The following is a 71,161-nucleotide window of genomic DNA, read 5'->3' on the forward strand; positions in this document are numbered from 1 at the left end:
CTGAAATCAACTTTTCAACAAAAAGTTACAGCCTAAGCATTTATTTATGCTACAAGCTTTATCATCATCATCACTGCTCTCTTGACTGCTGTAAGTTATCACTGTCCTCAATTTCAACCATGGTAGAGGATGTTGTAGGCTATCACTTTAAATAGCTCATTATTTTGATTGTGCAACAAAGTCTTTTTTTTCTTTTTCTAATATAATTCCCAACCATATTCCCTGGGTCAGGGGTCTAGGTGCGATAATGAAGCTGTAAAACAAACGTCTGAACGTTTGAAAGCTTCAGAGAAAAGAAACGTGAAGTTCCTTGGTGTTGTTTTTCCTTTTAGCGACGAGTCGTTCGGGACTGAATTGTCACGTGTCGGCGTGATAACCGTGCGATATGCGATACGCGGAATGAAAGTACAAGTTACGATACTTTCCGAATGTTTTCGTGAGGGGAGTCGCCGTGGTCGTTGTGATGGCGTTACGGGGCTTGCAGTGATGCAGCAGTCAGCAGTCAGCAGGTGGATTTTGAGGAAGTAAATTCCTCTCCCAGCGCTCCCAGCTGTTGGTGCGCAAGAGCGCGTTCATGCCGCTGATCTTCTGCGCAGCATGCATTTTGGCGACGCATGCGCACTGGCGCACCAGTTATGTGCACCCCTGTCTATAGACTCGTTTTCAAAGACGGGAAGCTCACCGAGTGGTCACTAGTGTCCGCACCCCGCTATGACAGGGCGTAAATACAAAGCTCATTCATCTGCGTTCAATTTCAAGTATATTTGGTATTTGTAGAACGAGACGTAGGCTACGCAATTTTAAACAAGCGCAGCCCGTTTTGTAAATAATGCTTACGTTCAAGTACTTTTTTATAAATGAGGCCCCTGATGTTTTGCTCTCCGAGTGTCAGTGTCAACAATTTTAATTGTCATCACATCACAGCTGAAGTCAAACAACAACTTAGCTGATGTAAGTTTATTGTGTGAAATCAACCATAGTCCATTTTACAAAAACATACTGGACACTGAAATATTTCTTTCATCAAAGGTTTATTACAAAAAATGCAAGACAAAACATGTCAACTGTTTTCTAATGGCAAACACAATACAAAAAACATACACCTTTATAAGATGTAGGTCCGCTGCATCAAAAAAGGAAACAATGACAGCGAAAAAGAAACTGATATGACTTTCAGAAAAGTAATGAGATTGCTGAAACTCAAAAAAGAGGAGACAGCTGTTTGCCACTTCAGAAAGGCCAGAACCACAACAGAAGATGAAAACCAAATCATGTGAACTCGATTCAAGTTTGAGGAGAGCTAGGGATCTAGACCTTCAATCAAACAAACAAGAACTAACATAAATAAAAGGGAAAGTACCAAGCTTTTTTTCCCTCCTTTTTCTCTCGAATATTGTGGGTGCAATACACTGGGTCTGTGCTTGATACATGCAACTACACACACTTCTCCTAGGTGTCATTTTTATGCACTTAGAGATATAAATAGGTTAGAAGTCACAATTCAATTCCAATTCAAACAGTAAATGGTATTCACAAGGTCAAGTGTTGATCATTGTTCAGAAAGTACCGTTGTTGTGCTTAAGCAAATACAGACATCAAACTGCTACCTCTCAACAAATAACTGAACCGTTTATCTGTAAAATAAACAGAATGTGTTACAGAATGTATGAATACAGGCAATATTTGAAAGCTATGGTGACATTGCAATTGAGGGCATTTGATCATTTCTGTGAATTGTGGTGGGTTATGTGAAGGGTACATCTGAAAAGGTGGAACTTTGGGGGCAAATGGGGAAGGCTTTGCCACCTCAAGTGTTTTCAACCATGGCCATTCTTGTGAATCATATCCACTACCATTTAAACCTTACCTCATAAGTGCAGTTTCCCCCTACAACCTCAATAGACAAAAACTTGTTAAAATATGAAATCCTTAATCCCAAGAATATTTCACAATATTTGTCAAAATTCCCTGCATATTAGTACATCTAAATTATTCTCACCTTTATAAATGCATTTTATTTATACACACTTTTATGCACACACACTTTTCATGCATTCAGTTATGTGAAACAATTAGGCGAAATTGTGTGAAATATTTAGTTCTTTTTAAAGAAAAATGGACATGAATATTTGGTCTTCTTTCTTACAATGTCTATAGATAAAGGTGATATAATTTAACCAAAAACTAAATGTAACTTTGTTAGCATTTATTTAACAAAAATAAACGCCAATTCCTACTGAGGAAAAAGCCAGAATAGTGATGTGGTGCACTTTCCTCATTTTAAATATGTTGAAAAAGACAAAGATTTTCATGGGGCGTCTACCTTCTTCACATGACTGTACATACACATGGAGTCACAATGTATACTTTTTAATGCAGTAAATATCAACAAATATAAAAAGTTATGCCATTCTAAATTGTTGGGATTTGTTTGTATTTCATATTTTGACAATAATATTCTTATGCCAACAATTCAAACTTTCACAATTAAATATCAACAGATAAAACAAAAACAAAACTCAAAACGGTCAAACCTTTCTTTCTAAACCAAAACGGTTGAATATCAAATGCTCATCAAACTAGAAATGTTGAGTTGGAAAGTGGAGGAGAACATTTGCTCTAGTTTTCTGGTTCTTAGCACATGTACTGATGAGACCTGTCGTAAATCAACCTTTCTTACCGCGCTTCATTTTTATTTTATTTTTTTAATTTTCAGCTCCATTGTGAACTTGCATGAACTGAACTGAACATAGAAGATGCTGAGGACAAAACCTTTGGAAGATTGATTGAACCACGGAATGTACACGCTGAAACTCCTGAAGGTCAAATCTTGATTGAATTGGATGACACATGGCAGGCAAGGTGTATATTTTGACCCTTTGTCACATCAAAAAAAAGAAAGAAAGAAAAATAAGATCCTTCTGAAAGATTATATACAGAACAAGGAAATGGGAAGCACTACATAGGCCTACCAGTTTAGTTTTCTGATGACTTAAGGTAGTGACACAGTTGCTCTACTACATGGATGGTGCTGTATACTTCACACCTGGCAAAACTCTCACAATACTTTTACCCTAACATCAATTGAACCCTGTAGCTAGCCATGAACAAAAGGGAATGTCAACACAAATAAATCAAACATGTCTTTGCATGGACAGCAGAGAACAAGAGTGCAATCTAAGAGAAGTATAGGGGGGGACATACAGGCGGGTGGGGGGGTCACCTTGCACTCAACATTTATCCTAACCCCCTCCCAGATACAATTTGCTAAAAGTATACAACCAAAGGATATCACACATTTTATATATTCTGAATAATGCCAATTCCAGTCCCAAATTTAGAAGAAACTAAAAAATTCCAACTGCTACGCCCCAGTGTTCGGGGCAGTCTAGAGCTGACCATGGTGGCCCTCATTCTGAGTCCGACTCGAGTGGCGCGCTCTCGTTAATAGCGCCGCGCTTCCGCTGCCGCTGTTTGGCCGCCTGCTCCTCCTCTGTGTGCGACCGCTTGTGCCTTGAATAGCTTGACGAGTGCACGAATGTCTTGTTGCAGATGGTGCATTCGTAGATCTTCCCCGCGGTGTGCGACTTCTCGTGGTGGTGAAGGTTGGATAACCGGGTGAAGGTCTTTTTACAGTAGGCGCAGTTGAACTTGTTCGCACCCTTGTGCATTTGCTGGTGCCTGGCGAGGCTCGACGTGTGGCTGAAATGCTTGTCGCACTGCTGGCAGGCGTAATGTCCCTCCTCCTCTTCGGCGTTCGACATGGTGCGCTTGGCAGCTTTGGACCTCTTGTTCTTCTTGCAGAGAGTGTAGAAGTTTGGTTTGTCTCTCGAGCACAACTTGAGGCGTATTTTCAGGTCGGAGGACTTGCTGAGGCTGTCCTCCCCCTGGGTGTAAGTGGTTAGGAGCTCCTTCACGTGAGAAACCTGATGTCTGGAGAGACTCCCAGCGTTCTTGAAGGTCTTGTCACATTGTGGACATGCGTAGAACTTCTCTCCGCCAGGGCGCCCCTTCTTGACCTTCCTGGACGCGGATTTTGGCAGGCGCGAGCGGCGGCCGTGACTCATCACCAGCTCAGGTGGAACACCTGGGGGGATACCCTTTCCTTTTTTGTGGATAAGCCTATGTCGGGACAAGCTGGAGCTGTGGTTAAAATCCTTCCCGCATATGTTGCATGGATACAGCCTCCTGCCTCCGTGCACTTTCTTATGAGTTCCAAGTGTTCTGCTGCCTTTAAATCTCAAACCACACTGATTGCACTGATACTTTTTCCCCTCACCTGATAGGTTATCGGTTTGCTTCGATGAGGATGGAGGGACCGGTGGCTTTCCCGCGTGCAATTGCTGGTGTCTCGAGAGGCTGGAAGAATGACTGTAGCACTTCCCACAGTAGCTACAACGGTAGTTTCCCTCTTTCAAGTGATATTCTCCTGTCTCTGAGCCTGAATCAGAGCCATCCTCCTCATCACCGCCCAGCTGGCTACTCCCCGGCTCCATGTGGTCGTCCTCATCAGAGTCTGTCCTCACTACGACACTCTGCTCTGCCACCTCACAGTCCGGGTACACTTCCTCATACTGGGCGTAAAAGGTCTCGTCTGGCTCTGCCTTGATGGGCTCGGATATTAAGCCAGACCCCTCATCTGCCTCTTTTTTCACACAGGATATTGTGAACTTTGACCCTACCTCAGCCCACTTGACAACATATTCTATTGGCTGTGTGTCCAGTTCCACAGTGATGAAATCAGCTCCAAGTGCGTCCGGTTCAGATGAAGTAAAGTCCTCCATTTGGACAGAACCTTATGGAAGACCAGGGAGTATCAAACCTTGTGTCTGTATAACTTGAGGTCCTCTGGGTACAGGTTAAATTCTGTAATAGATTCCACCCCTTCTGAAAGAGAGAAGAAAAAAGTCAAGAACTTGAGCATCACTAGACCCGAAACAGCTCTTACCTCAAAAAAATTATAATTGTTAAATATAACAAATTGGCTATAAAATTAAGTTTAAAATATATACAAATGTAAAAACATCAACATACTGTGTGGAGATTGACAGGAAGGATGGGTGAGAGAGGGGGGATGACATTTTAACCATTTAGGAGATGCTTTTATCCAAAGCGACATAATTAGATATTACAGGGACAGTCTACCTGGAGTAATTTAGGGCTAAGTGTGGTATTCTCAGGTGGGATTTGAACTCATGACCTTCCGATCACCAGTCCAACTCACTACCCAGGATATGTCAATGGCTGGAATCGAACCAGGGACCTTGCAATCCCTATTTATTTTTTTATTTTTTTATATTAATAATAATAATAATTCAAAAAGTAATCCTTCCTTCTTCTAGCATTGTGACTGCCAATGGCCTAACATAGATTTGTTTTTGTTATGATGACTGAAGTATAGATGATTCACTTACTTAGACAAATGTACTTGTTGTAAGTCGCTTTGGATAAAGGCGTCTGTTAAATAAAATGCTAAAATGTAAAACGGCAATTAATGTTGTATCTAGTAGCTACCCAAGCCAGGATGAACTTGAGACGGAGGAATTGAAACAAAACGACATTGCCTCAGTAAATTAAAGCTACAGTAGTAGGTGTGGTGGTGTTCATGTGGGCAATGTTTGTATTCGCTATTATTCCTAATTAAACAATTATAATACATTCTAGTTAGTATTTTAATGTCAAATGACGTTAAAATCGGGATCTAAATGTCAGAAAAATACCAGAAAAAGCGGCAACAACAAACAGGAAATACAGTAAGCGACTGGGATGATCACGGTGCATTCTGGGAACGGATTAAATGGGTCGTGGAACGGCCGCCCTGTCGTGACTAGATGCCCGAAATGACGACTGATGCTTTCTGGTCTCCTAAACACGCTCAGTTACAACCTCTATTGACGTTCACATCGTTAATTAGATAGCTGTATGGCCAACAATACACGTTCACAATATCGTCGCAAGACGGAGGTTTGGTAAAGAATGATGCTTTTACATAATGTCTGAATCCTGTCAGACAACAAGCGCGAGCCGACACTAAAGTCAACGGTGTGAATTGATGCCGCGCGCCATAAATGACCACCGACCATTACTGAACCAAATACAGTACGTGGCTATGTTCATTCGTAGCCAACTCATTAGATTTCTCACACATCTATTCGCTTCTACGTAGTAGGCAAGAACACCCCTAGCAGACGTTTCATGCCTGACTGTCTATGGACGCTGGCTGTCACAGCCTGGTTCTGTACGGATGATCTAACGACAGCTCCATAAATAATATAATATCTACAGTTGATGTCTGATCATGTGGGCCATGGCAGCATAGGTGGTTCATCTCTCCGAGTTGACGAGAGGGTCACATCTAGCATATATTCTATTGACACATGCATGCAGCTTGAGGAGGAGTATTAAACATATGAACGAGGGTAGCTTCAATGTCCCGTCACAGAAGATCATGCTGCACCAAGGCGGGGTTTAGGTAAGTATTCTGACAGGAATTATTATCCATTATTATTATCCATACCAACCGGCATATGGCAGAATACTCGACAGACATGGCAAGCTGGCTATATTTGGCATATACTGTACCAAGCAACAAGACGTTCGCTATTCTATTGTAGTCTTCGATCATATTCCATCTACGTGGGCTGATCTCGTATAGCCAAATTTGACATGTGAGTAACGTTTGTTTTACAGATCTAAGCCCTCGGTGCAAGGAACGGTTATTACCGGGTTTTTATCTGTAGATTCGATGATCTTGACCCTCGACGAGTTCTGAGGAGATTCTGCCGCACCTCTCTGTCAGATCAGAATCACCAGCCTTCCTCACGAATATGTCGCTCTTTGGCAATGGCTGCGCATGATCACTGATCTCCAGTAGTGTGGATGGGCTAATTGGAGTTCTAAAGAGTGGGGACCCGCTCGGTTAGATGCTTCTTTAATTCGTGAATGTGTTCCGCTCTCGTGCATACTGTATCGCATCTTGGATTTCATTGGACAATGGACCGAAGAGGCACGGCGCGATTGGACAGGACCAAATATGCGCAAGGCGTCGCGAGTACTGTCGTAAATCCTCTCTCTGATGATATTGACAGGCGAAAAAATATTGTCCGTTTGCTCAATTATTTAAAAAAGTTGACACTTTTTATTTTATTTTGATATAGCAGTTATAACAACCAAACATTCCATGTTCAACATCACTTGATCTGTTGTTGTTGGAAACAAAGGACATATGTGTGTTTTTCATGATTCCTTTACGGCTTTTGCCGTTATGTCATGTGATGATGGTGGGTAGAGTGGGTTGAACAAGCCAAACATAACAGAGCTATAATCTGTAGTGACTCCGAATATAATATGGTCTCTAGAGCCTGAAGCTAGGTACATCTGGTAATCGCCAAGACCGGCTATTTGAAATAATAGAAATACATTCAGGAGCAATAAAAACGGCACCGTGGTCACATTCATTTGGGTACCTGCGCATATGGGCATGGGATTTAGAGTGGACCCAGTTCCATGCGAATCTGCATCTCGTTTTTTATTTCTCTTATTTCTGCCATGGTTTTTCTGCTGCGGTCGAAATTATAATATTGTGGTGGGTTGACATAAATAATAATAATAATAATAATAATAATAATTGTGTTGTGACAGCATATATATAAAAAAGTTGTGACTGCATTTTGGGCGCAAATTCAGGAGGATCATCATCTCGCTCCACAGCATGGAGACCCATTCGCAGAAAGAGCTAGCTCAAATCCAGAGCGAAATCTCGAAAGTTGAAGAGATGGGTGACATGCATGGCTGGTTACTTATCTATTGTGTGTGTGTGTGTGTGTGTGTGTGTGTGTGTGTGTGTGTGTGTGTGTGTGTGTGTGTGTGTGTGTGTGTGTGTGTGTGTGTGTGTGTGTGTGTGTGTGTGTGTGTGTGTGTGTGTGTGCGTGCGTGCGTGCGTGCGTGCGTGTGCCTATGTATGTGTAATTTCTAAATCACATGATATCCCCAGATAATACCAGTTCCGTGCGAATACCACAATTATAAACAAGTATTACATGGAGGGAAGTCAAAAGAAGACAAGAGGAAGACAACTACATGCAATACAAAATAGAATGGTTAGGTAGTGAGAAAAACGGGAGGAAATAGAAACGAGGTAGTAATGACAAGACTAAAGTATAGTATATAGGACACAGTCATTTGAACGGGATTCTCCACATTCTAGGGAAGCATCCAACTGGATGTGAACATTGTCAGGTCAAAGGACATGCACTTGTTAACTGCAGGAAATATACAGTACAGGCCAAAAGTTTGGACACACCTTCTCATTCAATGTGTTTCCTTATTTCACACTTTATTGTTAAATACATCATTCCTATGTGTTCATTCATAGTTTTGATGCCTTCAGTGAGAATCTACAATGTACCAAATAGTCATGAAAATAAAGGAAACGCATTGAATGAGAAGGTGTGTCCAAACTTTTGGCCTGTACTGTACTACAGAAAGCAAGGACACGGACAAACCGGACACTGTAGGAGTGAGCTAACTCCAGAAGATGGCAGCAATGTAACATCAAATATGCAAGCTGCCCTTAAACCCCAAATAAGATGAAGAACAAAGAAGGTGTGGTGGCAAATTCAATGCATGTGGTGGGCCGGACGCGGTTTTCGTTAAGTTTATCGATTTCCATCTAGAGAGCACACCATGTTTTACATACGATATTAAGTAATTCTATTAAGTCTAATACAATTTGCAGCTCTAGTTATATCGTAGATTTTCACAAACGTATCTTTTAATCGTCTGTCTGCTCAGGGATATCGCTGGTCGCTCTAGTTGATAAACCAATCAGAATTCGAGTACGGCTTCATTAGGACCCCGAAATTTAAACAGTGGCTGTTAACCCTAGCAACCGTGACTGGATGTTAACCCTAGCAACCGTGACTGGATGTTAACCCTAGCAACCGTGACTGGATGTTAACCCTTAGCAACCGTGACTGGATGTTAACCCTAGCAACCGTGACTGGATGTTAACCCTAGCAACCGCGGGGAAATAAGGAGATGTGATGAATTATGGAGTGTTGTATGCATTTAACAAACAAAATGGACAATATTATATTATAGCATTTTCAGATGCAAGTTGGACCAAATGTGTACATTGTTACTCTACAGTGGGTGAATCCTGTCCCAGGCCATCATCCCACCCTGCCTGAAAACGACTTCCGTCCAGTAGCACTCACCCCCCTATCCATGAAGGTCTTCTACAGAGCTAACAGGTCCACAGAGGATGCCATCGCCACAACTCTCCACTCTACCCTGTCCCACCTGGAGAGAGGGGGGGGCTACGCACGGCTGCTCTTCGTGGACTTCAGCTCGGCATTTAACACCATCCTACCCGACAGATTGGTGCCCAAACTCCTAGACCTCGGACTAGACCACCTCCTCTGCCAGTGGTCCAAGGACTTCCTGTCTGACCGACCCCCAGAGGGTCAGGATAGGCCCCCACACCTCCACAGCCATCAGCCTCAGCACCGGATCCCCCCAGGGCTGTCCCCGTGCAGTCATCTGTAATTCTGCTCACTCATCTTTCACCATCGTCATGCAAATCTTACACACAGCCTCGTCAAGATTTGCTGGCTCGCCCTTGTCATTCGACCGGAACCCGAAATGCTTCCAAGTTGCAGCAGTTGCTTTTTTTTTTTTTTTGGTACCTCGCTTGCACTCACCATATCTTTGTCTAATTCTGTTCTGGGGAGAAGCTATCATGTGACATGTCTTTTTTTGACAGGTTATTTGAGAAATGACATTGTTTACAAAAAGTTCTGTCATCACTTTCATAGCATCTTCAACCACACAGACAGCAATTTATGTGCAATTTATTTATGGCGGTATTGACAAATACCGTTGATATTTTCGGTATAACCGCCCAACCCTAGGGTACACTGTGGTCATAAAGGGATGGACATGGGTCAACAACAATACTCAGGTAGGCTGTGGCGTTTAAATGATGCTCAATTGGTACCAAAATGTGCCAAGAAAATATCCCCCACACCATGACACCACCACCAGCCTGAACCGTTGATACAAGGCAGGATGGATCCATGCTTTCATGTTGTTTCCACCATATTCTGACTCTACCACCTGAATGTTGCAGCAAAAATCGAGACTCATCAGACCAGGCAACGTTTTTCCACTCTTCCATTGTCCGATTTCTGTGGGCCCGTGCAAATTGTAGCCTCAGTTTCCTTTTCTTAGCTGACAGGACTGGCACCCGATGTGGTCTTCTGCTGCTGTGCCTGCTGTATATCTGCTTCAAGGTTCGTTCAAAGATGCTCTTCTGCATACCTTGGTTGTAACAAGTGGTTATTTGAGTTACTGTTGCCGTTCTATCAGCTCAAACCAGTCTAGCCATTCACCTCTGACCTTCGCCCAGAGAACTGCCGCTCACTGGATATTTTCTCTTTTTCCTGACCACTGTCTGTCTGTAAACCCTAGAGATGGTTGTGCGGGAAAATCCCAGTAGATCAGCACTTTCTGAAAGACTGACACCAGCCCGTCTGGCACCAACAACCATGCCACGTTCAAAGTCACTTAAATCACCTTTCTTCCCCATTCTGATGCTTGGTTTGAACTTAAGCAGATCGTCTTGACCATGTCAACAATGGATCTATTGAGTTGCTGCCACGTGATTGGCTGATTCGATATTTGCCATAAAGAGCAGTTGTACACTGAATGAAGTGGCCGATGAGTGTAATACAGACGTTGATATCAACCAGCAGGGGGCAGTCTTATTCCATGTGTTCAGTCAGTGTGCTGACAAGTTATTACAGTTACATGACTCATGTTTTCAATGTTTCAAGGTCATGTTTAATAAAACGACCCAGCTTGTCATATGTATTATGATTTTAATGTTTAAAAAATAAAATAAAAAATATGAACGGAACTAATATTGCAATATTGCTCATAACTCTCAAGTGGCTTTTTCTCCAAATGTTCATTGATTCAATCCCCTTGTAGATTGCTTTAGCAATCAGCTCTACTTGCCTCAGTAGCTACCAAACTCCCTAAACGTTCTTCCTTGGAAGCTAATTAAGCTTATGTGTTTGCTTGCACCTACAGTTGTGAGGCCATGATCTGGGCCTAGGCCTCAGTGCTACAGTGTCAATTCCAAACCGACAGTGGCAGCAATTTGACGAGAACAGCTGACGATGCAAGAACAATATACAATGACATGAATCCATGATTGTATTTGTGAACACTGGACCAACTGTTGAAGTCATATAGAGGATCACAGTCTGTCTTCCAATGGTGAACAACAGATCAGTGTTTTTATTTTATATGGAGATTTGCCAAAGTTGATCCCCAAAATCATAGGCTTAAGTACTGACAAGTTGACTTGGTCAGCTGAATTTAAGGATCTGATATGCAACACAGTTTCTTCCTCTGAAATAAGGAGATCATTCTGTCTCATTATCATCAGTCGACACATTCTGTAGTAATAAGACAACATTATAAATCGGTCGGATTTCTAAGAAGCAGGGAGGTAATCCAGTGTAAATCTTTGCAATGTTCCTTTCACTGTTTTTTTTAATTTTTATGATCACGTTAATCGACATTTATCGACCCCCGTGCTCAAACACACCTGTGTTGACACCCACGTGAGTCCTGCAACACAGCTGGGGATGTCAAGGTCCATAAACCTGGAGTTGATGCATGACGAGGGCAAAGTACGGCCACGGGTACACAGTGGGACGTCAGTCTGACCAGGCAAGGCCGTCCCTCTTCAGCTGGGGCGGCTGTGTCTCAGGAGGTAGAGCCGCCGTCTAATGATCGCAAGGTCAGCAGATTGGTGGTTCGAGCCCCTGGCTGGCCACATGTCGAAGTGTCCTTGGGCAAGACACTGGACCCCAAATTTCTCCCAGTGAGAGGGCCGGCGCCTTGCATGGTAGCTTGCAAGCCTGAATGGCGCGTCAAGATACTTTGGTCACCCTGCTGTTAACTGTCTACGTTCCAAAGTCTTTCCTGCTACCTCTTATTCACAATATCTCACAAGTAACTCCTAGTAAGATACGGTGTGTGTAAGCCCCTATGGTTGACGACAGCTCTGTCCTTAACGAGTGTGTGTTTGCAGGTAATATGTTCATCGGTGAGGATAATTCACCCAAAGGACATATATATATTTATATATATACTGTATATATATAATGTTGGGCTAGGCTAACCATTTAGTTCCTATAATGCGTAATGAATCTAACATTTTACAGTTCACGGAAGGGCTTAAGTGACCTTAGTTACATAGGGAATATCCTAGTAATACCTACTCTATTATGGCAAGGGCACTGTGTCTGACCGGAAGCCCCCCCCAGACACTGTGTGAACAACCCAATTTAGCCTTTGCACTACTGCTGGTTGCAAACCCTGGTCAATGTGAACACTTTTTACCCTTTGCAGTATTGATGAATGAATGAATGAATGGTCTTTATTGTCATTGCTATAGTACAGGTACCAAACAACGAAATTTGGGAGGGGTGGCTCCCCTGGTGCTAGGAAAGAAAAAAAAAGAAGAAAAAAACAGGAAGGGAAAGGAGCTGGTTTACATAAATAAAGGCTATGTACACTATCCACTATACTATACTGTACAGGTAAGACGACTAGGGTTGTCATATTGCACATAGTGTTATTGCACATTCATTTAAAGTGTCGCAGTTTGCAGGCTTGAAATGTACACATTTGTGCCTCAGCACTACACCTGATTTTTTCAATCCAGCAGCTGCCATCAATCCGTCCAGACTGTCCAGGGCCCAGAACCTAGGTCTTTGCTGTGTTCAGGGCCTGGATGGCCCTGGGGTAGAAGCTGTGCTTCAGTCTGTTTGTCCTTGCGGCCATGGTCCTGTACCGCCTTTTCGAGGGCAGCCGGGCAAAGTGTTCGTACCCAGGGTGGGTTGGGTCTCTGGAGATCTTGGAGGCCTTCCTGAGACAGCGTGTGTTGTACAGCTCTTCCAGAGAGGGGAGGGGGGCGCCAGTGATCTTCTGGGCTGTTCTCACGACTCTCTGTAGCGCATTTCTCTCCGCGGTTGTGCAGCTGGAGAACCAGTTGCAGATGCCGTAGGTGAGGATGCTCTCCACTGCGCCGCGGTAGAAGGCCACCAGTATCTCCTGCTTGTTGTGTTCCTTCCTGAGGACTCTCAGGAAGTAGAGCCGCTGTTGTGCCTTCTTGATGGTGGCTACTGTGTTGTTCTTCCAGGACAGGTCATCCTGTATGTGCACCCCCAGGAATCGGAGGGTTGAGACTCTCTCCACGCTCTCTCCGTCGATGGGCAGGGGCTGGATCTCAGATTTTTTCCTCCTGAAGTCCACGATGATTTCCTGGGTCTTTGACTTGTTCAGCAGCAGGTTGTTAACCTTGCACAGCTTGCTCAGCTGCTCTACCTCATCCCTGTACGCCGCCTCGTCCCCCCCCGAGATGCAGCCCACCACGGTGGTGTCGTCTGCAAACTTTACGATGGAGTTGCTGGGGTGGACGGGGGTGAAGTCGTAGATGTAGAGGTTGTAGAGGATGGGGCTTAGCACGCAGCCCTGGGGGGACCCAGTGCTGAGTCTGAGGGCTGTGGAGGTGTGGGAGCCCACCCGCACCCTCTGGGGGCGGTCGGACAGGAAGTCCTTGATCCATGCACATATAGAGTGTGATAGTCCCAGGTCTAGTAGTTTGGTCACTAGCCTGTCTGGAAGGATGGTGTTGAAGGCAGAGCTGAAGTCCACAAAGAGCAGTCTCGCGTAGCTGTTTCCCCTCTCCAGGTGGGATAGAGTGGCGTGGAGAGTCGTCGCGATGTTTACAATACTACCGTTGCACATACCTCTTTGATATAGCCTCTTTTATACGTCTGCACATTACATACTGTACATAAGCTACCTTAACTGTACACAGCTCAACTGTATATACCTCTAAACTACCGTACTTGCCATACTGTACCTATCACTACCATACTGTACCTATCACTGCCATACTGTACCTATCACTATCATTGTCATGTTTGCGTGTTCAGGGTGGCCATCGGAAAAGTGCTCGGGGTCAGTGCCGTTGTATTCAGTTAATTAAAGTAATATGGAGTGTGGTCACTTCCCTGTTAGACCTAATCTTATGAACTCTCTTTTCGATGTGTCCATGATCTAAAACATATCCGTTTTGGTTATCTTCTTATGATGATGATATCTTCTCTTGTCCTCTATTATAGGATCCTGATTCTGGGGACCCGCCAGGGAGCATCATGGGAGAACAGACATGGCTCAGTGGGTGAGTGCCGTCATTTCAGCGTTGCCACACAATGGCACTTACTGTCTTTGTTGTGGTCAGTCTTGAGGTGATAGGCCATGATAATGTGGCATTTATTGAGTCACTGTTGCAAGTGAGCTGGTCACTTTGTATCTCTTCAGCTCTGCTATAGAGCGTGTTCAGGGTTCAAGATTCAAGATTCAAGATAGCTTTATTGTCTGTCACACAGTGACAGAAATTCTCCTTCGACAGGCAGAAGTGCAGCTCAAGAATACAGTTCCACATTAAAAACACACATAGGTCACATACATTAATACATACAATAAAAACAGACAGACATAGCAGTGTTTATAAAATGTAGTGCCTATTTAAAAAGTCCAGTCATTTAAAAATAATAATTAAAAAGTGTTATGGTTTAAAAAGCTAAAATGTTGTGGTTGCCATCTGAAAAAATGCTTGGGGTCGCTGAAGATGATATCAACACTGTGGTTGCTGGGACAACGACAGGCGTGCTCTACAAGTCCACAGGCTAGAGGAACTCTGTGGAATGCAGAAAAGGGAAATTCATTTCCTGGCAAAAATGCCCCTGGAAACTTCCTCACCTGGTTTCCTTACCCACACAAGCAAACAAAGACAAATAGTTTTTTTTATTAGAAGAAGAAAACAAAAGAAGAAGAAGAAAACAAAGAAGAAGAAAACAAAAGAAGAAGAAGAAAACAAAACTCCATATCACACATGTGAAATATACAGAGGACTTTCTTTTAGGCCTTCATGAAAGTAGGAGAAAGCCCCTGGTTTTACAGCGTTGATATTTTTGCATCGTCAGAACTCGTGTAGATCAAAATATGAGTGAAAGATTGAGAGCAGGAAGAGCAACGATAATGATTCATAGAATGGCTGCCTATGTAACCTGGGTTGGTCTAATGCTCTAGCACCATGGTCTCAGTGCACACATAAGCCCATGTTGACATGGGTTTGAATCCAGACCATGCCCTGCTAACATACCCTCTCCTCTTTACTCTCCTGTTTTTCTTCACTAACTATCCAATATCCAACTGCCTATTCCCTCAGGTGCTGTTAGGATTCAAAACAAAAACAACTACAGTGCCCTGCATAAGTAATGGGACAGTAATGAATTGTTTTCTTCCTTTGGCTCTCTATACTCCAAATGTTTGGATTTGAAATCAAACAACGTATAGATTCTTCTCAGCTTTTAGTTGATGATTTTGGTATTTGTGTACATATTGTTTTTTTTGTGTACTGTCCCCAAATTCATGGTACCAAAAATGATGGAACACTTGGCTTGACAGGGGTTTCTGGTTCGTTAGATGTGTTTTTCTTCATTATGGTGAGTGTTCTTCTGTCATCCGATGCAGTCTTCCTTGGCCTACCAGCCTGCTTGTTATCGCTGAAGTGGTCACCAATGAGCCTTTTTCTGCTTTTTAATGATGTTCAGCCCAATAATACTGGCTTCTTTCACTTCCATTGACACTTCTCTGGTCTTCTTGTGGATAGACACCAATAGCAGTCTGTGAAAGCAAACGCCAAGCCTAGAATCAATAGTAGACATTGACAGAAACACATGTGAAGCAAATTGTCCAATTACTTTGAGTGCCCTGAAATAGGGGGACTATGTATTGTAATAAATAATAATAAAAGCTGTTCATCTCGACTTTAACTTCATCGTATTGTTTGATGAAACCCAACCTTTTGGAGTATAGAGCCAATAATGGAAATAATGCTTCACTGTCACATTATTTGTCTCCTCATCCTCTGTCTAAAGGACGCATTCCACCGGAGTATCAGGAAACACTCACTTCCGCCTGCAGTGAAAGGTTGTATGGTATCTGACACTCATGAGATCAGCTTATGACAGTCACACTTCTAGTTACTTGTGTTGATATACTCATATTGGACTGTCTGTTGAATAATAGGTCCTTTCTTTTCTTGTTTTGATTCCACCGAAACTTCCACTGAGAAGTTTTGCATGTGACTGAAAGAGGTAGTTGCAGACACCAGCTGAACAAACAGGTTCAGTGAGTTTGGAGGGAGGGACTTGGCCTTACACTGCCTCTCTACGCAGGCTGCTCCCCTTCTGCCAACAAGAATTTTCCCAGCATGCCTTTTTCTAAATTCACTGAGGCAAAGTTCTTAGAAAGCTGGCACTGTAGTCGAATGGGAGGGAGAGGGCAAGATTAGTTTGAAAATAAGATTACACAGTCAGGGAAACCAGGGGACCTTCAGCTAGAGGTGTATGGCATGAGGTGCCGTTTTGACTCTGATAACGTTGTGTTACAACGTCTCTTCCCTGTCTGTGTTGACCCTGTCGCTTTGCCTGATGACTTGTATTTCTGAAATCGTCAGACACGTTTAGAGTTCACATGCTGCCTCTGTCAAATTGCTCTCTCTCTACCTTTTTACGACCAGTCACATAAAATGCCTAATCTAAGCATTGACTAGATTAGAAGCATTGAACAAACAACTTTTACAAGACTTGTGGGGTCATTTCACTCGTTTACAACCATCTCATTTCCCGTTGACAACGGTTATTTCAGTCCTGGATCTGTGAAGAGTTCTGCTGTTCTGATCCTTTTATAGTGTCAGTAGAAACGAGTTGCTGAGTCACACGTCAAACCACAGAGCATGGTGATGGTCTCCCTCCCCCGTGTAGCACAGCCACCCTAACCCTAACCCTGCAGTCAAACCTGTCTGGTCCCCCGTGTAGCACAGACATGACTGCAGTCACACTTGTCTGGTCACACAGCCATGGACTGGATCTTTTTCTATGGCTCTTTTTGACCTTGATATAGAGATGTACTCCGAAATGTACTGGAAATCGAGGTGTGTGTGTGTGCGTGTGTGTGTGTGTGTGTGTGTGTGTTCATATTACTTCCACGTCACACAGCCTCAAAAGTAACATTTCATCCATAGCTCATATAGGAGGCAAACATGCTGTCACTAGTTGGACCTTTTTAAGTCACTGGTATTTATTTCCTGAGGCAACTTGCCTAATTGGAGCAGTAAGCCCCTGTAAGGCCTGTTGTGCTGATGCTACGGCTGCCTGGCATTCACAGAACTTCTTTGACTGAATTCACACGTTTTATGTCATGGTGTACTGTCGGACATGAATGAGTAATTCTGACACACAAAAGAGAAATAATTCCAATGTTTTGTTCTAAACTGCCATGTCCAAACCTGTTTATATCATGGAGATGTTTATACAGGGTTCCCACGGGTCCTTGAAATCCTTGAAAGTTTGTGAATTTGAGAGAAAAAAAAATCACGGCCTTAAAGGTTTTTGAAAATAGACATGGGTCATTGAAAGTGCTTGAATTCCCCTCTCTCTCTCTCTCTCTCTCTCTCTCAATTTTTAAAAAATAATATATATATTAAAATGTTTTTAATGTAATTATAGTAGATAAGTCACATTGCTTAACTTAACACAGTAACTTTACACATATTTCACAATATATTGTTTTGCTGTTCTGTGGTAGAGAAGGCAAGAGACCATCTAGTGTTCAAGCCTCTACATTCAAAAGCCTCTCTTTTTAATTGTTGTCTGTGAGCAGATAGTTCCTATTATATAAATTCTCATCTAGATCTGTCTCAAACTATGCCGTGTTGGGTCCTTGAATTTGAGGGAATTGAGTCTTGAAAGTCCTTGAAAAGTGCTTGAATTTGATGTTTCAGAAGGTGTGGGAACCTTTATAGCAACAACCTAGTTTTCAAGATACAAGAGATGTGTAAATGACATGTCCGATCCAGTGTGGTTTATAGATGAGCATGTTTTGCTCCATGGATGTTGAGTGCCCTTGTATGAACCCACAGGGTTTTGGTAGTGGGTGTATAATACATCCTCTCCCTGCCATAATGATGCAATAATGACACACACACACACACACACACACACACACACACACACACACAGTCTTATCTAGGGGCTCCTGGTAGTGGGTGTGGAACTTAGGCTTCAGTACAAGAGAGCTATCAGAGCCTTCAGTGTGGCAGCCCCCACCCTCTAGAACTCTCTACCCAAGGATATCCGCGACTCTCCAACCCTGGGGGCCGTTCCACTAACGTTGATATTAGTATATCGGCGATAAAAATAAATCCTGCGATCAGGCAACTCGGGATTGGAATTCAAGCCTCAGGTGATTCCTCGAACGAGGATCAGGCTTGTGTCATGAGTGTTCACAGAACACCGGCTTAGAAATCCTTGATATGGGCGCGTGCACGCAGACATAAAGAGCCCCGAAGAGTCAAACTGTCAATGAAGATTGATCTTTATGAAGACGACAAATAAGATGTAAAATAGTGTAATACTGCCGCAATTAACAAGGCGAGGGAAATGGTTTGGCAAGAAATTGCTGACCGATTAAATGTGTAGGCCCAGTTATTGTTATATGTTCATATTTTGATAAATGAATATTGCAGCAGGCTACAAACCATCATAACGTCACGATGGCCTAGTGGTATTGACGCTGCCATAGTATTTATTTGTCATTTTAAGACGTGGTTCAAATCCCTCTTCATTTTTTATTGCATTTCGTTGTCTGAATCTAATCTAAAATCTAATCTAAAAAAGTATTTAGGCTATAAAATGATGGTGCAGGCTAATTTACACGATTACAATGGTGTTTGAAGCCTTTCTGAGTAGTAAATTATGTTTTTTCTTATGATTACTGATGGATAGATGATTCACTTAGACAGATATATCTATTGTAAATCGATTTGCATGAAGGCTTCGGTTAAATGTAAAAAAAAAAAAAAAAAAACGTCAAGTCTCGAACTCGTAACCTTTGGAACTCTAGCTGGTTGCCTTAACCCCTGCACCAGCCAGACCACTGTGAAGATAGCAATGCAAGTTGATAGACATACCTATTTTTAAAATGTATTTAGTTACACTTTTTTATTTATCTATCTATCTATCTATCACACTTTCAAAATATCAAGCTATCTATCACACAATCAAACTATCTATCTATCAATCGATCACACTTTCAGAATATCAAATTATCTATCTATCACACAGTCAAACTATCTATCTATCTCGTAAAAAGTGGGAACTAATATTTCCTAAAAGACACTTGACGGAACTGTCGTTCGGGATATAGTTTCCGCCTGTGAGACAATTTTAACGCACGTATTACCTAAACCAACCTCTAAACCTGCTCACGACCAGAATTACTCAGAAGGATTGGTTGCATAGCAACCAAGCAGCGAATTATTTGAGCCACATTGATGGAACCGAAAGCAAGATGAAATTATCGCCGATTAGAATATTATCGCCGATTAGAAGATCATCTCGCTTAGTGGAACAGGCCTCTGGACAAGCTGACATTCAAAACTGCCCTTAAAACCCATCTATTCACCATCGCATTCAACCTTTAGTAGCTGTTTCACTGTTTCTTGTTTTGTGTGTTTGTCTCTCTGGCTCTGTTCTGTTTGTCCCATTCCCTTGTAAAGCGACATTGGGTCTGTGAAAGGCGCTATATAAATTTAAGTTATTATTATTATTATTATTATTATTATTATTGTAACCAGGGAGTAGCTAAAAGGACTGTAGAATTTAGGAAGGGGCTGGTTATCTAACTAACTCTGAGCTAAATAGGCAGTGTAGGAGGATACAGGCAGGGGGCGCCAGCAAACCGTTAGACTAGCAGTTACTATCGTTAGCATTAGCATTGTAATTAGCATTAGCATTAGCATTGGAATTAGCATTAGCCTTAGCATACAAACAACTAAACACACGGTAGTGTAGCAAAGATGAACAACACATTTATTATACACAACTGATGTATACCTCCCAAAATATACTCCCTCCCCGCCGGCCACACACACACTCACTCACTCATAGTATCTGGCCTGAACAGGCTTATAGTCCCGGACTGTGGTGCGCGTTGAGGCCTGGTTGGATGGCATGTGCGTCGAGGAAGGTAGCAGACAAAAGGGGGGGGGTGACGTAGCAACGCGGAGGGAAAGGGCCTTCTTCGTGGTCCACGACGAGGTGAAGGGCCCAGGTCCGGTGGTCCACGTCGAAGCTCCGATGGAGTCAGCGTTCGGTCGCAGTCCGCTCGTGGAGGCGACGATTATGTCCAGTTTGGCGTCTCGCTTGGTCCAATCGTTAACCGCCGGCTGCTGGCAAGGCTGTCTAACGGGAACACAACTAAACGGGCTATAACAGTTCTGAACTCGATAATCACTTTCCTGGCGTCTTCAGCTTCTGCACGGTGTGCGTGTTACTGAATCCGCCATCTTAGATTGACTTCTCGTTACTCTCTCTCGTTTGGTCTCTCTCGTTCTGATTCTCATCACACACTGACACACTGAGCACTTCCGTTCCTATATATATATACCACCGAACCTAGCATCCGGGTCACGGACACACCCCGGATATACCACGTCATCAAACATATACATCAACATTACAATAACAATACATACACTTCACGAAACGTATATGAATAGTATAGAAAATAACAAAGGAAATAACTGGGGCAAAATAGGGCTGGTTTGGGGAAACTAAACTGGCTCTAAACTGTGGGCCTTCACAACAGCCGCCCCATGAAACCCTCGGTTTCAGTTAACTAAGGAAGGCACACTGGCTAGGCTGCTCTAGCAGCGTGAGGTAGGAGGTGATAGTGTCCTTCGTAATTTGAGGGAGCTTAATCAGGCGTGCCACAGGTCGGGTGTAAGTGCGACCACCAACGTCCACGATGGCCGTCCGCACCCTTCCATCCGGACCCGGCAGGACCTTGGTCACTCTGCCTGTCTGCCAGGCGGCGCGTGGAAGGGACTGGTCGATCACCAGTACCACGGCACCTTCGGACAAGTTGTCTCTCTCCCTCAGCAGAGTCTTCTGCTTCTCCTCCTTCTCCAGGGCGCGGATGTGCTCCTCGAAGCAGATCAGAGCGTCTTCCTTGTCCATGTTCTGCAGCTCCTCGTACTCAGCGAAGGTGGGGTTGTCCAGCAGGTACTGCTGGGCCTCGGACCAGGTGGTGCGGTAGGTGACGTTGGCCATGTTGTCCAGAATGCTCTTCAGCGCCTCCCAGTTCCTCTTCCTGAGCTGCTTGGCTTGTTCCTTCTCCTTCTTAGCCTTGTAGGCCTTAAACGCTTGCTTCTTCTCACTCAGCTTGGGCAGGGCGCTGTAGCGTGGGTCGTTGATGATCATTCTCATGGCTTGCTCCCATGACGCGTTGGATGAAACACCATTCTCCTTCAGAAGCTCTTTGAAGGCCTGCTTGGCCTCCTCTTTTGGGTTCCACTTGTACGTTTTCTTCGCCAACTCCGGCCTTTCCTCCTTGGAGGCGTCTACAATACTGGCTGAGACTTCCATGGCTGACGTGTACTCGACGGAGTTGACGGGTGCGTCAATGCTGACCTCGGCCACGTGAGGGTGCATGGCCACCTGCAGGTGTTCCTCGGCAACAGCTGTTGCCGCCATGGCCTCCATGTCCATCATGGTCGCCATGGTAGCAGCAGGATCAACCTGAAGAGTGGGAACGGGGCCGGTGCCAGGAGCTGCAGCTTCTACCGTCCCATTCTCCTCCGCTTTGATCATCGCTTCAAGATCTTCCAGCTCTTTGGGCTTGGTCCACCGGGACTCCTTAGTCTGGGAGTTGTAGTAGTAAGGCTTTCCCGTGTCAGACTTGTACTCCTTCCACGGGCACTTAGACAACATTTGCTCAGCAGGAGATTTCAGGTCGTCTGGTTTCTCCCATGAGGACTGTTTAGTCTCTGTGTTGTAGAAGTAGGTCTTCCCATCCAGAGACTTATGCTCTGTCCACAGAGACTTCTTCTTTGGTTGGTCACCCTGTGGTGAACCATTTGTGGTACTAACTGTTCCAGGTGCACTGGCAGCAATAGATTCCACTCCAGGCGGTCCGGTTGGTTGGTTTGCTTCTTCGGTTCGGACATGGAGGGATGACGTAGCTCTCCCGTCTCTATCTCTCCCCTCGGTAGCGCCTTGGAGGGCCCACCCAAGCGCAGTCTTAACAGCCATCGGGCAGCCTCGTGGTCCTCTCAGCGGAGGACGGAGCGACACGATCAGTTCAGCGTTGTCCGAGCCGATGAGAAGGGTTGGCTCCGCTCCTTCTATCGGATGTAGGTCTACTCGCCGTAGGTGGGAATATCTTGCGCGTAATCTCTCCAGGGGGTAGTCGTAGCGGGAGAGCGCTAGCTGGTCTGCGGTGAAGACATTCCGAAGCCGATATCTGTCCGACGGCCGCCCCGCCGGGGAGATAGAGAAGTTGATTCTCGCCCCGGTGACCTCTTTAAGGTCGCGACGTATCGTGCGCAGAGTCAGCTTCTCCGCAGTCCCTTGGAGCCCCAACTGGCGCACTGCCCCCTGGAGAAGGATGGTCCGTTCCGACCCGTCATCTAGAACGGCGTACGTGTCGTACACAGCGTTGTTGTGGTGAAGTCGGACCTTCACCACCTTCAGTAGGACCTTGGAGCCGCTGCTCCGGGCTGGGTCTAGGTAGTAGACAGGTGTTGCCTCTTCCAGGGCGCTACCGGACCTAGGGCTTCTGGTGCCCTCCGTGGACCTGGCGAGGGAGACCTCGTGTAAGATGTTGAGGTGGACCTCCTCACAGCGGTTGCACTTTCTCCTCAAGGTGCAGTTCTTAGCCAGATGGTCGCGCCCACAGTTCCAGCACCTCTTGTTCTCCTCGAGCCACCTCTGCTTGGCCTCGGTACTCAGGTTGTTGAAGTCACTGCACTCATTGAACCAGTGCTCGCTGGTGCAGTACGGACATGGCGGTGGACCTCTCCGTCCCTTTTGATGGGGTTGAGAGGAATCCTTTCCCTCAGGTCGGGCTTTCCTCTCTCTCCGAGGCTCCTCCTCCGTGTGCAGCACTCCTACTGGGCGTCCTCTGTTCGAGCTCGGCCTGTCCCAGCGGTCTCCCTTCTCCCTCTCCTTCTTCGGCTCAGCGTAACCCATGGCGTCTACGTTGGTGTCATGCACTTCCTCCAGTAGGAACTCCGCGAAGGCAGCCATGCTCAGACCCAACTTCCCGGGGTTACGAACGCGCTGCTGTCGCCGGAACCTCTCCTGCCGGAAGCGTGGGATCTTGCGGAGCAGCCGCTCTACGTTGGAGGTGCTGTTGATCTCGCTGGCGCCAGCTGGGCCCTGCGTCTTCAGCATTCCAACCAAGGTGTGCACGCGGAGCGCGAAGTCATCCAGCGCCCGTTCATCCTTGATGGGGGCCTGCTGTTCGAGGGCTTGCAGTTCAGCAAGGGCGTGGTTCCAGGGACGACCGTAGCGGGCATCCAAGTCGGCGAGCGCTCTGGTGTAAGGTGTCGGTGCGGAGGCATGGGCCAGTACCATGTTGTGGGCTCTGGGGTTCCTCACATGCTGAAGGAGAATCGCATATTTGTAGGACTCTGAGCAGGAGTCGTCCAAGAGCGTGTCTAGGCAGATGCGTAGTTCCACATACTGGCTCCTGTCCTCGTCCTTGAAGAAGGGGAACTTGGGTCCCTCCACCTGGGGAAACATCCTGTAGTGGATGATCGGGGCTGGAGTGACGGTCTGGGTGTCCGGCCTGCATGCATTTTGGTGCACTGGAGGACCTAGGGGTGTGCTACGCTCTTGGGGAATGGCTCCCCTCCCTGGCAGCGACGCTGGTTCTCTCTGGGCCGCGTAGCGGTCGGGTCCCTGGTCCTCTTCTTTCCAGGTGGTCAGCTGGGCCTGTAGTTGGACAGTCATGGCGGGGGTCATGGAGCCATCGGCGGGGGGTTCAGGAGATGGCACTCGAGAGGGCCGTGCGGATGATGCTCTGGAGCTACGGGCCGACGGAGCTCTGCTGATGCACACGTCGCGCATGGTCTGCATCATTTCCTCCATCTTCTCTGCGTGCAGTTGCTCTCTCGCCATCTGCCTCTCCGCCGCGCGTTCCGCCCCCTCCATCTGGAGGCGCTCGCGCTCGTACTGGATGCGTTCCCTCTCTAACGCCTCCTGGCGCTGTCTCTCCGCCGCACGTTCCGCTCCGTTCATCTGGAGGCGTTCGCGTTCTAGCGCCTCCTGGCGCTGGAGGCGTTCACGCTCGAACTGGAGTCGTTCCCGCTCTAACGCCATCTCGGCCTGTTGGCGCTCCCGCTCTAACGCCATCTCGGCCTGTTGGCGCATACATTCTGACAGCGCGGCACTACTCCCTCTGGAGTGCAGGCTATCCGCCCCAGAGGCAGAACTGCCCACGGAAACCCTGGACCGGGAGGAAGCCACTGAACGGCAGGAGCTAGGTCTCGAGCGCGCCGTACTGGGAGGCAGATCGTTAAGGCTGAGGCCCTCCCTCTTCCGCCCGCAGGCGCTGTCGGACCGGGCCTCTCCTTCCTGCTCTTCCGTTTCTACGGCAAAACCCTGCTGTTCTGCCATCTCATCCTCAGGCTGGTGCTCGTTGATGGCTGTCTCAGTGCTAGCCATCCGCGCGCCGGCGGACACCTCGGCCTCTCCGACCACTGTATCCCGTGGAGTGCGCTCCTCGCTACCACTCAGTGAGCTTTCGAGCTCAAGCTCATACTCCTGTAACCTCGGAGGCAACCGCGGGACTCTCTGTGGTCGTGGCTCTGGCTCAGGGGGCGGAGAAGGGGGGGTAACTGTCTGGTCTGGTTGGCTGCGCTCAGCCATGCTATCACTACACTACCTATCCGGCTCGAAGGACCAATTGTAACCAGGGAGTAGCTAAAAGGACTGTAGAATTTAGGAAGGGGCTGGTTATCTAACTAACTCTGAGCTAAATAGGCAGTGTAGGAGGATACAGGCAGGGGGCGCCAGCAAACCGTTAGACTAGCAGTTACTATCGTTAGCATTAGCATTGTAATTAGCATTAGCATTAGCATTGGAATTAGCATTAGCCTTAGCATACAAACAACTAAACACACGGTAGTGTAGCAAAGATGAACAACACATTTATTATACACAACTGATGTATACCTCCCAAAATATACTCCCTCCCCGCCGGCCACACACACACTCACTCACTCATAGTATCTGGCCTGAACAGGCTTATAGTCCCGGACTGTGGTGCGCGTTGAGGCCTGGTTGGATGGCATGTGCGTCGAGGAAGGTAGCAGACAAAAGGGGGGGGGGTGACGTAGCAACGCGGAGGGAAAGGGCCTTCTTCGTGGTCCACGACGAGGTGAAGGGCCCAGGTCCGGTGGTCCACGTCGAAGCTCCGATGGAGTCAGCGTTCGGTCGCAGTCCGCTCGTGGAGGCGACGATTATGTCCAGTTTGGCGTCTCGCTTGGTCCAATCGTTAACCGCCGGCTGCTGGCAAGGCTGTCTAACGGGAACACAACTAAACGGGCTATAACAGTTCTGAACTCGATAATCACTTTCCTGGCGTCTTCAGCTTCTGCACGGTGTGCGTGTTACTGAATCCGCCATCTTAGATTGACTTCTCGTTACTCTCTCTCGTTTGGTCTCTCTCGTTCTGATTCTCATCACACACTGACACACTGAGCACTTCCGTTCCTATATATATATACCACCGAACCTAGCATCCGGGTCACGGACACACCCCGGATATACCACGTCATCAAACATATACATCAACATTACAATAACAATACATACACTTCACGAAACGTATATGAATAGTATAGAAAATAACAAAGGAAATAACTGGGGCAAAATAGGGCTGGTTTGGGGAAACTAAACTGGCTCTAAACTGTGGGCCTTCACAACAATTATTATCAGTCTTATCCCCTATGACTGGATGGGGCCAGGGACAGCTAGCCAAGTCACTACTCCAGGTTCTCTGTTCCTACATATTATAGCCCTATAGTTCTGACTTGACACAGCATTGCCATGTAAACTTGACCCTGTGTACTGTAAATATTGCTTCAGGTTTAGTGTTGTTCTAAACAGGTTTGTTATCTGTACTTTCCTCTGTCCACTTCCCTCTGATATACCTTTGACCTTTGTTAGCATTGAATGAGGATATTGTACACTCATAGCTCAGACAGTATCTGTGTTCTATTGTGGCTGTGCGTGTTATCCCTGGTGTTGTGTGTGTGTGTGTGTGTGTGTGTGTGTGTGTGTGTGTGTGTGGGATGGTCAGGTCCTATTTCTGAATTCCCCTGAAGACATTAATTTCTGCTTTAGCTAATGGGGATTTCACTCATGTATGGTCATATGACATTCTCTGTGTTTGTGTGTGTTCTAGGTGGGGCAGTGCGAGGGGGGCTTGGCAGGCCTGGCTCTCTCAGGACTCTATTGGCGCTTTTCCACTACCGGGCCAACCCGACCCGACCCGGGCTGGTTCGTTTTCCTTTCTTCACTGCCAACCGAGCCGTACCGGGCCATAGTACCCGTGCCGTTTTTAGTTCCAGTTCGAGAGGGGTACTTTCGTTACTTTTTGCCAGGCTGTGTGTGACGTGTGACGCTGTAGACCAGGGGTCGGCAATTAGGTTTGGCCTCGGGCCAATTTTTTGGGGAGCCACCAGATGGCGTGCCAAAATATAATCAAAGGCTAATTTAAGTAATTGGTTGTTAAAAAATGAAATGTGACACGTTCGAATGCTTTGACTTTTCTTTCGAAAAATGTGAATACATTTCCGCGTTGTTGTAAATCAATGACACATCGCTAGTCAATTAACACAGCTTGATTTGTGAGCCTGCTAACAATGTGAAGTAGTGTTGTAGTTAACTAGGTAGCAGTGGTGATTACTCACCCAATCCATTGCGTTGCTATTCTGGCTTGACTAGCGAGTTTGTGTTGTGATTCTCAAATTGAAACGTAGAAACGTTGTTTCAAAAGAAAAGTCATTTTGATCATCCGATCGTCACAAATGTTACTGGAACTCCGCGACGGACCGCCTTATAAGACATGCATTTGTGGGAGATGCAGAGAATTGATCAAGATAACTGTAAACAAGCTGTATAGGTGGCGTAATAAACTTAACTGTAAACAAGAAGGTTTTTTTCCCTTTCCATATTTTTGAATAATAAATGTGTGGACTGACGATGTAGCGGAGCCTAACTTATTCTAATAATTGTTTAACATACTTTTATTCTGATAATTATTCCCCGCTCCTCCCAGGCATACAACGTCACATTATTATTTGATTGGCAATATTGTACCCTACTTGAGTGAGAAGTTAGCTACACATTTAACCTGCTAGCTAGCAAGAGAAAAAGAAAAATGTCATCCAAAGGTCTAAAGAGGAAGGTTGACGGTGAAAACAGGGCATTTAAAGCGGAATGGACAGAGAACTATGCGTTTATCCTACCTGGTTTCATTAATGCAAAGCCGATGTGTCTTATCTGTAATGAAGTTGTGGCTGCTTGCAAAGACTATAATATTAAGCGGCACCACGAGACGGTGCACCTCGCTGCCTGATTGTCTGTCCCTGTGTCATTCACTCTCAACATGGATAAAAGTACAATAAGCATTCTTTAGGTGGTGGTAGATTCTCTATTCGGACAGTATAGCCGCTATATGTGGGAATGTCGGTCCGATATTGTAAAAAAGAAAAAAGAAAAAAAGATGTGGATTCTGAAAAAAATCTGCTGGGCCAAATATTATTGGTGATGGGCCAGCAATGGCCCACGGGCTGCCTATTGCCGACCCCTGCTGTAGACCATTGATTGGTCACAACATCGTCATCCCATGTTCCCGAGTTCACCGCTAACCGCCATTTTTAAATACCACAACAGATTTCGCTTTCGGAAATGTCATTAACTTTTTCTGTAATTACTTATTAATAAAGATTTGAAAAATTATGATAACCATCTCATTATCTTAGTTTAATGTCATTTCAATGCATCATAGAACTTTTCTTTACAACAAGCATAACAAAAAAAACGCTATTATGGCGATGTGCTGTGCCTATGCTAGACCGTTCCACAGTCCAACGCGCTTCTTCATCCCCCTTCTAAAACTGCCATTCCCCCTTTTCATCCCGTATGTCATTTTATCAATGAACATGGTATTACTGTTATTTCAACAGACCAGCCATTTTCGCCGTTCACTCATGAGCCAAATGCTGGTAGATTCGCGTCTTGCTCCCTTTAACACATGTCGGCGTAAATTACATTGGTAAATGACTGGTTGCGCGATCTACTAGAACTACTAGATCTACTAGAAGTGAAAGCGGCAAGTAACAGGCACGTAACATCCATATGCTGTATAAATAAAGATATTTGACTACCAGCAAGACACCTGAGCACTCGTATCTATAACAAACGCGGAGATTGTATGAGCCCCGGCGTCAGTCAAATGGAAGCGTCAAGCACAGCCTTTCCGTAGAAATACATCGCTCCCTGTCTAACGTTATATATCTAACGTTACATGTTTTAAGGCTGATCTGTGCATGATAGTGCTGCATTTTGACATAATTCTAAAGGCTAAAACACTTTGAATGGAATAGATAGGAGGAATTTATGGAACGCATGAGCATGACACTTGCGCAGAGTTCATCTCGCATTTCCCCCCGTTGATGTGACGCTATAGCTGTAGGCACTTATTTAAACGAAAACAACCCGCAATCCAATCCGAGCAGTTGTTATTATGTAATATTATTGATGGATGTGCCAAATTCTTTTTTTTTCCAGAAGTATCTTTATTGGGTTACCAATACCAAATAGACAAATTGTTGAAAGTATTCAATGGATGTGCCATTTTTGATGGAGAGCAGTGAGCGGATGACTGGATGTGAGCATGTAACGTCTCATGTGGCCCCTGAAGTTGTGTGACATCACTTTAACAACAGTGCTGAAGTTGGACTCAAAAGCCAACAACTACATCCGCAAGTGGCTGGGCCTTTCCCGCTGCCTCTCTAATACAGCGCTGTTTGGAAGAACCACACTGAAGCCCCCACTGAAATCCATCAGCCTGGGCTATAAACAGGAGAAGGTGAGACTCGTGTTCGAGCTGAGAGACTCACCCAACCCGTTTGTCCAACAGGTTCTAGGTTCGCACAGGACGCAAGTGGGATGCCACGCAGGCAGTTGACCAGGCCATCAATCGCTTGAAACACCAGGAGATCGTCTGGGTGCTGCAGCCAGGCAGGACTGGTTTTGGATGGGGATCAGCACCCAAGATGTGGTCCAAGGCAACGAGGAAGGAAAGGAAAGATCTAGTGATCTCCGAAGTCGTAAAGATCGAAGAGGAGTGCTACAAAATCAGAGCCGTGGGCCAACAACAGCAAGGAAGGTGGACAACGTGGGAGGCTGTGATCAACAGAGCCATCACATGGAAGGATATGTGGAGGCTGCCCCAAGCAAGGCTGAGCTTCTCGATCAGGGCCACCTACGACACCCTTCCCAGTTCCCGGAACCTACACCTCTGGTACGGCACAGAGGAGACCTGCCAACTCTGCAGCGCCAACAACCCAAACTTGCGACACATCCTCTCTGGATGCAAGGTGGCACTGACGCAGGGTCGGTACAGATGGCGGCACGACCGGGTGCTGCGCAAACTAGCGGAAATTCTGGAAGCACGCAGACTGGAATCAAACAAGAGCAGCCCAGTCACATCACAGCAGCGGATCCAGTTTGTCCGGCAAGGGGGAGAAAGTCAGGGCAGCAGCACGAAGCAGTGGTCCCTCCTGTCTCCTGGAGGAGAGTGGAACATGAGAGCTGACCTCGATCGACAGCTGAAGTTCCCACACGAGATCACATCAACCTCCCTGAGGACAGTCATCATGGCGGAGCTGACCGTTCCATGGGAAGAGGGGATGGAGGCTGCCTTCGAGAGAAAGAAGGAAAAGTACACAGACTTGGCAGCTGCGTGCTCGCAAGCAGGGTGGAGGGCAGTCACCTATCCTGTGGAAGTTGGGTGCAGAGGCTATACAGGAACATCTACACAGCGGCTCCTGAGGTCGCTGGGGATCACAGGATCCAAGCTAAGAAAGGCGCTCAAAGACCTGGCGGAGGAGGCTGAACAAGGGAGCTTCTGGCTCTGGCTCAGAAGAAAGGACAAGGCGGGGGGGAAAGAAGGATCCTAGGGCTGGCTGCAGGGAGTGGCAGGGAGACGTCCCTGTCACTGCTCCACCACCTTGAGATGTTCCGGGATTAAAGGAGCGAAACATCAGTGAAGGGTGGCTCCCGGCTGACGACCCTGCAGTCAGCCCACTGGCACCGTCGGAGATGCGACAGGCAGCAATGCCCAGCAAGTATACCCACCTGTGCTTTCATCTAGAACTGAAAGCGGCAAGTAACAGGCACGTAACGTTACATGTTTTAAGGCTGATCTGTGCATGATAGTGCTGCATTTTGACATAATTCTAATTGCATTTCCCCCCGTTGAGCTGTATATCGGCACTTATTAAAGTGAAGTGCTCTTATGACACGTAACTCCTCCTACAGTCCCGGGTCACTCCAGGTCTGTTGTGTATAATGGAGAAGCGTTTCTGAAAGTACGGTACGGGTAGGATACAAATGCGTGCCGTGCCGAGCCGTACCGCGCCATAAGTAAACACCTGAGAAGGCCTGAGAGGCCCCCTAGGATTGCACTAAAAACACAACCAGAGACCCAAGATATGGGGGGGTTGTCAAGGGTTCATTTATGCTGAAACGCACATCAGTGCTCAACGCTGTGTTTGAATTGTACTTTGCTGCTTCGAGGAGAAGGGTGCATTGTTAATAACTCATTGTCTTATCAAATGATGTCATTCAGAATAGTGATTCCTCTGTATAACAGTGATCTATTGTTGTTGTTTTGTTGCTTTGTCTGGATTACAGAGGAGAGTTTGCAAACGTCTTCAGTAAATCACTGTTGACACGCTTGAATGTTACTGTCTAAAAGTTGAAAGGTGTATTTCTGAAGTAAGAGATGTAGATGCTTCTTATGGATATCAACATAATAAATATGTAATTCCACTGCTTTGCATGTGAATGTCCACTTGTGTGCTGTATGATTCCAAAAGAACGCACTTGTACAGCGCAAATCAATTGAGATTCAAATCAATATCAGTTGGTGTTTTCAATTGTCTAGTTTTCTTATCTAAAAATGAAATGTCTTACCAAGCCATCTTGTGATATAATGTCACATACACTACAATTCAAATGCTAACATATTACCCAAGAAAGAGGAAATGACTGAGTTATAAAATATGAGCGCTCTGATTATTGTCATAATTGAAACAATAGAATATTTGTATAGCTGTTTCAATGGTCAGTGTCAATTGAATTCAGCCACGTCCATTTCATAAGATACGCATAAGGGTCTCAGAGGTCCGTGTGTATTGTTAGCATTGGCAGCATTACTTGTTTTTTCCTTGTCGGTTTCCCTACACTCAATTCCAGAAATGTTAGCTCAGCACTGTAGTGCCTCAGTGACAGGTGTTGTTTAGGCCATGGGTCATTGAGGTTGTCACATGCAGGAGGAAACAAAGCAGCCTGTGTCTTATTGTTTCATCAGAGGGCAGAGAGGGAGGGCAGGTTGCCCTGGAGACGGGCAGGGTTTGATGTGTTGTTTGTCAACTGTACATGAATGAATATGGAATACATTTCTTGAATATATTGTAATGGTTATGGTTAGAGACTGGTGTTGTGTAGAGACTGGTGTTGTGTAGTTTGACTGGTGTTGTGTAGAGACTGGTGTTGTGTAGAGACTGGTGTTGTGTAGAGACTGGTGTTGTGTAGTCTGACTGGTGTTGTGTAGAGACTGGTGTTGTGTAGTTTGACTGGTGTTGTGTAGTCTGACTGGTGTTGTGTAGAGACTGGTGTTGTGTAGAGACTGGTGTTGTGTAGAGACTGGTGTTGTGTAGTCTGACTGGTGTTGTGTAGAGACTGGTGTTGTGTAGAGACTGGTGTTGTGTAGTCTGACTGTAGTCTGACTATGAATGCATTAATAACACTATAATGATGTAGTGATAATGTATTAATGCATTAATAACACTATAATGATGTAGTGATAATGTACTAATAACACTATATTTCTGTAGTAGTAATGAATGCATTAATAGCACTATAATACTGTAATTGATGCAGTATTAAACTGTTATACCACAATATTAACACAGTAATAATGTAGTGATGACACAATAATAATGTAGTAATACTATAATAATGCAGGAATAACACAGTAATAATTCAGTTATAATGCAGGAATAACAGTAATAATGCAGTAATAACACTGTACTTAATACAGTAAGTATAGTATAGAATACTATGTTCTTTTTTACATTTTTACCTTTTCTTTACTTTTTTCACTTTATTCTTTTTTCCCCCTATGATAATAATATCACACTATACTATATCGTATTATCATACTAAGGAAAAAGTTAATGAAGTGAAAAATAAAGAAATAAATAAGAACATAGTATACATACTATGTATGAATGTTTGTATGAATGTATGTACAGTGGGGCAAAAAAGTATTTAGTCAGCCACCAATTGTGCAAGTTCTCCCACTTAAAGAGATGAGAGGCCTGTAATTTTCATCATAGGTACACTTCAACTATGAGACAAAATGAGAAAAAAAATCCAGAAAATTGATTGATTTTTAAAGAATGTATCTGCAAATTATGGTGGAAGATAAGTATTTGGTCAATAACAAAAGTTCATCTCAATACTTTGTTATATACCCTTTGTTGGCAATGACAGAGGTCAAACGTTTTCTGTAAGCCTTCACAAGGTTTTCACACACTGTTGCTGGTATTTTGGCCCATTCCTCCATGCTGATCACCTCTAGAGCAGTGATGTTTTGGGGCTGTCGCTGGGCTCAACTCCCTCCAAAGATGTTCTATGGGGTTGAGATCTGGAGACTGGCTAGGCCACTCCAGCACCTTGAAATGCTTCTTACGAAGCCACTCCTTCGTTGCCCGGGCGGTGTGTTTGGGATCATTGTCATGCTGAAAGACCCAGCCACGTTTCATCTTCAATGCCCTTGCTGATGGAAGGAGGTTTTCACTCAAAATATCACGATACATGGCCCCATTCATTCTTTCCTTTACACGGATCAGTCGTCCTGGTCCCTTTGCAGAAAAACAGCCCCAAAGCATGATGTGTCCACCCCCATGCTTCACAGTAGGTATGGTGTTCTTTGGATGCAACTCAGCATTCTTTCTCCTCCAAACACGACGAGTTGAGTTTTTACCAAAAAGTTCTATTTTGGTTTCATCTGACCATATGACATTCTCCCAATCCTCTTCTGGATCATCCAAATGCTCTCTAGCAAACTTCAGACGGGCCTGGACATGTACTGGCTTAAGCAGGGGGACACGTCTGGCACTGCAGGATTTGAGTCCCTGGCGGCGTAGTGTGTTACTGATGGTAGCCTTTGTTACTTTGGTCCCAGCTCTCTGCAGGTCATTCACTAGGTCCCCCCGTGTGGTTCTGAGATTTTTGCTCACCTTGTGATCATTTTGACCCCACGGGGTGAGATCTTGCGTGGAGCCCCAGATCGAGGGAGATTATCAGTGGTCTTGTATGTCTTCCATTTTCTAATAATTGCTCCCACAGTTGATTTCTTCACACCAAGCTGCTTACCTATTGCAGATTCAGTCTTCCCAGCCTGGTGCAGGTCTACAATTTTGTTTCTGGTGTCAGCTCTTTGGTCTTGGCCATAGTGGAGTTTGGAGTGTGACTGTTTGAGGTTGTGGACAGGTGTCTTTTATACTGATAACGAGTTCAAACAGGTGCCATTAATACAGGTAACAAGTGGAGGACAGAGGAGCCTCTTAAAGAAGAAGTTACAGGTCTGTGAGAGCCAGAAATCTTGCTTGTTTGTAGTTGACCAAATACTTATTTTACAGAGGAATTTACCAATTAATTCATTAAAAAATCTGACAATGTGATTTCCTGGATTCTTTCCCCCCATTCTGTCTCTCATAGTTGAAGTGTACACCTATGATGAAAATTACAGGCCTCTCATCTTTTTAAATGGGAGAACCTGCACAATTGGTGGCTGACTAAATACTTTTTTGCCCCACTGTATGTATGAATGTATGTATACGTGTCATATACTATATACCACTATAGATATATAAGTGTCATATACTATATACCCCTATAGATATATAAGTGTCATATACTATGTACCCCTATATATATATATGTGTCATATACGATTGTCATTAAGGGATGAATGGTGGAATAGTTTTTAATTAGATGACAAATGATTGACACAAGATTTTTGTGACTTGTATTCTAAATGTAATTGTTAGTGTTAACTGTTTTGAAAAGTTAGAATACCGTTTCAAGAAATGGAAGAACATACTGTAATAATCTACTTAAGTTATACAACTTGATTGCAACAGCAGCACTATTTCTTTGCATGCCATCAGCGACTGATAATGCTGTACTTTGCATTTCAGAGTCCAACTGCCAATGCTTGCAACATGATCTGTGCAATAAACAAAGTTCAAACTCAAGACTTGGTTGATGAAAAGAGGAAGTAAAACTCAATGACTCAAGATTTAGTTGTTGTTTTATTAAGTTAAATATGGTACATGTATCAAAGCAGAAAAATAATCATATGGATAGGTCTACTTTGTTAGTATAAGCATTTGCACAGGCCCCCTAGATACTCAATCAAGCACCATTGATAATGTCCTTCCTCTCTTCTCCTCTTAAACCTCTGTGAATGTACAAATGGAGAAGCATCTTTGCTCTATCCTCTATGGGGAAGACATCTACAGAGGTATTATACAGAAATACCAGTGGTTATCAATAATAAGAATGTGGTATGTAATATAATTATAATTATTAGACAGTTGATGTTACCTTCAGTTATGTCATTAAGAACAGGTAAGCTGTTACAGGTCAGAGGGTGGGTTGACACCACAACAAAGCTATATCAATATAGTGTCAATATGTGCCATACATACGACAGACACAATGTCTTCAGATTGTTTTAATTTCACTGGTATGTAGGAGACAAGCCCACAAACAAAGACAAACCTGGACTGAAACACAGGTTTGCACTTGCAAAAAGCAGTCGGTGAATACAGACTTTAACAAAGTATCCACTAAATATAATGAAGCAAACTTCAGGCACATGAAACTCTTTTTTGAGTTTTGTTCGTGCCTACATCAAGGTAGTATTAATAATAATAACAATAATAATTCATTAAATTGATATAGCGCTTTTCCGAGGCTCAAAGACGCTGATTGGAAAATTAAAATGTCTGTTCATCATTAGAGTTACCTCTTTGAAGCTGTTTCAGGGAAAGTTATACTGGTGCTTAAAGCCAAACTAATATTCCACTAAAACAGACATAAAGATATGCATTGAGGAAACAAAAATAAATGTGTGAACAGAAAGCTTACATTTAGCTACTATTGGTTTGGTTACTACTCTTAATTGAGTAGGAGAAACAAAAACAGACAACAACATGATCAATTGGCATTGTCATACAGACGGATGGAATTCTGTGGGGACCACTACAAGGATCCGTCACCAATAGTGATGTGAAAACTCCACCACATTCTACAAAAACAAGCATTTCTAAAAAATAAATATATTTTTTCTTTCTGTCAACCAAACCCCCCTCCCTCTTCCGCCCCCCCCCCCCAACCCAAAGGAATCGTCTGACAGGAACATTTGGAGAATTCATACGACACTGCGAGTATAGAAGGCAAATTAGAAGGCAAAATAGAATTCCATCATTTGCACAGTAAAAATGCTCAGATCGCTCAGACTGTCAGCACCGCGAACCCTCGTCACTACTAGGAACCCGGGCCGTGGGCCTCTAAGAACTACCGACACAAAGAACAAAGACCAAGGCAGCGGCAGTCCCACAAGAGCATTGGCGAAAAAGGCGATTCATTGTAATTGTGTGCGAGGATCAGCATTTAAAGTGGCTCAAAAAAAAGTAATCCAGAAAAAAAGTGGAGCTAGTGGATAAAATGTTCACATCTGGAATAGAGAGGGGAGAGGAGGAAATCAGGTCAATCTGGTTGATACAGGAACACAGAATTAACAAACTGGACCACAATGAGAATCCCCTTTCAGAGGTACGGGTGAGGAGGGAGGTTCATACCTGTATAGGAGCCCTGTGTAGCCACTTGTCTTTGTCTCCGCCCAGTTTCATACAGGAAAATAGATCACATACTGTGGGCAGGGCATGTCTCTCCTGAAGCCAGACAGAGGAACATAAACGCAGCAGCGTCAGTAAGATCACACCCTAGTTATTAGAAGCGGTCATTATTTACCTACTGATTGATTTAGCAGTTAGCCAGAGATTACGGAACTAAGAACGCTACCCCCGCCCCCCCCCCCGGATTGAGTTTGGGCCATCGTTTTCGGGAACTGTGTTCTTACCTGAGCTTGGACCCTCTTGCGTAGAAGCCACTTGTCCTCCTCTGCTTCTGTGCTGGGTTTCTCCTGGGCCACCTCCTGGCTCGGTGTGGCGGTGGTGCTACTCAGAGTCTTCTCCGGGGCGACCCAGCGGTCTGGCTGGAGCGGCCCGTCGAAAGGGTTCTCCGACTTGGGGCCTCTGAACAGGGAGCTGTGCTCCTCCCGGCTCGCCTTCTCCTCTCCCTGGGCGGCGGGCGGGAGCATCCAGGCGGAGAGCGAGGCCAGCGTCGGGGAAGGTGTGGAGGCCGTGGACTTGCCGGGTTGGAGCCATGCCTCCAGGATGGCCTGGACCTTTTGCTGCTGCTCATTCTGGTGGAAGCCGGTCAGCTTGCCGGGGCTGTTCTTGTCGACGGGGACCCCGTTCTTGTCCCGGCCCTCCTTCTTGAGGAGCCAGGATCCGAGGGCTTCCTTACAGCAGTTCTCCTCGCACACGCACTGGGAGAAGGTGGCGCAGGGCTCGTTGGCTTTGCACACCTGCTGGACCGGGATGGCCTGCTGCAGCCAGACCTCCACGGGGCTCGGGGTATGGGGTGTGCTGGCGGGGGTGGTGGCTGCGGGGGTGCTGGCGGGGGTGGTGGCTGCGGAGGTCGGGGGGGACTTCAGGCAGAAGAGTTTGCCCAGGTTCTCGATCTCCACCGGCTTGGTGCGGGTGGCGCAGCACGAGCCGCAGTCCGATTTGAGCAACCACTCGCTGGACGTGAAGCCCTCCTGGAAAGGCTTGAAGACCGGCTTCCACCTGTCGGTGTCAGAGGCCTGGCAGCTCTCTGGGGTCTCCGTGGCGGGGGCAGCGGCGGTCGCCGGGGTGATGAGCCAGTCGCTCAGCTCCTCCTCCACCTCGGCGCTTTCCTCTTGACCCTCCATTTCCTCCTCCTCTTCTTCCAGAGCCACGATTAATTCAGACTCGTCGATCTTCTCGATGGAGAAGGTGGAGCCGCTGCTGCAGCTGGAGTTGCTGTTGGCCCTCTCTCTGACGGGCGTCTTCTCAGCCTGCAGCAGCCACGTCTCCAGGTCCTTCAGCTGGCCCCAGGCCTTGTGGAAGTCGAAGGGGATCAGCGGGCGGGTCGACTGGGTAGCACAACAAGAAGAAACCCGTTACTCCACACTCAAATTATAGGTAGCCGCTTCAGTCTGTAATAACGCCTGTATACTACAACTTCAAGTTACAGGTTTAACATGGGAAGCTTGGAAATGCTCGTTATGGGTTGGAATTGTAACTCGAGATTCGCTCACTGAAGTTGAATCCTCGCGACAAAGTTGCATAACAAAGGTTGTGGTTATGCGCGCGGACCTCAAGTTAGGATTACACCCTACGTTTCTAGGTGTAGTAGTGAAACATCCACAACAACGTTGACGTCACCTGGCCTCACCTGAATATCCCTGGGGGTGATCAACCAATCCTGTGGGTTCTTGCTCGACTGGTATCCAACCGGAGCACCGGTCACCGGGCGACTTCCAAGCAGCCAGTCGGCGAGAGGTGCTCCCCATTCAGACTCCAGCCTCTGCAGAAACAAGCAAGCGTTTTACTTTGTTGTATTTCACGGGGTTGCCACACCTTCTGAAACATCAAATTCAAGCACCTTTCAAGGACTTTCAAGACTCAATTCCCTGAAATTCAAGGACCCAACACAGCATAGTTTGAGACAGATCTAGATGAGAATTGATGTAATAGGAACTATCCGCTCAGACAACAATTAAAAAGAGAGGCTTGAATGTGTGAACACTAGATGGTCTCTTGCCTTCTCTACCACAGCACAGCAAAACAATATATTGTGAAATATGTGTAAAGTGAAGCAATACAGAGACTTATTTACTAGTTGACGAGCTAAGTAAAAAATGTTTTAATATATATATATATTATTTATTTTTTTATAGAGAGAGAGGGGGGAATTCAAGCACTTTCAATGACCCATGTCTATTTTCAAAAACATTTAAGACCCTTTTTTAAGGGTTTCAAGGACCCGTGGGAACCCTGAGTATGTGACGTCACCACGGTAACAGACCTGTTTCTTGGCTGCCAGTGGACAGGTCTGGCGTGGCCCGGCCCGGGTGCTGCCAGTGGAGGCTGGAGCGGTGTTGTCCTCCATGGGCTGGGGAGGAGAGAAGGACGTTAGGAACGTTCCATCCATAGTGACGGGACACGTAGGACGTGTTGCCGTGGCAACACTGTAAGGGGCTGTTACACACAAGACTGAGGTACAAGGCGTGCCGTCCCTGTCAGCTAGATGGGCAGAATAACCAGTCGACCACACTAGATTATGTAAAGCTGTAAGGTTTCCCCCACCTCAAAAATAATGTCATGTCCTGATAGACATCTCTTGGTTTTGAGGAATTCAATAATTTGAATAAAAACGAGATCGAATCAGTCAAATCAGGTTGATAATGCTGTTGTATAGGGGTGTAACGGATCACCTAACTCACGGATCGGATCGTGTCACGGATTTTGAGTCACGGATCGGATAATTTTTCGGATCAACACAAAACATATATTTTTTTTAATAAAAACAACATTTTCCTTGAATTCTGTAAAAACACCACTTTTAATGTGTGAAACAAAAAAACAACATTCAAGATGTCAAAACTGATATATATATATATATCACATATATATATAACATCTATATATAACAACATATATATATATAACAACATATATATATATATAACATCACTGCTGCAAAGTAACAGAGTACTTTTTTTGTGTGTTTACACAATCACCCAGGCTGCTTAGCGGGTGATATGACGTGATATAATTGGGACAGAGATGAGTGAATGAATGTTGTTGTCAACTCAGTACACATGCAGAGAGTGAGAATAAAGCGCACATGATTGTTTTTCTACCGGTTACATTTGAATGAATGAATGGTCTTTATTGTCATTGCTACAGTACAGGTACCAAACAACGAAATTTAGGAGGGGTGGCTCCCCTGGTGTTAGGGGGAAAAAAAAAAAAAAAAAAAAAAAAAACGATTTTGCTATTGATCCGCGGTACACATGCGTTCCGAACCGTGGAGGGCGATCCGAACGGATCACGGATTATCCGTGATCCGTTACACCCCTACTGTTGTATAGACAGGTGCTAGCCCAACACTACAGGCGTATTCTAGTTCTCGTAGTCAGGCTTAGTTACACATTTTAATCTTACAAAACACACCATGTAATACCGTTTAACAGACCTATACAAAACATATCAGTTGACTGTGTGTGACTGCCACTGAGACACTGGTACAGTGCTTTGCCTCCATGCTACTAATAACCAAGTACAGAACCCTGCTAAGAGCAGATAGAGAGTCTTGGCATTGTGACAGTAAAGAGGCTCAGTGGGTAAATCCACAGCTAAGTCCAAACGTCTGCCACTGGACTAAATCCAGTCTTGGGAGAGGGGCGTCTGTGTAACAGGAGGTCACGTACCTGGGTGGCAATGTTCCCAAAGGAGGTGATGGCCTTGCGCAGGGAGCGCGTGTCAGCCTGGAAGCTCATCTCAGGGGTTTCCTCTGGCGTCAGGTTCAGTGAAGACATCCTAGAACACATGGTGCGTTCAGAAATACGCTCTGGACATCTGACCAGCACTCAGATAATCAAATAATAATAATAATAATAACTTTATTTGTATAGCGCTTTTCCTGCAAACGTTGCAGCTCAAAGTGCTCAATCATTTTAATTTAATGATTTTGTAATTTAAAGGCAATATTAAAACGATGGGTTTTATAATCTTAATTTAATTATTTTGTCATTTAAAGGCAATATTAAAAAGATGGGTTTTTAGTCTTGATTTGAACATATTTGCTGAGGTTGCATCCCTAATGTAAACTGGCAGTGCATTCCACAATTTGGGTAAAATTGAGAATGCAGCCTCACCAAATCTCTTCTTTTGTACATGTGGTACACAGAGAAAACCAGCGTCAGAAGACATGAGCTCTATTGGGCTGATATGCTAGCAAAAGGTCTTTCAAATATTCTGGTGCTATGCCAGTGAGAGCTTTATAAACAAGCAGAAGGATCTTGAAATCTATTCTGAACTTAACAGGAAGCCAGTCTAGAATTTCTAAAATAGGAGTTATATGAGCTTGTCTGCTTGTTTTGGTTAAAACTCTCGCTGCTGCATTTTGGACTAATTGCAGCTGGCCAATAGCTTTCTTCGGACCAGGAAGGAGACTGTTACAATAGTCCAAACGTGTAATAACTAAATTGGCTCCCAGTGAAGAAGAGAGTGAAGTTCAAAATCTGCACCTTTGTCTTTAAAGCTCTCAACAGTCTCGCCCAGCCCTACATCAAGGACCTCCTGGACCAGTCTTCCACCTCAAGGCCCAGGCTCAGGTCCGATGCCCAACTCAGCCTGAGGGTCCCACGCACCAACCTCAAGAGGAAGGGTGACCGTGCCTTTGCGGCAGGGTTTGACGCTTACCTTTTCCCCAGGTAGCACTGTGCTACCATTTCAAAAAATTTAGTAGCACACCAAGAATTTCAGTAGCACAATGAAAATTGCGCAATTTTCGTATGACGACAACAAATTATCATTATCATAACATATCACAATTATCATAACCGGCTCTTGGCCGTAATAAAAATGGAGACTCACACAATGTAAAGCGGAAGTAAGAATATTCAACAGCTTTCTCAAGGGGCTTGTTCTGAGCTGACATGAAAGCTTCCCTGCATTTTACATGTTTGCGAGACAGACCATGTTTTTTCACTGTGTCGCGTTTCAGCTGTGCATCTCCTGACACAAACGCGGTCTTTCCAGCTAACTTCATGTGGGCGACACACCACTTGCAATACATCTTCCCTTCCTTCAGCAACAGCCACGGGAAAGATGTTTGCCACTCGGCACTGTACCTGTAGACCTTTGTCACTTTTGTCAGACCAGACTTCGCGTTGGCAGTGGCACCGCCATTATCACCGCGTGGATAATGACCTTCCCCCTCCCCTGACACACTTTCTGACCGGGCGCTCTCCTCCTCGCTTTCCCCGTCTCTGTTTTCTTCATCACTCTCGTCTCCAGCTGTAATGTTGACTCCACTACCCCCCTCTACCTCCTCTCTGTCTGGAACGGTGCTAACATTAGCCTTGCTAAAGTATGCCGTAATCGGATTCATTTTAACAGCGGTCTTTTTCTGACAGGATTTTCAAATGTAAATGCGCGCTTGTTGTGCTTGCGGGTCACGTGTCTGTTTTTTTTTCTTCTGTTTTAAAAGGATTGCATTGGTTTAGATGCGCTGTGATCTTATTAACGAACATAAGATTAAATGACATTAGTTCATTTTTTTTTTTTTTTTTTTTTTGTCGCACTGGTGCGATTGAATGTATTCCAAGTCGCACAGAAATATATTCACTCGCAAATGCGACCAAAACAGTCGCACTGTCGAACCCTGCTTTGCGGTGATAGCACCGACCCTGTGGAACGCGTTCTTCTGCCATCAAGTTTGCCCCCACTCTGGACTCCTTTAGAGCCAAGTTAAAATCCCACCTCTTCGTCAATGATGTTCCCTAAGTCTACTCCCTATTTGTTGTCAATTGTATCCCTTGAGATGTACGTTTAAGTCGTCGGTGTCTGTTTGCTTTCTGTGTTCCTTGTCCTTGTCTTTATCTGTTCCTTTACCCGGGCTGCGCCCCGGGCCGATGTAAAAGTTGGATGGGGGGCGCATTATAAATAAATGTAACATAACATAACACTTCTGCATCAGCTTGCCGGAGACATTTTCTACGGTCCCTATGACATTGAACCCAGTGTGCGCTCCTGCTCTCTTATAGAGAGTTTACGAACGAAGCCACAGACAGAGCCGTGAGGCTAACACTTCAAAACACTCTCCACCGTTCTTTACGTCGCCTTCTCAACATTCAAGTTCTAACCTGTGACTGTGTTTAACCGAGAATTACAGAAGTATTAAAGAGAGACTGCAATGACGTCTTGAGAGCCACAACTTCTGCCAAATATCATCGACTGTCAACAAGGTGTGCGCAATCATCAAACTCCCAAACAAACATTAAATCCAAGAGGCCTTTTATTCACACTTACTTCTCCATGCAGCTAGTGAGCTGGTTGGCCAGGTTGTGGCTGTTGGAATTCTCCAGCTGATGAACGAGGATGTCAAACTGGCCCCGGAGCTGTGGGCAGGAGAGACAACGACAAAAAATAATCAGCAGCTGTGTCCGGTGGTAACACGAGGAGAGTCACTGCAGTGTGAGGCTCAGATGGGACTATGTAGACAAGACGCAGGACACAGCAGGACACACACCCAGTGAAGCTGCTGTAGCTGTGACTGCAGAGTCTCTCCTTTCAGCTGCTCCACCAGGTCGATCTGCTCCAGCAGCCAGACCTCACGCGAGCGCATCGACTCCAGGTGTCTGCTGATGCACGTGTGCAGCTGAGCCTTCACCTGAACAACAGAGACATTTGGGTGAATCCAGAAGATCTGAAGCAATAAACACAATCTAGGTTGAGTCTTTAACGTCTTAAAATACACACACACACACACCCTAATCTCACTGTTGCTCCCTAGGCCTGTGGTAACTAACCAGAGTGCTTAGTCCTAAATCCCTGAAAACCACTGTGGTCTGACTGGGTGGTTCCTGATCCAGCAGCGGCACACAGACATTGATCCAGCTGGGGTTTCATGCCTAACCACTACAACCGGGTCATCCCTAGGTGGGGAGCTGTGTTGGGGTACAAACAAAGGGGGCCCTTGATCTCTCACCTCTCTGGAATTGTCCTTGAGCTGGGCCTCCGCCTGCATCACCCCGCCAATGGCCTCCTCCAGCTGAGAGCGGGCCTGCATGCACTGCCTGAGGGTGGCCTTCTCTCGCTCCTCCACAGGTGACATCCTGCACAGAGAAAGACCGTTTTGTTACTCAATTAGTGTCATTTCTTTTTTCACTATTTTAAAATAAATCAATAATTATCAAGCATAGTTTCATCTTTTTTCCTCCCACATCAATGAAAGAGATTAATCCACCTTGGGTCAATCAATCAATCAATGGTTTCTAATATTGTGAATTGTGAATATTGTGAGAAAGAGGATGCTCGATAGATTAATTTGAAATAAAATGCTGAACAGCCTGAACACGGTGTGTGGAAATGTTTTGCGGTGAGAAACGACCACACCAGCTTCCCCTTTCTTGCCTTCTATCTTTTTTGTTCAATTTCTTTTACACCTCAAAAATAACTTTATTTCAGGGGAAAACACTTCTCAAACTCCTTAAATGCAACAAGGTTGCATACACAGATTAACACCATCACCATGCCTAGCACAGCTAGACAGATCGTAGTCCACAGGAAGAAACAGTACTTAAAAACAGAATTACTGTAATTACATACTGTAATTATTTGCATGAGTGTGCACATTAAAGCCTGCCCTTCATTATGTTATTATCGATTGGGCAATGTACAGTGGACTGGCCGTTAGGTCTTAGTTTTGCACAATACAAGTCCAAACCACATACCAAGTCTTTCAACATAAGGAGCCAAAGGAGTGTCTATTCAAAGCCAGTGCAAGCTAGTCAAGTAAAAACATTTACAGATAAACACATTGTCAACACCTCTTGTCAACTCCTCTCAGAATTGGTGGGGTGAGACAATATCGTCTCACTTCCCTTCTGGTGTTTTCATGCAAATTAGTTTTTTGCACAAGTAGCATGGATCTGGTAAACAACGACCACTCTCTCCCAGGGATCCAGCTATGCAGTCATTTCTGAAATGTCTATTCTCCTATAACCAAGTGATCGAAGTATATACAAAAGCTATGCCTGCAGAGAAGTCATGCTAGGTGCCATTTGACCTCGGGACACCAACTTCAACCTAACCACTGCATACAGAACTTGGAATAAGCGAGATCATAGTATGTATGCATTATATAACGGTTATCCTCAACTGGCAACTAACCTACCAAAGGATCAGCTGCTTTGTTGCGAGGGCCAGCTAAACGTGTATGCACACTGCAAATGACATCTCCGCATAACCCTCCTTCATAAATAACAGGGTGGATGGATCAATACATCTAGGCTATGTAAATACAGGTTTCTGATAACGATCGGTCTTAGTTTCAACAAGACAATCTGCAGTAACACCAGAGTTGCCGTAAGTTTACAAATGGCGTATTGATTGAATGTTGTCCGTAAAGCAAACCACCAACTCCAAGGTCATACCTCATGTTAGCGTATATCCTATGACACGAGATGGCTGTGGGTTTAATAATCTCCTCCACGGTGTTGTCTGTGTTCCTCTAATCCCGGTAAACAAAAGACACTGACTGGTTTTATTGCTTCTGCTTTCTTTATGGAGGCACGAACCCCGGCTGATCGCTACGTCATCACATGCCGGTGTTTCCGTCACGCCGTCAACCATCATTGGTTTAGCGATCTGCACGTCCACAGACACACTAGAGCAGGGAGAAGCCAGGGGCCTTCCAAGGGGTTTAGAGACACACTAACAAACCGTGACGTTAGAATTATAAGGTTCTATCTCCATTTTTGTCAAAATTTAGTTTTTATTTTATTTTTATTTTTACATAATCTGATCCATTAGGTGTTTATTAATGCCTGTGTTTTTAAAATGTTGACATTTTTTGAGTTAGTAATTCATAAAATACAAAGGTTCCATCTCACAAAACATAATGGAATGTAAAAACGTTGACGCTCAATATCTCTGAACTACCCTAAACGGAGATAGAACCTTATCATTCTAAGCTCACGAAACGCGAGTCAGTCCGATTTCTTCCGCCCACAATGACAGAAACGTGCTATAAGATGAATCCATGTGTATTTAGCTAGCTGGCGATCTTCATGACCAGTTTCCTCAGGTACAGGGTGACAACAGTAGACAACAGTTCTATCTAACCACATCTCGTGTTATCTCCATACACGGTGGGCAGCTCCGTAGCCTAGGCTGAGTAACTAGAATAGTCAGTTACTATTATACTAACTATAACTATAATAGTAAGCTAAACTAAACTAGCTTGCAACACGTGACATTAAACCGATTGAGAACAACAAGACATGTAGATATAAACACATAATGTAGCTAGCTAAACAACATACAATAACTCACTGTTTCATGGTTGAATGTGCTATTAGTCGTTAGCCACGTTTGTTTTGGCTAACTGGCCATGGTTAGAATGGTTAGCGACATAGCTCCAACAAGGCGAAACTAACGCGTAGGCATGCAGCTGCCGCAGTGGCACCAAGCGAACTTACCCTGCTGCCCCTTTGACATGCGCTCTTGACTTCGAATACATCAACTTTATGGTTTTCTCTTAATACAATGTACGGTACACTTTGAGAAAAATAACGAGCCTGTAAATCTTTACACCTTCAATGTCAGCAGGGAACCAGCCGTGGGAGAACGTCAACGTATTTACGTCACCATTTTTCCCCCGCGTCGCCGACGTCACAACTTTCGAGGAGAATTCAAAGAGGACGCATGGCTGCCACCTAGTGACAACAAGCTGTCACCCCATAGATATCTAGACGTATATCTCTCTATCATAATATTGGTTCCCAATGATTCCAGAAGGATTCCAGAAGGACCTTAGTCGAACTTGAGGATTGACTTAGTTGACTGACTTGAGGGTTGACTGGGTATTTTTCATTTGAGTGTTGATGCAAATGTGTATGTGGTGGTGGAGTACTGATATAAAAGCAGTGGCAGTATATGTGTTGTTTTGAAATTGTATTTATATTGTGGACAGGGTACACATTGCAAAAGAGGCATTGGTCTCGGTGTATTTTTCCCGTGTAAGGTTAAATAAAACAACATACATTTACAGCCACCGGAAATAGATGGGCGGAGTTTAACTATTGGAGTCTACGTCACGATCGGAACATCTGTGTTGTCTGAGCTCCGCGACTTCATACAGTCGCTCCGCGACTTCAAAATAAAAGCGCGAGTTTAGAGATGAATGGAAAATGATGTGAATATTTTAGTTATCTATTTTTTATATATATAATATATAAATAAATATATAATTTTTGCTGAAATATCGATTATTATTAGCCCAAAAAAGGTATATACTATTTCGAAAAAGGCACTTTGATGTTTACATGCAACAATTTACATGCAATTTTACACAAACCTATTATATTTTATATTCTATTCTATTCTATTACCTATTATACTTTGGTACCAGTCTTCTCGGGAACACTTCTATAATATGGATCAAGTGAGGTTGAGTCTAAAGTGATGTCTTAGCAAATATTGATGACCTTTTACTGGCGCCATATACCTTATTTTGAAGAAATCTCATTACACACGTTTACATTCACCGGAAGTAGATGGGCGGAGTTCCACTGTTAGAGCTCAGACAACACAGAGATTTATGGGACAGTGTAGAGACCCAACACTTGTCTTTAATGTGTGCTATGTGTGTTGCTATGATTGACAATCATTAGTTGGTTGTATGCGAGATTCTTCAAAGTGCTGTTTCTTTTTAAAGGGAGTAAGAACACTTCCACCCACTCTGAAACATGTCTGCGTCTGAGGGAAACAGAAACACGAACGCGGAACCATGGGGCGGCTTTGACGACAACATCATCCAGGTAGTTAGCTCTCCAGCTAGCTAGAAACATCTAGGTGGCTGTCTGAAATACACAGACATAGTCGCTATCCTACTATATTAGCTGGCAATAATCTCTTGGTCATCACATGGAGAGGCAGCTAGTGTTGTCATCGTAGGGTTGCTATCTTAGCTACAATTCAACCATGCAAAACATGATAACATCACTTATATGTTGCTATACTAATACTATAGTGATCATAGAGATCCTTTATTATATCCTCTGTGCTGCTGATAATGTGTATATTTCTTTGTTGCCGACCTGACAGTGTCAAAGAAAACATTGTCTGTGAAACAATGTGACATGAATGTACAGTATTGTACTGGTGTACAGATATACCGGTAAGCTATATACTGTTTCTACTGTTTCCTCTCACCAGACCAGTGGCTCTGCAGTGATTGACATGGAGAACATGGATGACACGTCCGGCTCCAGCTTTGAGGACATGGGGGAGATGCACCAGCGCATGAAAGAGGAAGAGGAGGTGTCTGCAGAGGCAGCAGCGACTGAAGAAGAGACGGGAGAGGATGGCGAGTTCCTGGGCATGAAAGGCATCAAGGGCCAGCTGGGGAGACAAGTTGCAGATGAGGTGAGCTTGAGGGCGTAACATGCGTGACAAGCAATGTCTCTGCGACAATGACCAAACATTTATTTAGCACATTGGAAGAATAAATAGAAAGGTCAATTTAGTCTCTCCCCAGTAGCAGAAAAGATCCAGTGAGGCCTGTAGACACGAATTCAAAAAACGTGGAAACGTGATGGAGATTTCAGTCCTATGTACCTAAATGGGTTGTGGGCATTTTGACTATGCACTATCATTGTATCATTATGTGATTTACACCTGTTGTTTCCATATTCTTTCAGGTGTGGCAAGCAGGAAAAAGGCAGGCTTCCAAGGCCTTCAACCTATATGCCAACATAGATATTCTACGGCCATACTTTGACGTAGAGCCGATTCAAGTTAGGAACAGGTGAGTTGTCCTATTATGATGTGTTCATCTTATCCGAACTTGTGACCTGTATAGGTATGCATCTAAAGTGAATGACAATATCAATGACATAGACCTTTCTTACCCCCAAAAGGTTGATTGAATCAATGATACCAATCCGCATGATCAACTTTCCACAGGTGAGTGGCATCTTTTCTTTTCACGTTTTTTTTTATACCAAGTTGGAGTTGGAAAGTAGACTGTAGTTAGATTTTTAAAAAACGTACATTTGAAAATGCAGCCATCGGGAACTACTCTTGAAACATATTGTGAGCTTAGAATTATATGGTTCTATCTCCGTTTCGGGTAGTTCAGAGATATTGAGCGTCAACGTTTTTACATTCCATTATGTTTTGTGAGATGGAACCTTTGTATTTTATTAATTACTAACTAAAACATTTCAACATCTTAAAAATAACACCACACAGGCATTAATAAACACCTAATGGATCAGATTATGTAAAAAACTAAATTTTGACCAAAAATGGAGATAGAACCATATAATTCAAACGTCACGATATGATATTTAAGTGTGAGGTTCTCTTCTTTTGAACTTCAGAAGATTGCGGGAGAGCTTTACGGCCCCATGATGCTGGTGTTCACTCTGGTGGCCATCCTCCTGCATGGAATGAAGACCTCTGGAACAGTCATTGTAAGACAACTCATCTCTTACTCACTTTAATGTATAATACGGGTGGATGGAAGCTTCTGAATTTAATTTTGCCAGTAGATGGGGGAGGACTATCACACATTTCCATATCATGACAGTAAGACGTCAGATCATGCATCTGAGACTTGTTCATAAATCCTGCATTATTAATATATGATACCTTGACCAATGCATTTTCTTCCTTGTGACAGAGAGAGGGTACTCTGATGGGAACAGCCATAGGGACATGCTTTGGTTACTGGATGGGAGTGTCCTCCTTTATCTATTTCCTGGCTTACCTGTGCAATGCCCAGATTACCATGCTCCAGATGCTGTCTCTACTGGTGAGTGAACGTCCCCCCCTCTCCTCCCCAATAGGCTCCCTGGGTAATCCCTATGTGATGAATACAGTATTAAATGCTCCAGTCTCATCTGTACTACTTTGTGCTCCATCAGGGTTATGGTCTTTTTGGGCACTGCGTGGTCCTCTTCGTCACCTACAACGTCCACTTTCACTCTCTGTTCTACATCCTGTGGCTGGTGATAGGTGGACTCTCCACATTGCGGATGGTAAGAAAGAATTCCCAACAGTCCCGTGACAAACACAGACTTCCTTTGATTATGCAGTGTCATTAAGTGTACGCTTCCCCTGTTACCTGAACAATAATCTATCAGATGTTGGGAGATCTATCATAGGTTGTGTTAGAAAACAACAAGGTAGTTCTTAAACCTCTTCCTAAACCAAAAAAAATAAAGTAGCTGTTTTGTGCCGGTGTTTTGGAAGCCATTTTAACGGTCGCTCTCTTCCCAGGTGGCTGCTCTGATCTCTCGTACCGTGGGCCAGACACCGCGCCTCATCCTCTGTGGGACCCTCGCTGCTCTGCACATGCTGTTTCTGCTCTATCTGCACTTTGCTTACCATAAGATTGTCGAAGGTAACCCATTTTGCATTTATAGTGAGATAATAGACTTCTTTAAAATAACAAAACCAGATAAACAAAGATATAAAATGTGTCCGTTAGTCTTTTTCTTTGTAACGGACAAAGCGAATTGTGTTTTGCTGAACGTTGTTTTATCTTGCTTGTCCCATTTTAAATACAATTGAATTGCTTCTATTCAAATACCTTCTGAGGTATCTTTATACCTATATAGTCTGTTATGAACCAGGCATTTTCTTAGAAAGTGAAAGAAAGGAAGTGGTCATTTGTTAATTACTGATAATATGATCAGTTCTGTTTAAGCGTTTCTGAGTACGGTAGGTTTGTTGTATTAAGTGTTTCTGTTTCTGTGTCAAGGTATCCTGGACACTTTGGAAGGGCCCAACATGCCACCCATTCAGAGGGTGGCCAGAGATTTGCCTGTTGTGGTGACGGCAGCTGTGAATGCCACAGTGAAAACCCTTGGTGTGATCCTGCAGTCACAGTGATGGTGTGCTCAACATCGAGGATGATCCCCTACCTGAATTCCATGGTAGTGGTGGGTAGCTAACGGAGACGGAAGTGAAGATCAAAGCAACCATGTTGATTGGATTTGACATTAGGCCTCCTCACGACACAGCAAAAAATAGTCTCAGCAAACGCGTCATAATTTCTCAAATGTTTATTATGGTCTCCATGGGGAATTTCATCCGGTTGTTTCTATTGTACCAAATCAAAATGCATAATGGTGGAGTGAGATGAAGTTTTATTGCTGTAAATCTTTTCAAATTCTCATGAATTCACGCAGGCACTTTGACTGTGAAATTAATCTCCAACTAGATACCTTCTCACCTCGTTTTGGTTTTGTTACACGAGTTGATAACATCAGTAAATGTTTTAAAACTCTAAATGTGTGATTGGAGGGGTGAGACCCCGCTGTGTGACTGTGTGGAACCTTCTAGTGTGTGCTCTGGAGGATTTATGATGTGTATGTAATGTATGTATGAAACGAGGTGACTCAAGTGTTCCCACTCGTTTTAAACAATGCAGCTCCTTCAATCACTTGTCTGTAACTTTGTTTTCTTAACATAGTACCAGAATTGCAGTTGAAATGTCATATGAGATGTAATAGTGCATTTACTTATGAATATTGTTCCACCTAACCAGCTTTTCTTTCATCCAATCGTTGTATTGTGATTTTATTCTTTGTTCTTCTGAAAAAGTTTTTTGTTGGGATGCAAGGTAAACTCACCCTTTTGGTTTTATATGTGAACTAGTATTTATAGGGTTATTGTACAGAAATATACAATGGAAATAAACTTTATGGACCTTTTAAAGTATTTCAATATCTTCTCATAAGTAACAACAAGCTGGCATTATTCCGTAGCTAACACTGAAGACACCCTGTACGTGACCTGGTAGTTTTGAGTCATAATTCAACTGGCCCAATTGCGTGTAATTAAGTGATACATAATGGTAATTTGTTTTTTCAATGAGCACATTTGTTCTTTCTCTCTCTCTATCAAATACTACGCGCTACATTGCAGGTTATGTATTCAGAAGGTTGTGCCACAGATGCCTGAACAGATAATAATAATAGTAAGTAATCTGTTTGTCTACATAGCTCCACAAAGTGTACTACTGTGGGTACCAATGATCTAGATCTGTGGTGGGTACTGTCACACGCACATGGTGGTTCTCTAGTAGAACCAGATGGTGAACAGTTGTAAACATGAAATACTCAGAACACATGTGCCGAGAAGATGGTGAGGTTGAAAAATGTTTAGATCCAGACATTAATAAATAAAACTAAATGCCTATAGTATGCACAGGTGACAAGTGTTTGACCGAAACGTAGCACGTGATCACTGGCAGCAGCGAGACCTCGGCCATTGCCTTCAGCTGGCTCCTTCTCCTCCCGAAGAAATGGATTACGCAATATCTTCTACGATTAATAATAGACTTATGCAAACGCTTCAGGCGGTTGATGCAGCATGCCTTTAGCGACTAAGAAGACATAATGTGCATTCATAATTAATGTTCGAAATCAACATGTTGTAACGTACAGAAGCCAAGGGACTGTCGCAAGTTGTGTTTCTGGTGACATCGAGAAGAGGGGTGTCCATAGTAACCATCACCTGCGACGGGAGACACAAACCCGTCGTCCAGGTTTGTCCAAGTGGGGGGGAAAAAACGAAGCTCCAAAAAACGAAAGGACTGCAATTCTGCAAATCGCCAAAAATGGGGAGAACTTGGTAACATCCGATGCTGTTTGAATGTGGCTGACAGGTATTGACCGAATGTATCAATTCATGGCCTGCTGAACAGTGGCCACAGATTACACTGTAGCGCTAAGCAGCGCATGGGTGTTTTGGTTGATCTTGAAGCTTAAATTGTGTTCGATGCACAATTGTATCACCTGCAACTGATAAAAAGCCTCCAGATAAAAAGTACATCGGACTACTAAATGTCATTTTGGAAGCGACATATTTCTTCCTGGCAGCTCAGCTTGCTATCAGAATAGCGGGCTATTTCCAGGCTTATGATAGTAGCCCACAATAACTCTAAATGCAGAAAGCATGTGTAGCCTATATAGCGGGTGGTCTTCATCACAGCCTATCACCGTTGGATTGTTGTGTATTTCATTTTGCACCTAAAATGCAAAACAAGCTGAATGTTATGTAAATTCATTGACCAAAAGATGCTGCCAGGTTCTATTCAAATAACGGGGGAGGCTCTGTCGGGGGCCGAGATAAAGGATATATGTGACAGCTTGAAGGAGAATAGTGTCAGGCTTCTCTCTGTGAGGGGATGTCAGCTGTCGGACCGAGACTTCGGACGGGTGTGTCGCGGCGTGGCAGAGTCGCACTCTCTGGCGCAACTCAACCTGAACCTCGGGGTGGTGTCCAGCGTCAGCCGAACGAAACATCTCGCAGACGCACTCAAGAACAACAGATCAATCCAGACGCTTTTGTGAGTACTTTCGCCAATTGATGATGTTTCGGTATAGCCTACTTCAAATACTGTGCTCTACTCTCAGGCCCCAGCAGGTGCGTCTTTTTTTAGGGTGCTGATAGCCCAGAAATAGGCTACTAACCATAGTAAAAATCTAGTACTAAACCGTTGGGGAATGTCCTAATCACATTCACGAATAATCACATTCATGTGATGATAACTTTAGAGTGCTAGCCATTCGTTCATCCTAGTTGATGTATTTGGCATACCAAGTTGGCATTGTAATCAATGTCTATAGGCTATAACTATAAGACCTTTGAGATAAGGTAATTAGCCTGTTTATCCCTATTGATGCACAGGCTCTATCTTGTGAATTGATCAGGTGGTCTGTTCTTAATTGTTACCTGTGTGATGCTCAGGATTTTGTCTTTTCTCATTCCTTCTGTCCCAGTCTCCACGGGAACCCCCTTCTAGATGAAGGATTGGTCACTCTCAACACTGCTCTCTCCACCCACCCGTCACTGGTGTCCCTGGACCTGGGGGACTGCATGCTGGGGGACGAGGCCCTGCGGCTGATCTGTGGCATGCTGCCTCCGGACGGGGCCAAGTCAGGTACAGCCCCGCAACCCCCGCTCACACTTATTGGGGTTGGGGCTGTCTCAACCTGCTGAAGGCAATAAGGGGTCAATCTCTGAGAGGGAAACATCTGTCTTTTAGTAAATCCAGTTCCATCACAAGCTCGAATACACCCATTCCAAGCATAAATTCACACATTTACGACTCAAACTGTCACGCATCTCTAACTCAGAGATGTAGAGGTTGAGCAGATGAAGGTCGTCTGATGGTGTATGGGATATTCGAGGAGACGGTCACGTGTGTCGGCAAGCCAGAGGTCGCAAGTTTGAGGCTTGATCGCAGCAAGACGTGATCTTAGAATTATAAGGTTCTATCTCCGTTTAGGGTAGTTCAGAGATATTGAGCGTCAACGTTTTTACATTCCATTATGTTTTGTGAGATGGAACCTTTGTATTTTATTAATTACTAACAAAAAAATAAAAAAAATAGAACCTTATGGGCCGGTTTCAGAGACAAGGCTTAAGCCTAGTCCTGGACTAAATCACACTTTCAATGTAAAATCTCCATTGAAGATGTTTTTTAGTCTAGGATTAGGCTTAAGCCTTGTCTGTGAAACCGGCCCTATAAGTTATAACGTCACAAAGTGGAATTGCTGGGCTACTGTTTGTAACAACTTCCTGTTTCACCCACAGGTCTTAGGGAGCTGACTCTGAGTGCAAACCCAGGCATCACTACTAAGGGCTGGGCCCGACTTGCCGTCGCTGTGGCCCACAGCTCCCAGCTTCGAGTTCTCAACCTGGACTATAACCCCCTTGGTAAGAACGCCCAGAATTATCTGTCACATCCTCTCATGACCAGCTACACTATTTTTATACACTGTTACGTCCACATACGGTAAATATACTTGCAAACATGCCTTTCGGTAAGCACCATTAAAAAAAAAAAAATGGTAGAAGCAAAGCTCTTGAGCTATGATATAAATGTTATTGGTCAGCTACCTATTGCATCATTTCTTTTATTCAGATTTCAGGCATGTCTCCATGACAACCTACTGGCTGCTCACACTAGAGAGATGATATAGAAAAGGTCATTTGAAGAACAGGGTCCCTAGATCACATTTTGAAAACTCGACATTTTGAATTCTAAGCTTTAGAATACAGTGACAACTCCAGGAATTGTTGGGTGTTGGCACCAATCACATACCTGTTTTACGGCTCTTATGGTTTGGTTCTGTTGGGGTTCCAGGAGACCAGATTGCCGGTATGCTCGCTGTGGCTGTTGCATCTAGCAGAACCCTGGAGGTGCTGGATCTGGAGGGAACAGGACTCACTAACCAGTCTGCGCAGGTCTGCAACGTCAACATCACCATTATCAATACTAGTACTGAGGACAATGCTTCCTTGATAGTGATGAAATGATTCAATGATGTTACGAGTTAAAAACACTGTCAGTGGTTTCTGGCTGCAAACGTAATTGACGAAGCTCGATTTCTGTTGTGTTCAAGGAATTCAGACAGAATTACTTTTGTAAAACCTTTTTACAAATGATTCAGCACTTGTTCCACTTTTTTGTTGTTGCAATATCTGTTGTCTGTTTTTTTTACCATTACTTTTGTCCACTAGGTGCTGCTGTTGTTTACAATATTCATTCGCCCAGTTTAATGGCCATCAATAGTAAAGCTCCCCTCGTGGCAGTCTGATTTTGAAGTCGGTCCACTTTCTTAGAAGATGAAATAGAGCCTTTCATGTCCATTCAGTTTAAGTCCCAGGCTCTAGCCCTGTGAGACAACATGGTGGGGAGTGTGGAACATAGCCCAAGGCTAGCATACCAAAGTCAACGTCTGGTGGCTGGGAGGGCCTCCTCGTGGTCTTTGATCAAAGTGTACTTCATCTCGACAGCCAGGCGGTCTTTCTCCTTCTCCGTCTTCCTCTCACACACTCAGTGGTATTAACCTGTAACCTCGGAGCTCATTTGCAGTAAAGATGTGCTGCTCACCCCCAAGCAGTGAGAAGTCTATTCTCTTACCAAGCAGTTTGGCAGCAGTAGCCTTGTCCAGTAGCCAGTGTAAATGCAAAGCGCTGATGGAACTAACCGTTCTTTCTTCTACCTCCTTCTCCTGTATAATGCTAGCTGTATAATAATACTGGCCGATGCTATAGTGATGCATTATAGTAAGAACACTGCTCATTGTCCAAGTATTCGGAAAAGGACGATTTTTCTTTCTTCTTTTGCCTCTTTACTCCGACAGTTTGGATTTGAAATGAAACAGTTACTACAAGCTTTGATTCAATGTTGTTTCCGTTCGGGTTGGTTTCACCGTTTAGACGTTTTTTACTATATCTCTGGGCACCGAAAGTATCGGGAACAAATCATATCATGTTCCAAATGGAAAAACTCACGTTTAGTATTTGTTCAAAAATGCATGCATGCAATAACTGCAATAACTGCATGCAATAACTGCCTGAAGTCTGAGCAATCACAGCAACCGCAACCTCCCAACCAAGTGCTATTAACCCCTTCCGCCTCTCTTCTGCTCTCTTCAGATCTTCCTGGACATGGTGGAGAACTACCCGACCTGCCTGCGTGTGCTGGTTCTGGCCGAGAACGCCATCAGCCCCGAGCTGCAGCAGCAGATCTCAGACCTGCTCTCCGAGGGAGAGGAGGACGACGACAAGGAGGGCGAGGCGCACGGCAGCGCCGTCCCCACCAGGGAGAAAACCATCTGGGTCCCCCACAGCAGTAAGGGCTGACCTGGCCAACCAAAACGCTTTCCCCCTGTCGCTTTACCTGCTCATAGTGGTAGTCTAGACAGGACAGATGTGTCCGCTCTTTCTTAGACTTCTATAGGCTTGACAGGACAGATCCACAAGAGTGTTTCTTCTGCTCCTGAGGACTGGAGAGTCTTGCAGATTCTAAATTAACCCTTTAGAAGCTACTGTACACACCACATTTCTCCCATCGAATCTCTCAAGTTTCTGGGGAAACACCCTAACATCCTCTGTGCTTAAAAAACGGGCTTGTTCCTAACCCAGGAGTGCTGAGTAGTTTAAGAAGACCTAAACCTTTCTCCGTTGTCTCTGACCCTTGCAGACTCCAACCGGCAGATGATCCTGTTGACGTCAGGTCTAGGTGAGAGCCTACTGGCTGAGACTGAGATGTGAAGCCACAGCTTTCCTACTTTTGTTTTTGTTTGATTTCTTTTCTGTTTGCTCTGCACATAATCGAGTTGCAAGATCACCTGGTAGCGTGCAACCAATCACTTTTTTTGCATGACCTGTAGCACTTGTACATAGAACAATATGTTTTGGAGCAGGCACAAAACCTTAACACACCAAGTGACTTATAGGCAATAGTGAATTATTTATTTTAAACATGTACAGTCTATTTATAGATGCTATTTAAAGACTATATAACCAATGAAAGTCTGTATGCTCTGATAGATATACTATATAGGATTGTTGTGATGTCAGAATAAATCTGTTTACATCTTCTTAAAAATCGGATTCTTATTGTTTAATGATTGGAATACACATTCATGCAGTCGATATGTTGCTCATGACCACTGTCGTTCTCCAAGGTGCTCTTGATTTGGACCCAACTCTCTCCAAAGAATAAATACTATCAGCTGATTCCATCATCGTGTGTCTCCTACACCGCAGCCAATAGCCACATCATCTTTCTGGAATCAGCATGTGTCTTTCTGGAATCAGATCAATGGAAAATATAACAAGAAAGAGAGAGGTTAAGGCTATAGAGGTTAATGCAGTTGGTGTTCTGTTTCATCATCCCCCTCTACTGTACTCTGCTGTGTCCCCCTCACCTCCCCAGGTCCTCACAGTTCCCCAGTCAAAGCCGATTCACTCCTGCTTACTCTTGAGGAGCGCTAATATCCCATCAAATCCCTTTGTGTAAGCCCCCTTTGTGCTCTATGCATTTCTAACCGTATCCGCAATACTCTGGTATTTTATAGTCAGAGTTCTCCTTAACCTTGACATGTCGACATCCTCCCAAGCTCTTCTTCTTCTCTGTTCTTTGTGACGCTGTGTGAAGACGTGAAAGGACGCGGTACAATACGACCGCAGAGCAGATATCTGAGGCCATTCATTTCAATTCCCAACCCAGAGCAGCAATTTTCATGTAAAGGGGGGTATCCTAATTGCTCCCATCTCTCTACGTGTCACATTCAGTTTGCTTAGCAATCATTTCCATAGAGCCCGACAGTACGGCATCATGCTGTTAGCACTGATCTTATTGAGTGTCAAATGAGGCAGGATTCAAAAGTTGAGAGAACATGAACGATGATGAAAACAGACCTCGTTTAATAACCCTGTCGCCACCTTCGAGTGATGCGTCCTTCCACAGGACAGCTGCCATGCCATTAAATAAGATGAGTGGAAAGAGAGCTCCATAATTAATGGCCAGCTCGATCAGTCTCTCAAGTTGCTAAGTGACAGGTACGAACACAAGCCTGGTTTTCCAGCGTATCACTGTCCCCTACCTTAGTGATGGATCTGCTCCTCGTACACCTGAACCTTTGGCAGGACGGGTGCTTCCAGGGCTAGCCACCTGGGCCTTATAAAATAATCATCGCGGTCGTACTGCACAGATCAATTAATGAGGTTAATTAGAACGAACTATCATATTAACAGGACTGACTTCAATTAGTCTTCTCATCGACCAAGTTTTGCCTAGGCAGATCTCTGTGCCTGTAGCAGTCAACGCCTTGGGATATTAAATAAATTAAATTAAATTAAGAGATGGGGGAAGTGAATGTCCACAGGGAGGCAGGCTAGCACACAGCAGGCTAGCTGGACCATGCCAAACATGAAGCTGCAGTGCTGACAACTTGTCTAATCTGCAATCTAAAGCTGACATGGATTCCTCCCCTGAAATGTGCATCTAAATCAATGAAGTCCTTTTTTATTGTCATCCCCTTTACCGTCTTGGACCATGTCGGTCACGGCTTTTCAGTGTCCTGGTGCCCCTGTGGTGGAACGAGCGTCCCACTGCTGTCAGGACTGCAGAGTCACTACCTATCTTCCACCATAGACTGAAGACCCATCTCTTCAGGCTACATCTTGACTGTCCCTCCTAAAGACCTTTTCATCCCCACTACCCCCAATAGTTTCTCTACTGTAAATAATAAAGCTATATATATATATATATATATATTTTTTTTTTTTTAGTAAAAGTAATCCTTTTTTTTACTTTTAGAAGTAATCCTTCCTTCTTCTAGCATTGTGACTGCCAATGGCCCCTGGTCCTAACATAGATTTGTTTTTCTTATGAACACTGATGTATAGATGATTCACTTATTTTAGACAAATGTACTTCGCTTTGGATAAAGGCATCTGCTAAATGTCTAAAATGTAAATGTAAACCCTGTTGGCAACATTTCAGGCATTGAAATCAAATTTTCGCTGCAGCAACGTACAGTTAATTTGATAGTGTTTTAATCTGTGTAGGTTTCACTATTATGTAAGAAGGTCTTGGAGGGTTTGATATTAAAAGAAAGAAAAGTTAAAGTGGATGTCCCGCATCTGGCATAGGCTAATCACTTTGATGATAATGCTGTTTACTGAGTCACTCTGAACAACTGCAGTAAGAAACCACATTCACAAATGTATCACAAACGAGATCCTCATTGGTGACAACTGATTGTCAACTTACTCTGTATTCATATTGATTCATTGTTGGAAGAAAAACAACAACCTACACTTGGAATAATACAGTAGTTTTAAAGTGCTAATCATCAGTGCAGGATGGCTCATGACCAATAGGTGGCACACTTGAGTAAGCATCATTGTTCTAGTCTTGCAAGGGAAATGTTGCATGTCAAAATCCTAATGACAATCCTGTTTTAAGTAGCAACTAATAATAATAATACAATTATGGCCAAACCCATCAACAGACTTGACCTGACCACACCAAGATAAGTTTAAAATATTTTATTTGTTTTAAAATATACATCATCAGTTTACAAATTCAGAAAATAATATTAGTACAGGTTTAACAGTCTTTTTTGTAGATTTTTTTTCTTTTTGAAGTAACTTAACAGGAAGAACAAAAGATCACATGGTACAGCTACATGACCATGGAAACTTACCCGCTTACATACAAATCAAAAGGAAATCAACAAAGCCATGAAAGAGCAGACACTGCATCAGGAGTGTGATGAATATGCAACCAAAGAAAACAGAAATGGTGCACTTGTTTCTCAGTATGAGAGAATAATTCGATTGCCCCTCTTAACTCTATGCAAGACTGGTAGACATGGTTGGTGTGAACCCGGCAACAGGACTGGGCTCACAGTTAGGTGAGTCAGTCATCTTAGCACCTGGACAGTCATCTTAATGGCAAAAATAAAGATACCATAAAATGTCCCCAAGAACCAATTGTCCATTCAAACACCCAAAAGAAATGAAGACATCACTTCATGATACTTGAAATTGCACCTGTACCAAATAACAGAAAGTGCTGAAAAAGACTGTAGTAATAGCTGAGGGCATGGATCTCATTCATAGAGATGGCAGAATTCAACTCAATTCAAACACAATTAACTGAGACAGGGTGAATAGGATACATAATGACTCAAAGCCAACGGAGGCCTGTTGATGTGACTACACAGCGAGTACAGTCATGTTAGGGTTCCTGAACCGTGGTGTTACAATGACAACCCTTCTGGGCAGGATGGGTGGGTCAGGCACCTGGGAAACATGTGCATACTGGGGGAACAGTACACATTCAACTCTGAGAGCTCAAAAGGGGGGGGTTTGAAATGCAGGAGAGAAAATAATGACTCCTCCACCTTTGTGAGATAACCAGCCTCTGTTAGGACCTGTCAGCCCCGTTCGAAACGTAATCACAAGAGACGACACTTATCCAATTGTCTGATCTAATGTTTGTCCAAAAGTCCTTCCCCTGTGGATGTTTAATATCTTTAACCACTGTATCAATACTGTCATAACAAGAGAGGCTCCTGAAACTAATAACGGTTTGATGTGCATAGTGCTCATACTAAAGTACACACACAATGAGGGCAAAGACGTGGGCTCTCCGCAAAAAGGTCACGGGAGGGATTAGCACGAACTGTGTTTATTCCGATTCGTCGGATGAAAAGAAAGGAGTGACAGAGCAGACATTTTCCACCATTTCTCAACGACTAAATTAGCTTCGGTATATTCTGAAGCATCCTGGGAAAGTGACCTTGGATCAAAGAAGGAATCTGTCAGACGGCAATGTGTTCAATTATATTCATGAAAGAGGAGTCATTAAAGTTGCAGGAGACCAGATGTAAAAGGCCTATTTATACGCACAGTACATTAGACCTGCAGAGTCTACCCTCTTTCTTCACTTCTATTCATTTTCTATTTGAACAAAAGCCCATCGACCAAGCCTCTGATGAGCCAATGAAATATTTAAATTGTACATTTCCATGTTCAAGACCATGACAGCCTGTTCTTTCTTTATCTTTTTGAGGTATTAGAGACCTATTTTTTCAGGGTAATAAAACATGAATAATTAAGTCATGGGTGGTTACAATTCTATTCATTATGGGCTATTAATAGTACATATACGTATATATAATGAAAACAACAACAACAAAAATGACGTAAACAAAAGAGAAGTGTGTGGTGTGCAGAGGTGGGGGTGGTGTAAATTGTAAGGATTTGGGAGTGCTGCATCTTGGCCTGCCTCACTGAAGAAAACGCCATTGCATTATTCAAGGCCAAGGAGTGCAACAGAAAGCCTGGTGTATATGGAGAGGCTTTTATACGGGGTCTGGGGACTCAACAGTCACCTGAAATATGACCCAGAGGAACCGGCGGCAGCACAGTACTTAACAGAACAATGTTTCCAATTTCCTGATATGTCATGTACTTGTTGGTCTAAGAATAGCCAAGTTAACATGGGTGACTAAAACGACCTCTACATGTACTCATGAGAAGGCGGGCTAGAGAGACATGGTAGGTGGTGGTGTCAGTGTTTCCGGCATACACAACACTGCCGACAGACAGACTTGAAATGATATCACACTGTTATAGATGGTGACATGAACAAACATGCCCAGGTGGGTTGGGGTCTGACACCATGTGCAAATACAGGAGACACAGGTCTGGGTTGAGAACACTGCATGAGGTGCCCTATACAGAAGGCCAATACAGAGCAGCTGCTGAGAGGTGTCAATCGGCTATCAATACCACAGGAGGACTGCCGGAGAGCTGACACCACACCACCTCAGAGCTGGTAAAAAAGGCAACATGCTGACTATGACAGAAATCGAAAACGCAGACTTTTGCCTCAGAAAAAAGCATGATCCTTATTATGAAGTAACCTACAGCACATAGCAAACGACCGACACTCAAGACAGAATGGGACAAAAGTGAGATGGATTACACATAATAATAAAATAAATGTTGGTGAGTACAGACTGCTAGGTGAATCGAATATACTGGACCACATAACATTCCAAAGGAACACACAATCAAATAATTAATCCATAAAATCACAAAAATAATCTCTCGATGATTATTATTCCCTATCCATACAAAAGCATGTGGATGAGAAAAGACCAAAAGTTGAAAATAAATGCGGCATAAATTATGAATACAATCTCGATGAAGGTACTTAGAAAGGGCTATAGTTTGAAACATTTTTGTCAACAGATCTGGGACGGGTTTCCCTAAAGCTTCATAGTGTGAAGTACTTTGTGAAGTCGTTCATAGTACTTTGTGATGTCGTTCATAGTACTTTGTGATGTCGCTCATACAGCGTAGAGCCTTCTGCAATTCAAACGGATTTCGGTGAATATCTTGATTTATCGTGGTCGTGTTATTCGGTTGTAAGTCTGACGTTTATCAATTTCCGGGTCCAAATAAAAACTTCCCTCCACCAGAGTACCAGTGTACAAAAGCGGTAGAATGACAGTTCAATCGTTTTTTAGACTCGGATCTATTCATACAACAAGGGACGCAGCACTTTCCAGTTTTTCCCATATTGTCAGTGTCTTTGAGCCTCGGAAAAGCGCTATACAAATATGATGAATTATTATTATTACTGCGGCATTTCGAAGAGAGCGCCTCAGCCAACGTTGGACCCGGAAAACACGTCACGACTTAACAACCGAATTGAGAAAAAAACGGATGCCCCTTCTTTTTACAGCTCAGCATAAAGTCTACATTTCGGATAAAGCGTTTTGTGTAGGCCGACATGATGAATGGTGAACTGGAACAAAGGCAGACAGATACATTGATAGGTACATATTCATCTACACAAACAGTTAAGTTACAAGATGGTTTGGGAAACACCCGCCAAACTACAGAACACATTAGCTAAGCCCTTCGTTAAGCCCAAGCGCTTGGTGAAGACCCATCATATTGGGGGAAACTCACCCTCGTTGCAAGCATGGGGAGTGGGAACAGCTGACAATCAAATGATTGCAATTCATGAATACAAAAACGTGTCAGATCCTTCTCGTCACAGAGTTTGCGGGTTACAACAGTGGTTCTTTGTGAAACACCAATACGATAATGAAAATACCTTTCCTGTTCAGAGACTTCAATTGTCAAGACATACCAACAGTGCCATTATTCACCAGCGTGCTCAGACCTTGACACTTGCTTTTCCATCAGATGTTGTGAACAACACAGTGGTAGAACTCACCACTCACCACAAACACAATGCTTTGACCTGTACACTGAGGTGATGTTACTCTAAGCCAGAGCCCAGTGAATACTTTCAAAACATGCTTTAAGCCTTTGGATCCTCGGTGCTTGATCCTTCCATTGTTGCACCTCATGTGCAGTAGTAGTGTTTATTTGTTTCTTCAAATGGAAATACATAAATGACGAATTAGTGACAAAGTAATAAATGAACAGTGAAATGATCTTGAATTATACTGTAGGGTCAAGTTACTTATTTTTTTTGTCCCATATCTATTTCCAAAAGATAGTTTCAGAACAATGACGATTATCGGAAATACAGAGCTTTTATCATACATTGTATGATGGAAATACTTGAACAATTCTCCACCATCATCATCTCCAGAGTTGTTTGCATTGAAACATCTGCCTTAAAAATAGTCACTGAAATGAGATTAAATGTCGAAATCAAAAAATTATTTGAATGAACAAATAGTAGAATAATAAATGTGAAAATCATGTAACGACAAAACACCCTCAGACAGAGAGGGATAGGCACTGAGAGTCACTGTGTGTGGAGTCCACCAACACGCAACAATAGAATTCTCTTTTCGAGTGCTTGCCCTCTCCTCCATTCAATTTGTGATGTTATCAGACGCCTGCATGCCAGATCATTTCTCTATGGGGTGGAGAGGGTTGGGAGATCCTTAGAAAAGGAAAAACAAAAGAAAGAGAAGGCAACGACCACAACCATACACTGTTCTACCCAGTTCTGCAAATTGTCAATCATCTCTGGAGATGAGCTGAAAAATGCTGCTTCGTCTGGCTGTCGAACACACACCGGCTGAAATGTTTGAACGCACAGGAAACAACAAGGTATGGCTATATCCTGGAGTTGCCCTCTCTCCTCTCTCAAACGGTTCATTTACTTTAGATTAACTCCTGTAGGACCTTCGAACCGTTCTTTTCTTACTGGAGGAGATTTCAGCTCTAAGTTCACAGTGGCAAGATAGAACGCTGTCGAACCCCCCCCCCCCCCCCCGGATGGACAGCCAAGGTTACACTCAGCTCTTGAACAAGAGTGAATCTCTTCAACACTGTTAGTAGAGAGACAAGAGAAGGGAGTGCGTGTTCCCTAGCCCCCAACCAAACGGGAGTCAGCGTCACGACACAGGGAAGGACCGGTGTGTTTGGTTAAGACAAAAGTCCACAGAGCAGAGAAGTCAAGATGGAGTCGTCGTGTACTGGAGCTGGAGGACAGAGAGAGCTTTCTTCTGAGCCTCAGTCTAGCAGGTTACCGTGCTCCTGCGCCCTGGTCAGGCTGTCCTTGCGGTGCAGGTGGTGGACCCCCATCCTCTTGGCACTCTTCTGAGCTCGGCCGGAGGCGGGGGTGGAAGCGGCGCTGGGTAGAGGAGGGGTTTCCTCCAGGTAGTCCTCCAGCCCTGCCAGGGCCCGGGGGGGGACACCGAGGCCGGGGAAGTCTTGGGGCAGGACGTCCCTCTCCTCGGCCCCCGAGCTGCCCCCGAGCGACCCTGTCTCCTCCGCCAACTCTGTGGCGTTGTCGGCGGCCGGGCTTCCTTCGGCCATGATGGCCGTGTCCCCGCTGGCGTCGTCCTCGTTGTCCCGCGCCGCCGCCGCCGCCGGGTCCTCGCCACCAGTCGTCAGCAGCCGCTCGCTCTCTTCCTGGGAGAAGTCGGCGCTGTACTGCCCCCTCCTGGTGCGGAGGTCCGCGGTGCTGCTGGTGTCCGTGTCCAGGCTGGACTCCCGGCTGGCCGTCCAGCTCCGGGTGGAGGACCCCTCCTCTCCGTCCGAATACGCCCCCCGCGGCGGCCCCCCGCCCTCCCTGTCCGAACCGCCCCCTCCGCCCCCCCCGGACTTAGCGGCACTGGGGGCGGCGGTGCGGGTCACCTGCAGGTCCTTCGCCGTCTCGCTGCTGAAGGAGGTGCGATTGACCAGGGTGCCCTCGGACGAGGGCGCCATCTTCTCCACGAACATGCGCTGCCAGTTGGCCAGGAGGTCTTCCTCCGAGCTGCCCGAGCTGGCGAAGGCGCTGGGGGGCTGCGGGGGGCTGCTGAAGGGGCTGGACTGGCTGGAGGAGTGGTGGTGGAGGAGGAGGAGGGGGTCGGGGAGGGGGTCGTCACCGGCCGCCTCCGACTGAGGGGGCGGGGTGTGTTGGTGGTGGTGGTGGTGGGGGTGGGGGTGGTGGTGGTGGTGGCGCTGCCCCCCCCCGCCCGAGGACGAGGACGCCCCGGAGCGCCACCCCCCGTCGGACACGGAGGGGCTGTTGGGCACGCTGGCGCGCTGCCGCTCCGCCTCCTCGTCGTTCTGCACCAGGCTGAGGGAGATGGCCTGCCGTGTGGCGTAGGTGCAGTTGGGCAGCGGGCTGTTCTTGGGGATCTTCACCTTGTCGTCCGAGGAGAACTCGATCACCTTGCGCCCGGGGTAGAGAGGGTGGGGCGGGGGCGGGACTGGGTAGGGGTTGAGCTTCTCGAACGAAGGAGCGACCCCCCCTCCCCCTCCACCTCCGCCGCCCCCCTCCTCCCCCCCCGACTGGCCGTCCAGGCTGCTCTGGCTCCGGCATGTGCCGTTCTGCTGGAGGAGGAGGAGGTCCTGGCTGCTCTGGGCCGGGGCTCTGCCGTGACCGGGACCTCCGTTCTCTCGCCCGCCCCCTCCTCTTCCTCCTCTTCCTCCTCCTGCTCGTCCCCCTCCCTCGGCCTGAGGCCCCGTCATGTCCACGTGGATGAACACGTCCTCCGCCACGGGCCTCCCCACGCTGCTGCAGGACTGGGCCGAGTTGAGCAGCAGGGGCTCGGGCTTCTCCAGGACGCGGGCGATGACGGAGGTGGGCACCACGTCGGCGGGCGTCAGGCTCAGGGTGTCCGAGTCCTGGAGGGTCTGGCCCTTGTCTGGGAGGCTGCTCTTCATGTGCTTGTTCACCATGTCCTGCAGCTCGTAGGGCAACTGGGAGATAGAGGCAGAGAGAAGAACAACAAACAAAACATTTAATAATTTAAAGGCGATATTAAAAAGATGGGTTTTTAGTCTTGACTTGAACATATTTGTTGAGGTTGCATCCCTAAAGTAAACTGGCAGTGCATTCCACAATTTGAGAATGCAGCCTCACCAAATCTCTTCTTTTGTACATGGTGGTACACAGAGAAAACCAGCGTCAGAAGACCTGAGAGCTCTATTGGGCTGATATGCTGGCAAAAAGGTCTTTCAGATATTCTGGTGCTGTGCCAGTGAGAGCTTTAGAAACGAGCAGAAGGATCTTGAAATCTATGTCTATAAATGTCAGAACTAAAGGCAGTTTGAAGACCGGCGCCTTCTTACACACATCATAGTACTACATTACTGAACAAGTAACTTGGAGGAAACATGTTATTAATAATGAGAATAACCCCCCCCCCCCCCCATCCACCTACAGCGTCTCCAAAAGCACTCCTTTATAAGTAAGGCAGGGATGACTAATCTCTTTTAACCAGCATGCACCAGCACTTGAGGACCTCATACTGGGAGTATTTAGACCATTATGTCAAATGCAATATGCCTTTAGAGTTTTCCCTCTAATAAACGAGTGGAAAAGACACTCTCTCTCTCTCTCTCTCTCTTCTATGCAGGAAACCTGCACATCTTTCTGGGAGAGGAGTGAGTGACTTTAGACTGGCCATTTCTAAGAGCGCTCTGACACATGGCTCTGGCCCCTCTCTGATAGGAGTGACAGGACCAGAGGGCAGCCAGGGCAGACACCTCACTGGTGGATCTGATTGTAGATCAGTGTGAGGGGGGAGGGGAGAGAACAGAGAGGCCATCTTCTAGACGGCCTTCAGTCAACCTCAATCAGAGGGGTGACGGAGGGCGCTCAAGTGGCGTAGCACACTAAAGCACGTACCACGTAATCATTCCTGGATCGATTTCCGACCCTCGACATAATATGATTGAGCAAGTCACCATATTATGATGAGCAAGTCACCCCCCCTCCTCTCTCTCACATATACTTGCTGTCAATCTCTACTGTCTCTATAGCAACAAAGCAGAAATGCCCTAAAAACATATATTTTTTAAAAATATGAAAAATAATTTGTATTCTGGAGAAAAAAAAAAGGTAAAAAAAAAAGTCTCACCTCCTCCAATGGGAAATCGAGAAACACAGAGAAAGAGAGTGAGAGAGTCAAGAGAAACAGGAGCGATCTACGGCCCGCCTGTCATAGACGTACCCTGTGTAAATGGCCGAGGCAGGGTAGGCTTATCGATTTGTGGAAAAATGGGCAGAGAGAATCAGCACTGCCCGATGCTCTAACGATCCTGTCGAGCAACGATCGCCTGTGTCGCTCATTCACTTCCTCTGGTCAGCGGGGCGTGGGGGGGGGGAGGGAGGGATCAATGCCGCAGCGTAGGGCGTCCCAGAACGACCACAACTCCGCCCCGTTGCAGGATTCAACATAACATACAGGTGACCTTTCACTGCCCTTTATCCAGGCAGCTGACACACGCTGGCCAGAGTCACAGGTGAGTCGACAGTCACCCATCCACATACGGTACACACAGAAACTGTACCGGTTTGATCTGCTCAGTGGTTTGATCTCTCTATGATAAGAGTACTAAATCAAAGATATCCACGGTCGGTAGAACAGTACGTCGTCTTCTGTGAGCGATCGTAAGTAAACGTGCCAAAATAAATCCACATACAAAAGCTTACGTGGCGCTAATGTGTGAATGAATTAATAAGAACTGACAGCAGCAGCGTTGAATTCAGTTGTGAATGAGTTGAGCTTTAGCACCTATGCTACAGAACCCTGGCCAGCTCGATTTCTGGGCCCTGGAGTCAATCACAATCACAGCCATGTAAACCCGCAGCATCGATCCAGTGCTGGTAATTTCCATGCTATTGTAAAAAGCTGCTGGCTCGGTGCAAAATTCATCAATTAGCATTAACGGAATAATAGATGGGAGAGTGGGGACGCAATGCCCGGGAGGCAGAAGCGCACAGCTCTGTGCTGTGGCAATCACATGTGCCACAGTGTGAATTGCTCCGTGCCAATATACCCTAGCGATTAGCCTGCGGTACTGGGCTAGCCAACTCCTGCCATACTGCGTTAATTGACCTGTTTCTCCTTAGGCGATCTTCTGAATCCGTCAAATGTCTCATAGAAGCTCCCGCCAGCCTGATACTATCACAGTGGAGATGATTTGTATACACAGGCACGGTTCCGACCCCCCCGGCCGGGAACGGGCTCATCTGGACCCAGGATGACTCAATGCTGCCTGTCAGCCTTCTTCTTCGCTGCTCATGCTTTCACTGCCTTTCCCAGGAGGACTCGGTAACCATGGTTATCCATGTTTTCCTTTTGGTCTGAGGTCTGCCTCAGTCAGTGACATGCCTCCTCCTCCTCCTCCTCCTCTCTCCCTACCTCCTTCCTTTTCTCTTCACGGGTGGTTGTCAGGGGGAAAGTTGTTGCTTCATGGCCATCGCTTCGAAAATCCGAAGAAACCTGTCCTTAGCCTCTGAGGCGTTTGGTTAACTTGTCATTCTGTGCAATTGGACTTGAATCTCAAACCATAAGCATAACGGCCTGACTGCTCTTCTACAAAAACAGCAAGCTCTCTACTTCTACTTTTTAAATTGTATATATCTGTTTCGGGAGCAATTGCCATCAAAACCTGTGGAATGGATATGGGTATATCAGTGCGTGCGAGTGTCATTGAAATAGGTGCTTTGAGCACATTTTACATTTAGGGAGCTGCCCTTGGTGAAGAACATCCAGTTACCAAAGACATTGTCTTTTAATTAACACTCGAGAGCATCTGTCATTTCCCTCAGAGACCTGGGGTTCACTCAGAGACCTGGGGTTCACTCAGACCAGGGGTTCACTCAGACCACTGGGAACACGCTGGTGACAGGACCTGCCTCTCAGTGTCAGCGGTGACTGCGTTCGTCACGACCACCTGTCAAGTACTGAATTACTGCAGGACGGAGAGATAACTCAGCAGAGGTGAATTATACATCCCCTAGAAATAGAGATGAATTATACATCCCCTAAAAATAGAGATGAATTATACATCCCCTAAAAACAGACTTCCACTGCCGGCCCTGCAGCCACAGCCTGGCACATCAGCAGCATGGGCCTCTAGAGACCAGGGTCAGCATCATGGTCCTCTAGAGACCAGGGTCAGCATGGTCTCTAGATGTTCCTCTAGAGACCAGGGTCAGCATCATGGTCCTCTAGAGAGCCAGAGAACGTAGAGAATCCACGTACGTTGATTAGTACGTTTGCGATTAAAAGAAAAGCCTGATTCGAGCAACTCTCGATTGGGATTCAAGCCTCAAGTGATTCCTCGAATTAGACCTAATTCTTCCAAAATAATTTTGAAAACATTATGAAAACAAGCCCGAATGACCTGTAACATTATGAAAACAAGCCTGAATGACCTGTAATCCAGTTTCATGGAATACCCCCCCAGAGAGACAAGGGATTAGACAGCGTTTATATACAAGAAAACTAAAAGGCGGGAGAGGAGAAGCACTATGGGAGCTCTGTGTATCTACAGGCTGCTCTGTGTATCTACAGGCTGCTCTGTGTACCTAGAGACTGCTCTGTGTACCTAGAGACTGCTCTGTGTACCTAGAGACTGCTCTGTGTACCTAGAGACTGCTCTGTGTACCTAGAGACTGCTCTGTTCCTCAAAATCTGTCTCTGACTGACTAGAGGAATCTGATCATTATATTACTGGAACTCTAGTGTATCCAGACTTAAGCGCTACTTATGGTTGTTATTTTCTCTCAATACAACGCTTTCATTTCATCTTGGACTTTGACTGAACACTTAGGCAACAAAACATTCTATCAAGGACAGATCATAGCGTAACACCTTGGTTTCAATTGATTTGTTTAAAACAAGCTCAAGCTCAGAATGTTGTGAAAATGAAAGTCTCATACTCTTCTCTCATTGCTGTGACATTTATTTAACCACCGACGTTTCGACTCGCTAGCCTTCCTCAGGGGAGTGACATGTAAATAAGGCCAAAGTGATATTGATTAGTGCACAGTTTGTCTAGCAGGGTCAGACTGGCAATCAATGTCTTTCTGATACATCCACACAACGTGGAAGTCAACGTGTAAGTGCAGGCCAAAACCTGGGATAAAGCGTCCAGTCAGTGCAACATAGTAATTTTGCCCCTGTTGTATGAAATGTGCTATACAAATAAACTTGCCTTGACTTGCCTATCCCAGTGGAGTGCAAAAACATGATCAAGGTGCTGTAGAACAACTATACTCACGTCTGCAAACTTGTGGTTTCTGAAATGGGACTTATTGCACTTCAACAGCTGCACAGCCAAATTGCAATCCTGCCGGTAGCGCTCCTGTCAGGGAGAAAAATAGACAGGGTGAAAAGGGGAGAGAGTCAGGAGAAAGAAGGACATGTTTAAGAGAGGTGTCATCAACAAGGCCGTTCTCAGACAGCACTCTCACTCACTTTATTCTGCCCCCCAAAAAAACTAGAATCAGTGGTAAACTGGCAACCATTCATAGACTTCATGAGCCACACAGAACAAGACAATATAATTAACGTGTATTTTATGTGTCCAAGAGATATGGCAGTTTGGCTTGTGGAAGAGTTGCATTTATTGACCATCATGACGGGTTATCAGTGATCATGACCTGATATTTAGAGCTCTGTGCACGTTGGAGACTTTCTTAAGCCCAGTTCACATCTAGGATTCACATCTAGGATTCAGTTTTAGAACGTTTTTTGCAGACATTCCAAAGAATCTGGACATTCTGCTGAGACTTGACATGTCAAATCGCTGATGACGCCTTGCAACTACCGTTGCAGGGTAATCCGGACCGCTGCAACTCGAGTTGCGTTGTGAATCCTAGATGTGAACTGGGCTTTAGGTAGCATGTCTGCATATCTCTAAGGTAAGCTAAGGTCCCAAAACAGGTGCATGCTAGTGCTAATGACTATCTTTATGCACACGCGGAGCCTGAATGCACTTCAAATCAGTGAAGACAATGTTGTATTCATTCTGTCAGCCATTCACAGAGCCAAGCACAGTTCATGTGTCAGTCTTAGCACATAATACAGTTATAACCCCTAATATAATACAGTCAACTAGTTTAAAGACACAGTGATTAGGCTACTACCCACATTTAGCTCTTCCAGCTTGTCAATGGTGTTCTTGGCATCCAGGAGCTTGTTGGTGAGCTCCACTATCTCCTGGTCCATGGTCTTCTTGTCCCTCTCCACTTTACGGAGCTGTAGAAGTGGTAAACGCAATGTCAGACAGATCCATGCATCACCCGGACTGGGATGAACCATAGCCAAGCCAGGCTAGTGGTACAGTGGCTCACACACTGGGAGTCTAACACCTGTCCACTGGGAGCAACAGTGA

General features: G+C 45.0%; 6 protein-coding genes across 8 annotated transcripts in view; 2 read left to right on the plus strand and 4 right to left on the minus strand.

The window, feature by feature from the left end:
• Window positions 1-3,226: 3,226 nt before the first annotated feature.
• On the minus strand, window positions 3,227-6,806 carry LOC308170112 (uncharacterized protein). The gene is made up of 2 exons (XM_080544852.1): window positions 6,724-6,806; window positions 3,227-4,887 (listed from the first exon to the last, which is right to left on the minus strand). The coding sequence occupies exon 2, from the start codon at window positions 4,782-4,784 to the stop codon at window positions 3,411-3,413; it is 1,374 nt and encodes a 457-aa protein (XP_080400978.1). The 5' UTR covers window positions 4,785-4,887; window positions 6,724-6,806; the 3' UTR covers window positions 3,227-3,410.
• A 4,788-nt stretch (window positions 6,807-11,594) lies between these two features.
• Window positions 11,595-26,552, minus strand: LOC308161607 (pre-mRNA-processing factor 40 homolog A-like; the record flags this gene model as incomplete). Its single annotated transcript, XM_080535645.1, has 4 exons — window positions 11,595-11,620; window positions 21,071-21,338; window positions 21,372-22,150; window positions 26,495-26,552. The coding sequence occupies 4 exons, from the start codon at window positions 26,550-26,552 to the stop codon at window positions 11,595-11,597; spliced, it is 1,131 nt and encodes a 376-aa protein (XP_080391771.1).
• Window positions 26,553-35,705: 9,153 nt separating this feature from the next.
• ncoa4 (nuclear receptor coactivator 4) lies at window positions 35,706-45,807 on the minus strand (the record flags this gene model as incomplete). 3 transcript variants are annotated; one of them, XM_080544797.1, is made up of 10 exons in its annotated part: window positions 45,682-45,807; window positions 43,188-43,314; window positions 42,729-42,869; window positions 42,509-42,597; window positions 39,904-40,012; window positions 38,496-38,582; window positions 37,863-37,994; window positions 36,460-37,560; window positions 36,179-36,271; window positions 35,706-36,054 (listed from the first exon to the last, which is right to left on the minus strand). In XM_080544797.1, the coding sequence occupies exons 1-10, from the start codon at window positions 45,720-45,722 to the stop codon at window positions 36,049-36,051; spliced, it is 1,926 nt and encodes a 641-aa protein (XP_080400923.1). In that variant the 5' UTR covers window positions 45,723-45,807. The 3 variants fall into 3 exon arrangements, with proteins under 3 accessions (XP_080400923.1, XP_080400925.1, XP_080400924.1); XM_080544799.1 differs by lacking the exon at window positions 45,682-45,807 and adding an exon at window positions 44,635-44,763; XM_080544798.1 differs by lacking the exon at window positions 35,706-36,054 and having other exon boundaries at window positions 36,173-36,271.
• A 981-nt stretch (window positions 45,808-46,788) lies between these two features.
• On the plus strand, window positions 46,789-50,891 carry yipf3 (Yip1 domain family, member 3). Its single transcript, XM_080544866.1, has 9 exons — window positions 46,789-47,022; window positions 47,420-47,629; window positions 47,905-48,011; window positions 48,124-48,169; window positions 48,589-48,681; window positions 48,891-49,022; window positions 49,135-49,248; window positions 49,490-49,613; window positions 49,974-50,891. Exons 1-9 carry the CDS (start codon window positions 46,951-46,953, stop codon window positions 50,102-50,104), a joined length of 1,029 nt encoding a protein of 342 aa, XP_080400992.1. The 5' UTR covers window positions 46,789-46,950; the 3' UTR covers window positions 50,105-50,891.
• Window positions 50,892-52,296: 1,405 nt separating this feature from the next.
• Window positions 52,297-56,287, plus strand: lrrc73 (leucine rich repeat containing 73; the record flags this gene model as incomplete). The annotated part of the gene is made up of 6 exons (XM_080544905.1): window positions 52,297-52,568; window positions 53,002-53,162; window positions 53,819-53,941; window positions 54,372-54,472; window positions 55,670-55,865; window positions 56,217-56,287. 6 exons carry the CDS (start codon window positions 52,297-52,299, stop codon window positions 56,285-56,287), a joined length of 924 nt encoding a protein of 307 aa, XP_080401031.1.
• A 7,688-nt stretch (window positions 56,288-63,975) lies between these two features.
• Window positions 63,976-71,161, minus strand: part of tjap1 (tight junction associated protein 1 (peripheral)) — a 66,361-nt gene continuing 59,175 nt past the window's right edge. Inside the window, exons 8-10 of the mRNA XM_080544786.1 lie at window positions 70,918-71,025; window positions 70,046-70,129; window positions 63,976-65,728 (exon numbers count right to left, since the gene is read on the minus strand). Coding sequence (XP_080400912.1) covers window positions 64,049-65,728; window positions 70,046-70,129; window positions 70,918-71,025 — 1,872 coding nt within the window. The 3' untranslated portion in view covers window positions 63,976-64,048. The remainder of the gene's footprint in view (window positions 65,729-70,045; window positions 70,130-70,917; window positions 71,026-71,161) is intronic.

This window comes from Nansenia antarctica (genome assembly GCF_963989245.1).
Source record: "Nansenia antarctica genome assembly, chromosome: 1".
NCBI lineage: Eukaryota > Metazoa > Chordata > Actinopteri > Argentiniformes > Microstomatidae > Nansenia > Nansenia antarctica.

Bases quoted from the DNA above. Each gene is read 5' to 3' on its own strand.
- LOC308170112 (XM_080544852.1), bottom strand. From the start codon at position 4,784: ATGGAGGACTTTACTTCATCTGAACCGGACGCACTTGGAGCTGATTTC.
- yipf3 (XM_080544866.1), top strand. From the start codon at position 46,951: ATGTCTGCGTCTGAGGGAAACAGAAACACGAACGCGGAACCATGGGGC. The intron at 47,630-47,904 runs GTGAGCTTGAGG...ATATTCTTTCAG, and splicing joins GGAGACAAGTTGCAGATGAG to GTGTGGCAAGCAGGAAAAAG. The intron at 48,682-48,890 runs GTAAGACAACTC...TCCTTGTGACAG, and splicing joins AGACCTCTGGAACAGTCATT to AGAGAGGGTACTCTGATGGG.